The sequence below is a fragment of the Delphinus delphis genome, chromosome 18 (assembly GCF_949987515.2).
Source record: "Delphinus delphis chromosome 18, mDelDel1.2, whole genome shotgun sequence".
Classification (NCBI taxonomy): Eukaryota; Metazoa; Chordata; class Mammalia; order Artiodactyla; family Delphinidae; genus Delphinus; species Delphinus delphis.
Window position 1 is genome coordinate 63295327 of NC_082700.1, and position 72089 is coordinate 63367415.

The 72089-nt window shown below is 41.2% G+C and overlaps 1 protein-coding gene and 1 non-coding gene across 2 annotated transcripts; one reads left to right on the plus strand and one right to left on the minus strand.

Annotated features, from left to right (window-relative positions):
- Positions 1-2682: 2682 nt before the first annotated feature.
- DCT (dopachrome tautomerase) lies at positions 2683-37055 on the minus strand. Its single transcript, XM_059996235.1, has 8 exons — positions 36507-37055; positions 28096-28395; positions 25379-25479; positions 25079-25245; positions 22765-22944; positions 21036-21171; positions 9054-9255; positions 2683-5728 (listed from the first exon to the last, which is right to left on the minus strand). Exons 1-8 carry the CDS (start codon positions 36799-36801, stop codon positions 5556-5558), a joined length of 1554 nt encoding a protein of 517 aa, XP_059852218.1. The 5' UTR covers positions 36802-37055; the 3' UTR covers positions 2683-5555.
- Positions 37056-65250: 28195 nt separating this feature from the next.
- TRNAF-GAA (transfer RNA phenylalanine (anticodon GAA)) lies at positions 65251-65323 on the plus strand. The gene has a single exon. It is a non-coding gene; the product is annotated as a tRNA-Phe (tRNA).
- The last annotated feature ends 6766 nt before the right edge of the window (positions 65324-72089 follow it).

Consider the following 72089-nt stretch of genomic DNA (forward strand, 5'->3'; position numbering starts at 1 on the left):
TGGGTGTACGTACTAGAAGAAAGAGCTTCACAAAACCTAGATAGAGACCATGTTTTCTTTATTATTTGAGATTCTTTATCTTTGCAATCACCTAATATGAGATAAGCCACTGTGGGCACCCAAGTAAACATTTGCTTTTGGTACCACCATGCCAATAGTCCAGTCTTGAAAAGTGAATTTTCCACAGTAAAGGACATTTTCTGACACTGCTCACACCTACACCCCAATTCAGATATTTATATCTGGTTTCAATTCACTGATCCAGTATTTTTCTAAAAACTTTACTGAAATTTACCACCTTCTCAGTAACAGGTTTTTTTAATTTAATTTAATTAATTAATTTATTTATTATTTTTGGCTGCGTTGGGTCTTCACTGTTGCACACAGGCTTTCTCTAGTTGTGGCTAGTGGGGGCTATTGCTGTGGCTTCTCTTGTTGCGGAGCACGGGCTCTAGGCACGCGGACTTTAGTAGTTGCTGCACGTGGGATCAGTAGTTGTGGCTCGTGGGCTCTAGAGCGCAGGCTCAGTAGTTGTGGCACGTGGGCTTAGTTGTCTGCGGCACGTGGGATCTTCCCGGACCAGGGCTCGAACCTGTGTCCCCTGCATTGGCAGGTGGATTCTTAACCACTGTGCCACCAGGGAAACCCTCAATAACTGTTTTTAGTTAAAAAAGAAGTAGTCCCTATCTCCAGCTGCAGTATGATCATATAAATAATATTTGACTAAATTATACCCTCTGTGTATCTGACAAGCATAAAAGAGTTTTGCCCAGTGGCCTGAAATGTTCACCCAGAGTTTTATGGCTTGCAGGGGAACATTTAACATTTCAAAGTACATTGGAAAGGAAAGTCTAAGAGCTTTAATTATATGATTACCTTGCCTGCACAGGAAATCATTTCCTTCTAAATATTGTGCTTTATCTGTTCTGATTTTTGAATTGATGGCAAACCTTCTGGCATTTGTTTTTTTCTCTGACCCCAGGCAATTAACCACGGTAGAGGAAAACAGCTCTAAGAACTTTACCAAAATTGTGCAATTTTCTAATACAACACAAGAGGGCAGGTTTTGCTTTACTGTGAGCCTAATTCCTCTCAATCAAAATGGTCATTTGTGCTCATTACAAATTCAGAAACACCCAATAACATACAAAGTGAATGAGTAATCAGAGTGTCTACTCTGGCAGTGAAATCTCTAGTATTTTAATAAAAAGGGACAAGTTTAAGCTTCTCTCAGTTATGTTTGGGAGACACTGTGATAGTTTTAGCTTTGTTATAAACCAGCAAAGGAGCAGAGAATGGCTAGAAGAAAGGACCAAATTCCGTCATGTTACATCCAAGAATTCTGGCTTGAATCAACGTGGCAAATAACATAAGTGGGTTAATGGTTTCTTCCAAATAGAAATACTGTTGGTGATAATATACAGAGCATTCAGGCCTTGAATAGGAAGCTTGTGTGTTTGTTTGTTTTGTTTAGCTTTCAAAAATTTTATCCTATTGCTCACAATTTTCTTGTGTGTTGCTTTCAAGATTTCATTAAACTACCTACCCAAGTATAATTAAATTCACAGGAATTATTTTCATCTTGAACTGCCATTATAAGTAAAGCATCATGTTATCTTTGAGAATTTCTTTAGTTTCACCAATGGGTCCATCCATGTAAGAAAGGCACTGATTTTGCCTGGCTATATCATTTGCCCACTAACTCCTTCCACGGAAACAAGGCTTTTAAGACATCAGGTGGTGGAAGGCCCTATAATGATACTGTGAGGTCTTAACTTTCTACTCTTGTCCGTATGAATGGTAGAATTAGGGCCTACCAGTGGTGGGGAAAAGATACACCCAAGAAGAAAATATGGCTGAGAAGTAGCCCCTCGTATTAGGTTGTATGGAGTAAAATTCTATCTAGCATAGGCACAACTCAGACTCTGAAAGATAGGCTGCTATTCATTTCATGGCAGCGATACAAGACCCCATTATCTTATGTTTTATCCAGTACATGTCAAAACACATGCCAGAAGCCCTGAATGAAAAGTTCTACTTTGAAAAAACAAAATTAAAAAAAAAAAAGTTCTACTTTGAGATTCGTTTATGCATTCAAAAAATATTTACAGAGTAATCAGGATGAACAAGGCCCTGGAGAAATAGGAAGAGTTGGGTTTTGCCACTGCATTGAAGAGAGTAGCTATCTCCCACTGAGGGGGCAGGGGGTAGGGGAGGGGAGGTGAATTCGCTCTTTTATGTGCCTGTATCAATTAACCACCACCGTTTTCTAGCTATTTATTTAAAGTGCTTTGATACAATGGCATTGGAGCTGTACAGAGAGCTGTACAACCTGACCTCTAGAAGCTTCAAATCTAGAAGTGGAAGCGAACGCCATGTAACCATTACCTCTATTGGCTCTAATTTCCTTCTTCGGGGCGTCTCCAACGAGCTGACTGAGCTGAAAGGCTCCTCTAGGAGGAGGCTGCCTCCCTAGACAGTGACTTCAAGTGGCTTCCCTACTCACCCCCCACTCCAATTTCAGTCTTTAGACTTTAGACTGTAGGGACATCAGAGGTGACTCTTTACTTGGGAAAAGGGGTAGTATCTCCTTTTCCTGCCTATATCATAGAGAGCTAGGAAGTAGCAGTTGCTTAGAAACTCAATAGAAATTAGAAACACCAGTATATTTAAGAACTTCTTTTTTATTTAATTGAAGTATAATTGATATAAAATATTACACGATTTACAGGTGTACAATATAGTGACTCAGAATTTTTCAAGGTTATACTCTATTTAGAGTTATTATAAAATATTGGCTGTATTATTTCATACCTGACAATTTGTACCTCTTAATCCCCTACTTCTGTCTTGCCCTTCCTCCCTTCCCTCTCCCCATTGGTAACCACTAGTTTGTTCTCTATATCTGTGAGTCTGCTTCTTTTTTGTTTCATTCACTACTTTATTGTATGTTTTATATTCAAAGTATAAGTGATATCATACAGTATCTGTCTTTCTCTGTCTGACTTATTTCACTTAGCATAATGCCGTCCAAGTTTAAGGACTTATTTTCAAAAGTGAAGTAGTTATTATGTATTTTATGTGTATACATAAAATTTCATGTATATATCGAGTGCCAAAAAGATGGGAATTGATGTTCACAAATTAAAAAACAATAGCCCCCAACAGACGAACAATAATCTGCAAAACAATTTTTATTTTCCTCTTGAGTAAGTTTTCTACTTCTTGTTCATGTGAGATTAGAATTATTCATTAGGATTATTATAATTAACAATGTTAAATCCTAAGCAAGACACAAATTTATGTCAAAGAATTTTAGAATTAGAAGAGAATTTAATTCACAAAGGAAAGATGTTACTGGATTTCATTTCACTTTTGAATGTTAGCTTTTAAGAAGCGTTTCTTTTAAAATCATACTTCATATACACACAATTTTTCTAATACTACAGATAGATGCATATAAAGCAATCTGTTCATTTTCTTCAAGGTTGAATATTTCCCCCCATCATTGAGACGTATGGCTGTACAAAGCTCGGTGATATTTTCTGAGTTTATCTGCATAGTATTCACTGTAAGTAAATACCAACTTTTTACTCTACGGGTTTTTTCTACGTTTAGATTTGCTGAAAGGCAGTCGTCATTGATTTATTGTAATGTTAGAAAATGCTAGAAAATTTTATTACTCTAATATGAACTACAAAATTAGGAAACTATTTCTCTTAGGAAGGCATCATAAAACATAATTCTTATGAAAAGTTGCACACACTATAGTTAAAAGGAGCTAAGTGTAAATGGTTAGTCTTTATTTCTGCCGCAGATAGATCTTGCTTTTAAACAAATCTTATGAGAATATGATGTATGAAAATTCTGATATACTCGAAGGATAAGCTAGAGGTGGTTATGTGCTTTATAGAATTATTCGTAATAGTTCGTCCATAAAAAGTAATTTCCCCTGGTGCTTTTAATGCATAATTGATCTATACACAACTTTTCAGGAACATACCTACCACACGCACTTATATCTTCATCTTAAGATATTTCTCTTTTGGTTTAAAAACAGGACGTAAAAATGTGTTCCCCAACAACCTTGAGTTCAGAAAATAAACCTGCCAGAGTGGACCATGTTCATAACACATTGCTGAATTTTCCATGAATTCTATCAAAGGCAGGCATTGAGATCTATGCATGTGGCGCTGGTTAGAGGTCCAAGCAGGGCTTCACCCCATGAAGGACTCTGGGCTGTCTTGATTCTCCTCTGCTGAGCCTACTCTCAGATATACTTTATGAGACTCACTCAAATTCAGTTCAGATTGAGCTCTGTCCATTTCTCTGGCTTCTGCAGTCTTATTCCGGGGAATAACACTGGGTATTGGTAAATCTTGCACCCTCTAGCCCCCCCATATGGAGAAGGCTCCAGGGTGCTCTTAAGCCCCATTCTTCACACACATCCATTCCAGTAGAGAGGAGCTGAAGTGAGTGGACAGAAGGGCCACCTCGGTGGCTTCACTCCTACTGCATGGATACCAGACGTGAACAGATGAAACTGTCTTAAGAGCTCAAAAAACGTTAACTCGTCAGAAGTAGGGATCATCTTGATAAGCCTAAACATTTTCGTAAAGACTGCCTCATTCTCATCTCTCATAATCGGATGATTACTTAGTGGATCCTAGCCATTTCATTCTGAATTGTCATATTTTGTATGGATGGTTTGCTTTTAAATGATAAGACGCAATTAGCATTTGTAAGTAACGTCAGTACAGGGCAGCATTCATGAATGTAAAGTCAACTCTTAAAAATAAGCCAAATGCATGAATAAGTTTTCATCTGAGCCTCCCTAGCAAAGGAATATGGACTCTGGTGATAGCTCTGCTGTTAAGAACTGCAGACTCTTTATAAACTCTGTAAAGTCTAATTTATAAAAGAGAACCAAATTGATCATTCATTCATTCGTTCTCCATCCTGTATGGAAAATAAGGCCTATTTTCATCTTCAAGACCATTTTACAGGCTGGAGAGAACAAGAGAAAAGAAGAAAAAGAAGCTGCAGAAAGATGACCAGGAAGCCACCTAAAATCACAGATGTTTACACCTAAAAGAGACCTTGGGGACTCATGTAGCACCTGCACCTTCCTGCCCCCATCCCTTTACAAATGAAGACGTGTGGGCTGAGAAAGATTTAACCATGATCTTGTTCAGCTCTCAAATTACACTGGCCTGCAAATTTCAATGAATCCACTCTATCGATTTTTTGGGGTGCTCTCAGAACACGAAGAGGCTTAATCAAAATGAGGAATTATTAACAAATACCACCAATCATCAGCAGCTCTACCTTTGTTTGATGGTAGAGACACCCTCAAGCACTTTAGCTTGTTTGTTAGATAAACAAAGCAAACCAGAAACTACAGCTAAGCATCTTCCGTATTTGGGATCACCACAACAGGAGGAGCTATGCCAAAGATCTTCAATGAAAGGAAAACCAGTGAGGATTCGTTTGCTCACTGTCAGTGTCAGAACTAAGCCTTGGCCAGCCTCTTCTCCAGGGTAAGGCGTGAGCATCTAGGCTTCTTCTGTGTATCTCTTCTTGCTTAACTGTGTCTCCATTAAGGGTGTATATCCTTTTCGGACTCTTCTATATTGAAGGAGAAGCAGCAGTGCAAAAAGACCAACCAAAACCACCAGCATCCCCATAAGCACTGAGAGGGTTGTGGTCCAATCTGAAGTTTCTTCAACTGAAATTAAAGCAGAAGAGAAGGGTCTATGATTGGGATTTTCATCGGCTGAATACTCTTAGACAAGGGAAGAATAAACCTATTAGCCTTTCACATGCACTTTTGTTGATAAAGCAAAACTACACTGGCTGGAATAAAATTTATCTTCTCCTTCCTTACCGACTATTTATCATATCCACAATTGTTTTTCTGGAGGAAGTGGGAAATGGCATTCCATTATTTGAATGTAGATTATTGCATTTTAAAAATTTCTTACGATAAATACTTACACAGAATAAACCCTCCAAGGAAGTATATAACTACTTTTGTGAGTTAGAAACTCATTTGTAAAAAAATGCATGCTAAAATGGTATCTGGGGAACTGCAAAATACACAACCTTCAGGTCTAGAAATTCTTCTATTGTCTCTACCTTTTTTATGGGGTGATAAGTGAGTAAGACAAATGAGATTGGTTATTATAACAGGAGAGAATCAATAGCAAGAGCAGAAGGAATTTGGACCCATTTAAATAGTTGTGGATAAAATCTGAATCATCACATGATAAATCCAATCCTCTATTCAAATATATTTTATAAGCACTTTTCCACAAAATTAATGGATTTCCTTTTTTGTTGTTTCCTTAAAAATTATCATATCCTTGGCCAGCTGTTCTTAAATTCAGTTTCTCTGAACTGGGTTCTTGTTCTATACTCTACACTTCTCTAAATGTAAGATTGTCCTTCTAGTTATTTCCCTCCAATCCCACAGAGGACCCTGACTCATCACAATGGTGTTTCTCCAAGAGGATTTTAACTTGTCTCCTCCTGCAGCAATCTGGCAGGATCTATTGCCATCTTCATCTTCTTAAAACACAGATTTTTATTCTGTCATTTCTTGGTTCAGGAGCCAAAAACGATTGCCTTTGTTATTGTCCAAACTCCTCTGCTTAGCTTTTCTTTAGTTACTTATTATTTTTTAATTGTGGGAAAACACACATTACATATGTTTTACCACCTTCACCATTTTTAAATTAAGTTCCGTGACATTAAATACATTCATTTTTGTGCAGTCATCACCACCATCAATCCACAGAAATTTTTTCTCTCGCAAAACTGAAATAGTAATTCCCCAGTTCTCCATTCCCTCCCAGCCCCTGGTAACAACCATCCTACTTTCTGTCTCTATGAATTTGACTACTCTAGGTGCCTCATAGAAGTGGAATCCTAGTTTTTGTCCTTTTGTGACTGGTTTATTTAACTTAGCATAAGGTCTTCAAGGTTCACCCATGTTACAGCATGTGATGGGATTTCCATACTTTTTAAGACTGAATAATATCCCATTGTATGTATCGCCCACATTTTTTTATCCATTCATCTGTCATTGGACACTTGGGTGGCTTCCACCTTTGTCTGTTGTGAATAACACTGCTATGACCAGAGGTGTACAAATATCTCATTACTTGCCTTCAATTCTTTGAGGGTATATATATGCCTAGAAGCAGAATTGCTGGATCGTATGCTAATTCTACATTTAATTTTTTGAGGAGCTGCCATATTGTTTTCCACAGAGACTCCCCTAACATTCCCACCAGCAGTGCACGAGGATTCCATTTTCTCCACACTCATCAACACTTGTTACTTTCTGCTTTCTGGATGTAGAGTGGCATCTCGTGGTTTTTGCCCAGCTTTTAAAGCGCTCAGTAACCAGGCCCTTCTCTCAAATCCAACTTTAATTCACAGTTATCTACCCAAGCCCTCCACTACAACCAGACCTTCGTCTCATGGTCCTCTATATAGACTACATATGTCTTTCACAGCCCTGTTCCCTGCCCTTCTTCAATCTAACATGCTCCCTTCTTTCCCCCTCACCTACCTAAGACCTACCATCTCTTTAATCTAGTTCAAGACCCAGCTCCTTTCCCAAATCCCTCTCTCCCTTCTCCAACCTTTTGTTATAGTTATGTCTCCCCAGGCAGGATTGTAAATTTCTTTGTTAAACCAATAAATGAATGTAATTTGTATCTTCTATTGAGTTAGTGCATTCTGGGCATGTTTAGACTCTTGGTCTGTACCTGTTAATTGGCTGATGTCAGAAGACATGGAAGCATGGTCAAAATGCACATTCCAAACTTTCTGATTATTATTATGTTCAATCCCAGAGAAAAGAGAAAGATTTCAAAGAGATATCCTTAGCTGACCAAAGAACGGAAACTTCAAATCAGTAAGCTGCAGTAGATGTAGAACTGGAAGGAAAAAGAAAGGACAGGGTCCAGGGTCTGAAAGGCTTTGAAAGTTAGAGAGACAGAGAGAGAGAGAGAGAGAGAGAGAGAGACACGTGACCTCAGAAATCATCTTGATTACTTTGCACCAATGGGGAAATGCCACCAGCAGATAGGCCGTATGTTTTGCAGCTTCTTGAAAAATTTAGAGATTTTTAAAATTGTTTTACCTTCCTTTCTCAACCTGTCCTAAGATTCTTTAAATGACACATGGCGCTATACTGGGGCCTGGGCAAATAAAAAAATATAATGCCCCTACCTACACTTATCAAAACATCCTCCCATATTTTGAACCAGGTGGAAAAGCTAACAAAAAACCTACAACTTAAAAACATGACTTCAAAAATTTCATTAAAAAAAAAAAATGTACACATGAAGCCCCGTGCAGCCCAATCTATTGGCAGGCCATTGTCATCTTCACAAACCCATTCAGCAGGTTGGTACTGGCTAACTGGGGGAAAAAAAAAATTGGTCTACTTACAAACTGATGCAGGGGTATAAAACAAACAAACAACGACAGCTGTCTTTAAATTTTTGGTAGTGTATTCATCATAGATTTTTTGGCATGAATTTGGGTATTTGAGAATATTACTCCTTAGCTCAATTACTGAGTTTTTGGCCTGCCCTTGAACTTTGTGCCTGAGGCACCTGCTGCGTCTGCCTCACCGTAAGCCCAGCCTTACCTTCAGGTCCTGCTAGTACCCATCCGTAGGTGGCTAGTGTATTTTGATTTTATTGCTTAGGCATTTCAAACCACGGCCAGTTTTCAATTAATGCAAGTAGAATTGTCAAATCGGGTGTAGATACTTTCCCTGTGAAATAAGTTCTCTTAACAACTTTCAGTTTTCTAAAACAAGAGTCATCCAACCAGTCCCTTTTCTGATGTTTAATCGGTAGTTTAAAGGCTCATTTTGGTAAATATAGATACTCTATAAAATTGCCAATAAACTTAACTAGACCTGAGTACTTCCATTTAAGGTCGTGGTTTACACTAGAAAGAAAGGAAAAAGGAACGATAGCTTCTTTAGAAGATGAACGAATCATGCATTTAGAAGTTGCATTAGTTACCTGGCAGATCAATAGCATAGCTATAGCCAAGCTGGTCTGCAGTTAAAAAGAGTTCCTCATTAGTCACCGGAGGGAAGAAAGGAACCATGTTATACATCCGATTGTGACCAATGGGTGCCAGTTCCTGAGGCCAGGCGTCCACAGGGGGATTGAATCTTTTCATCCACTCGTCAAAAACGGCATCAGTAAAGGAATGAAGGACCTGCAAGACAGTTGAACACGGTGTTAATTAACATTGATAGGTCTGTTCCAATCAGACCAATCTGATTGGAACTTTCTCTAAAATGAAATAGGGTTGGTTCTTCTTTTTTTTTTGCGGTACGCGGGCCTCTCACTGTTGTGGCCTCTCCCGTTGCGGAGCACAGGCTCCGGACGCGCAGGCTCAGCGGCCATGGCTCACGGGCCCAGCCGCTCCGCGGCATGTGGGATCTTCCCGGACCCGGGCGCGAACCCGTGTCCCCTGCATCAGCAGGCGGACTCTCAACCACTGCACCACCAGGGAAGCCCGGGGTTGGTTCTTCTTGACATCAGGAACTTCTTGGTGACATACCCACTGGCATATTTAGTGACGTTTCCAAGGCTGTATGGCATATCTCTCCAAACAGGATTATAAACCCCTTTGTTAAGACAAATGAAAGTTCATGTTGCAGATTTAACATTGGTTTAGGAATATTTGAGGCCTTCAACAAATGCATGTTAATTATTAGGTTCAGGAAAAAAAGGCAAGTGTGATGAGATATATAGTGTAGTCAATATTCAGATGATTTGGTTTTAACAAGAGAGAAAGGAAACGTGTTTACCAGTATTATAATACAAACGGATAGTTAAAAAAAAAAAAGACAGAAAGAAAAGAAAAGAAAGAAAGAAAACATCCAAAATGGGTGTTCAAATTTTTCTCACCAGGAATACCCTTCTATGTGCTCATTTTATAACCCTATCATCTGAATTCTCAGTGTTACACCAGCAAAAGTCTAAAAACATTGTAATGCACATAGTGCTGTTTTATTTTCTCAAGGAAGCTAAGTCCTTTTCAAATACAGCAATTATTACATGTTTTAAAATATTAACAGCAAAATTTCACATTTATAGTCCTGATTTTGCAGCAGGACGTAAATGTGAGAAATCAGCCCCGTGGTTAGAGGCTCTCTTTCACTCCTAGACTGTCGTTCAGGGAGCCCAGGGGCCCTGTCTGCTTTTCCTTCCCTGCTGTGTCCCTAGGGCCTGTCAACCCAGGGTTTGCTGCAAGGGGGAAGGGGGACATTTAATTCAATAAATACTTGTTAAATGAACTCGTTTACCAATTTACCAATTATAGAGCTCGTCAAATTATACTATAACTTGTTATTTGTTTATCAATTTCCCCTAACAAGACCCCTAACTCCTAAAAGCCAGAGATAAGGTCTTTTCATCTTTGAAGTTTTAGACTTAGCATACAACTTGGACAGAGTAGATGCTTAATAAGTTTCTGTTAGCTGATGACAGTGCCATGCAAATTAGTTTTATATTTTGTACAATTCAGCCAAACAGGCCTCTTTCTAGCAAGTGCTATTTCCCTCTGTCTGCAATCCTGCTCCTTCTGTTTTCTGGCATCAGAGTCTTTCAAGACAAGCTCAGTGGTCCCTGTACTGAGACATCTTCCCTGACTGCCCTCTTTTTTTTTTTTTTTTTTTTTGCGGTACGCGGGCCTCTCACTGCTGTGGCCTCTCCCGTTGCGGAGCACAGGCTCCGGATGCGCAGGCTCAGCGGCCATGGCTCACGGGCCCAGCCGCTCAGCGGCATGTGGGATTCTCCCGGACCGGGGCACGAACCCGCATCCCCTGCATCGGCAGGCGGACTCTCAATCACTGAGCCACCAGGGAAGCCCAGTCTGACTTCTCAGTCCTTTGCACTTCTTAACCCTTTTAATTGCCTTGCCCTTCTGGCTTGTATTACTGTTGTTTATTTAGTAGATAATAGTTTCAAATCTTACCCAAAGTTTCTTGTAGTTAGTCCACCCATTCAGGCAACAGTGAGAGCTTTCTACATTCAGGATAGTAAAAAGAATCAAGTGATTTACTGAGGGGATTTTTTTCCTGAATGGACTTTTAAAGTTCATGGCAGAGACAATCATGTTAAAAACCAAAACATCAAATTGTAAGACCTGGGCTTTCACAGAGAGAAAGGATTTTCTGAGTTCTGAAATCTTGGCTTTGAGTAACAAAATTTAAACCCCGGAGGAATAAAGGCATAGAGTTTATCGCATGAGCAACAACTTGAGAAGAACACATGATAATGCTAGTGACCAATGTTTCCCACAAGAAGAGTTCAGAAACAGTTCATCTTTGAGAAGGGGCCTCAGCCCTGGAAAAGGAGCTAAGTGTTAGTTGTTGGTGTGGGTCCCAGAAAATAATATCACATGCCCTAAATCCTGGAAACTCCACATAAGGTTAAGAGGTTCCCAGAGAGGGCAATTGTGCTTCCTTCTCCAGGCGTAGCCTCGGGAGCCTGCCAGCCTCAAACAGAAGTTTTGCCTCAAGCGTGGAGACCAAGCAATAGATGTACAGTGTCTAAGTGTAGCAAGCACTGTGGGTTGCTTACCCAATAGCCTTTCTCTGCTTCTTCCACAGTAACTTCCTTTGTGTTTGGGGTGAAACAATGTGTCAAGTTATCCATGAGACTTAACTGCAAGTCATTGCATAGGACTTCTAGGGCATCTCGTTAAAGGTGGTTGTCTCGCTTAAAAGTGTCCCCTTTTCATTTTCCATCTCTGCTTGCTGCTTCCTGGTACATGGATGTGATGGCTGAAGCCGCAGCAGCCATCTTAGCAGCTAGCAAGCAAAGTTAAGAAAAGAAGCCACTCACCAAGGATGGTAAAACAGAAAGACAGAAGGTGTTCATGATGACTGGAGCTACTATACCAGCCCCGGACCGCCTGCCACTAGAGGTCTTTTACACAAAGAGAAAAATAAACCTCTTTTTTGTTTAGGCTTCTGTAATTTTGGTTTTCTGTTTTAAGCAGCTGAACCAAATGCTAAGGGATACACAGAAAAAGGGGTGTACCAGAATGTATTTTCCAAGCAAGGCCATACAGCATCTCTTGAACTTTTAGATACTGTCTGAGTTCAAGTGAGAGATCAAATTGTGATTTACGAAAAGAAATAAGAGACTCTCAGGGCATAGAAAGATGCAGATTTAATGCTGTAAGAGGTAAATAACTGGGTGAAAGCACTAGAATTAACCCAGCACAAAGTGTAAATAATTAAGGAGGGAACAACACTCTAAAACAATTCATAATTTGGAGAAATAACAGGGGAAGAGTAAGAAGGAGAGATTATAGGTCTCAGAAGGGTTGTTAAACATTATACAATAAAAGCTCTAGTAGGAACTACACACAGAGTACCCAATTTATAGAATGTAGTAAAAAAAAAAGGCCAGTGTGTGCCAAGAAGATGCAAAAAAGGCAACAGACAAAATGCTGTGAGCAACAATATATCCAGAGGCTAGAAAGAGAAGTAGTGCAACCTGGAGACTAGGTATTTTTGATGAAGTTGTGAACATTGTTCCTCAACGAAATACCCTGAATTGCTCTTGAGAAACTAATGATATGTTTGTTGGACACAGGTTGAAAATAAGCTAAGTTAATATCTCTATAAAGGCCAAATGTAATTTGATGATAATAAATAAAAACAGAACAAAGTAAAAGTAAACTGTTGTTGACTTATATCTGCTATAGAGATTCATAGTTACATTTTGGCATTAATAATTGAGTGCTTCAGGAATGAGGTTACAAATTTCGGTATAAAACTTATTCTATCTTGTTCCAACAAAGTGTGGATAGGTACAGGAAGAAAAAAAAACCCCACTAAATTTCAACTTGCGAGGCAGTATTGAAGAAAATGTGATTACATGGGCTTTCGAGGTAAAAATTTTTAAATGTAACCCTTGCAGAAGAAAGCAACTGATCGACAAATGTTGTGCTTACAGGCATAAAGAAACTTAATAAAGTACAGGGAAAGCATGCATGCCTTTCTCAAGATCATTGGAGGATAAAGTTACTACCAAACTTAACCTTCATTTAAATGGCTGCAAATTCAGATTGCGGCCACATGGAATCTCGTGATGACAAGAGAAGAGTATCTGTGCCTGGAGGAACGTTACTATCGAAACCTGAGGCTGACTGAAAACACATCTGTACTTTATCAAAGACCAGCTCACTGTGGTTTTCACCACTTGAGTTCACGAATTACTATCCAGAAGATGTCATTCATAATCAGAGTGGATCTTATTGTGGTAACATGATGATGCTCTGGTCCTCTAAGAATTCATATCTGAGCATTTAAAAGTCACATGATAGACACACAGTTCCATATGAGAAGCTCTAATTTAAAACTTAAGTTAGAAGTCACAAGTAAAAAGTTGGGTCCGAATTTCTAAATGAGAGAATTCCTAATGGTAACTCGTAAAAAGCATAGCTAACCATGCTTGTTATTTTATGGTATCAATAATATTTGTTTATTCTTGCCTTGTTCTGTCAAGGATTTGAAGCAGTGTATAGTCAGGATGTTGATTTTACATACCTAAATAAACCATATGCAATAGGCATGAAATAGTTACACAACACCCAACTTCTACTTAGCTGACTAAGCTCTCCCACAGGGACATGAGTACTCCATAGACGGCACATTCAGTGAGAGAGAAGAAACAACCAGAGAAAATGGGCATTTGAATAATAATAGTCTCCCGGGCAGTGCTCAGCCCGGATGGTGCGTGTTTCCCGTTTTGCTATAATTTTCTCTCCCTATCCTTTTCTACCCACTCTCTCACTGCATCCTGAGCAGACAGAATAGAAGGTATTTTTCAGGCATTTTGGAGGAGTTACATAGGGAAAGCACCCTTTCTGCACAAAAGATTTGTATAATAGCATTGGATACAAAATATACATATGTATACATAAAATTATACAGTATACACTGTATATAAGATATGATAGCATGCATATAAGAAGAAATATCAAGAGCATTAGGAACTCAGTTGCTATACCTTGAGGAAGAAAGCTTGTAGTTTAAGCATTAAATTTTGAACAGATGCAAACAGAGAACACAGGAGAGTTCTGCTATTAGTATATCAATTTAAAAGATGTGATGTATGCTGAACTGCATACATCATAGGCAGACAATACAGGTTGAAAAGAGAGGACCAGGGTGATGTTAGCAGAGATTCTAGAGAAGAACTGAGATACTCCCAGGCCATTCAAGACTAAGGGACCACCAAAGCTCTAGGAGAGAGGAACTCAAATGAATGCTAGAACCATCCTAGATTTGTATATAAATTATGGTTTGCTGTTATACTACTTAATTCATCAATAATGAAGTGTATATAGTTCATCTCTTAGTTACAGGTTTAGTTCTTCTCAGTACAGTATGTGTTTATCCTTATAAAGTCTAGAGTTGAAAAGAACCCCTTCAGCTCCATTTAGCCATTTTGCATGTACAAGTTAAAAATCAAACCATCTCTACAAATTATTGTGTATAAAATCAGCCACAAGGATATATTGTACAGCACAGGGAATATAGCCAATGTTTCAAAATAACTATAAGCGAAGTATAACCTTTAAAAATTACGAATCACTATATTGTACACCTGTAACTTATGTAATATTGTACATCAACTATACCTCAATAAAAAAAGAGTAAATAAGAGTATATCATGATACAATGTGGTGCACACTTCAGTCAAGAGTATTTCTTGTACCTAATTAAATATTATTAGAGCTTTTCAATTATTAAAAATAAAATGAAATAAAATAAAACCACCCAGACTGAGCCTATAGAAACCCTGCCACCCTGGGAGCTCCTGCCCAAGCAAGTGGCCAGCCACCCTTTCTGGCACCTCAGCTCTTGTAAAATTCACCAAGATGTTATGCTACTTAGGAATCAGTGGCTGTCTATCTCAGTTATTTAAAAATACATATATTAAATAAGTAAATGTGGCATTTTAAAGTCATGAATCCTTACTCATGACAAAACCAATGCCCTATCTTTTCAAAAGTCAAGGGAAATTATTCAGACCTGCCTCACCAATTAGTGTTAATTCCTATCAACATGATCTAACAGGACAATGTGTCCTCAGCTATAATGAAAGCAACTGTGAAGTGATCAAATTAGAATTGTCTAAACTGACAAAAGGCAAAATTGTAGCTGGAAGACTCCACGTGGGGAAATTTTTGAGGAGAAAACTTTTCTTATAATCTCTGCTCAGCCACTTACTAGTTCATCTGATGTACTCAACTCTTAGCCTCTCTGAACTTTATTTTCCCCATATTTAAAATGAGGAGAGTTGTTTACCAGACACAGTTTGTGAACTTAAAGGACTATGTTTGCATGGCATCTAGTGTAGGGACACATTAATAGATGCTCAATAATTTATTGCACATCAACTAAGTACTAACCACTAAAGAACCTAACCACTGTTCCGGAGATTGGATATTGTATCAATGATCACATTAGCTTCCCTTAAGCTAGTGAAATTTAGAAAATACATCTTTATATGAACAGAGTATTAGGTTTCCAAGAAAAATAAAATATCAAAAGAGGATGTTGTATTTGTTACTAGCTTACATAGAGAATAAATCATTTAACTAATTCTCTTAAGAACCTTTAGTTTTTTTTGCTCTCCCAGAAGTCATTATCCTACATGAACATGCAGATCACAGAGAAGGAAATGCAAATGGTTCTTCAAATAAGTGAAAAGATGCTGAACTTCACTTAGAAGAAAGGAAATGAAAATTAAATTCATTGAAATATTTTCACTTATCACATTGGCAAAGATGAAAAAGTGTAATAACATACCATATTAATGAGAAAGAGTCGGGGAATTGTCCCTCTGCTACATAGCTGGTCGGAGAAAAAAATCATTCAAACTCCCAGAGGGCAATTTGGCAACATCTATCAAAATTTCAAATGCGTTTATTTAACTTCTGAGCCCGTGATTCTATCCTCTTGACTTATCTTACATGTTCATTTATTGCTGTATTGTTTGTAAAACAAAAGATTAGAAACCACCTAAACATCCATCAGTAGGAGACCAATTTCAGGAAAAATTCATGCTACAGGATACCATGAGGCCTTTAAAAAAAAAAGTGTTTAGAATAGGTAAAAAAACAAAAACTAAAGAGTAAAACAAAGTCTCAAAAGTCTCTATAGTATGCTGCCATTTGTATAAAAAAGAGAAATATTATACATAAATATATGTGCTTGTATATCTATAAAATATATCTGGAAGAATAGGGAAAAATGGGAATGGATAGCTGGGAGGTGGTATTGATACAGGGACTTCATTTTGTGCCTTTTACATTTGAACCTCTTATAATGTTATAATTTTTTTTAATTAAAAAATTTAGGAAACTATGTAACAACCTAAAAATGTGTGCATTATATTGGCAACTGTATAAACATATAAGAATATGAAACAAAATAAGCAGAAATATTGAAATGAAATTATGGACATCTAAAAACTTTTTTGCCAATATTTCTGCAATTATAAATCATTAAACCATTAATACATTTAAAATTGACATAAAACAATGTTATTTTAATTACTCAAGCTATTACTCTATGACTTTTTAAGAAAGATAAATATAATAGACCCATTTTTAAGTGTTTTGCTCTTGATGGGAGAAAAGCAATGTAAGTGCTTTGCTCTTGATGGGAGAAAAGCAATGTCCTATATACTTCTTTTGTAAAATTTCAACTAAACTCATACTAACTCAGAAGTATTTTATATTTGCTACTATGACCTATTAATTTTAGTCATTTTATTGCAGCCTAGAAAGGTAGAGTCTGATAAGGTCTTACAGGCTTAACTTAGTGTGATCCATTAGATCTTTGTTTTTAGAAACTCATTTTCTCTTTTCTTGGTTTATGTTCTTAAATTCCTTTCTTATCCAAATGATTGTCATTGTTAAGAAATACAAATAAACAACAAGGTTTTACTGTATACCACAGGGAACTATATTCAACATGTTGTAATAATCTAATAACCTATAATAACTAAAACGGAAAAGAATCTGAGAAAGAATACATACAATATTGTGTTAGTTTCAGGTGTGAAGTAAAGTGATTCAGTTACATATATAATATATACAATATTATATGTAAATAAATTGACTATAGCTCAATAAAAGAAGAAAGAAATACAAATGGTAATAAGGATGCTTGTGTGTCCTAATTCCATTTAGAATTTCAGCATATAAGGTGAGGAACAGACACATGAGCTATTCAGTGAGTACTAACCATGCAAGCTATGAGTCTCCTAGCTACTGTGGAATTGAAAGAATTACAACTTGCCAAATGTAACTTTCTAGGAGGACAATATCCAAATACACTTTAAGAATATTATCTTTAGGAATTGGGAAGAAAGTTACTAGTCTCTAGCATAGTTTCTTTTGTGGCAGTTAACTATTTAACTTTTTAGTCTATTGGTTTCCCTCTTTTTCTTCTTTTCTAGGTTATACCTACATTTAATATTGAAAACAGAACTACTTAGCATTCCTGTGACCTAATATTATTTTCCATGATAAATGCATTTTATGATAAATGATAAGTGCATTTCCTTCAATTACCTTAAAATTAGAATTTCAGAGATCAGTTCAGAGTTTTTCCTGCATTTTAGCATTATACCTTCTTATACTCAATATTGCGATCATATACAACTTTGTATTTCTCTTGCTTGAAGAGATTTCAGAAAAATAAATTTAATAAATGTTATATGCAATGTTTTTGCATAAATTGACTCATGAATTTGAAATTCCGGAAGCTATAGCTCTGTTAACTTAAGTGCTTTAACCTGGCTTTCAACACTGTTGAAGCTGAATTGGCTTCAACATGAAACTCTTTGTAAACAGCCTAAATTAACTGTGAGTTCTGGAGCTGGTGCCCAAACATTACTCCTTCTGTGCCTTCAGAGAAGGGCTGTGGCTTTTTGTCTATTTATATATACATAACTTATACCAAAGAAAACAAAATTTTAAATATTAAAGGTATTAAAAGTAATGAAGACAAGGACGATTAAACATCTAGTGTCTTTGAACTACGTGTAAGTCACGGAATTCCTCGTCCATAAAGTCATAATGTGGGCTTCTAACTAGAGCAGGAAGAGAAAGATGACTAAAGAGACATCTGTACGGCAGAGAAGACACTGATCCCTTCAAGCTGGGGTTGGCAAACTAAAGCCTGCTGGGTAAATAGGGCTCGCAGCCTGTTCTTGTCAATAAAGTTTTATTAGAACACCACACTTGTAGGCAGATAGGGGAGGGGGAATCCCTGGTGGGAAAGAACCAGGTACAGCTTTTCGACATAAGAGAGGCCATTTTAAGCCTAAGCCGTTTTGTGATCTAAGCCTGTCCTCAATGCTTGCCCTTGAACAGGCCTCAGTAATAACAATTTTAAGGAAACAAAGGAACAAACTGACTGTTATCAGGCAAGAGAAGTAACTATAGCAAAGACAACAAGTTAGCTGTCTTTGAAACGGAACTCTCAGTTCCGTTTCAATGGTAAAGATTGGCCTGAAGCACTTTCTTGAGCTGTTCTGAAGAATCTAAACCCCCCTCTAGCGATCAACCACCTGATCAGTGGAACCTAGGAGATGATGATGTTAACCTTTTCTGACTTGTGACTTCAATCAACTAAAGATTGGACTCCGTCGACCTTTGCCCCAGTTCTATGCTGAATCTCCTCTGCGCGAGCCCCTTCATGAATATTCATATACCCTTAGCTTAAAACTTCCCCAATTTTGCTGTTCCCAGAGACACTGCTTTGGGAAATATCCCCAGTGTTCTCCTTACTTGCTGCAAGCAATAAATCCTTCCTTCTTCGGATCAATCTTTGGCTTGGTTGTGTCTTTTGGCTCAATGTCGGCCAAGAGACTGAACCCAGTCTTCGGGTAATACACTCACTTGTTCATGTATTGTCTATGGCTGCTTTCATGTTACAGTGGCAGGGTTGCGTAGCTACAACAGAGATCATCTGGCCTGCAAAGCCTAAAACACGTGCTATCTGGCCATCAACAGAAAAATGTTGTCAAGCCCTGCACACTTAGGGGGTTTCCTCAAAATAAAGACATAAGATTTGGCAATCCTTGAGACTTAGGATTGAAAATCAAATTACTAGCAACTACAGAAATGCAAATCAAAACTACAACGAGGTATCACCTCACACCAGTCAGAATGGCCATCATCAAAAAAATCTACAAACAATAAATGCTGGAGAGGGTGTGGAGAAAAGGGAACCCTCTTGCACTGTTGGTGGGGATGTAAATTGATACAGCCACTATGGAGGACAGTATGGAGGTTCCTTAAAAAACTACAAATAGAACTACCCTACGACCCAGCAATCCCACAACTGGGCATATACCCAGAGAAAGCCATAATTCAAAAAGAGTCATGGACCACAGTGTTCATTGCAGCACTATTTACAATAGCCAGGACATGGAAGCAACCTAAGTGTCCATCGACAGATGAATGGATAAAGAAGATGTGGCACATATATACAATGCAATACTACTCAGCCATAAAAAGAAACGAAATTGAGTTATTTGTAGTGAGGTGGATGGACCTAGAGTCTGTCATACAGAGTGAAGTAAGTCAGAAAGAGAAGAACAAATACTGTATGCTAACACATATATATGGAATCTAAAAAAAAAAAAAAAAGTGGTTCTGAAGAACCCAGGGGCAGGACAGGAATAAAGATGCAGACGTAGAGAATGGACTTGAGGACATGGGGAGGGGGAAGGGTAAGCTGTGACGAAGTGAGAGAGTGGCATGGACATATGTACACTACCAAACGTAAAATAGATAGCTAGTGGGAAGCAGCCGCATAGCACATGGAGATCAGCTCGGTGCTTTGTGACCACTTAGAGGGGTGGGATAGGGAGGGTGGGAGGGAGACGCAAGAGGGAGGAGATACAGGGATATATGTATATGCACAGCTGATTCACTTTGTTATAAAGCAGAAACTAACACACCATTGTAAAGCAATTCTACCCCAATAAAGACGTTTAAAACAAAAAAACTTACTAGCATCACCATTACCACCTTTGGTAGGAGTGAAAGGTCTTGGTTTAATCCTCAATTTGTCAGAGGATTCCGCTATTCTACTCAACATTTTGGAGTACTGGGTAGGAGTGACATGTTTTCTTATGAATATGAGTTGTATGTACAAATTTTATAATTTAAAATGTGCGTTTTAATAAAAACTTATTTAGAGACATATGGTGTCAATAGATGTGTAGATAGATAGCAGAGAAGGTAGACATCAAAATGCTTGGCATAATCTGATGGCTGAAATGATAGCCTGAAAAGCGATGTGAGATATCAAGTTAGAGCCAGGGAACAAGGACCATCCTACAGAAGAACAAAGATGGCAATGGAGGACTCACAGACAAGCCCCCACCTTGTAAGACGTTGGGACCAGTAGTCCACATATCTGATATTCTGATGGCAAAAGCAGCTCATTTTTAGCCAGAATCCTTTGTGAGGTGAGGGAAGCCAGGACCAAACACCAAACAGAGCTTTGGACCTCAGGTACCTGGGCATCATGCAAGGGTCACAGTACCTGCACAGTACTTCCAGCCCATCACTTACCTTTAACACCACTCATCCCACCAATGAAAAATCACTCATCATTATGCTAATGTACGATATGTTATGCTAAATTATGGTATAATTTATAATATTATTATGCTAATTTTTGAATCCACCTCTGGACTGTAAACTCCCATCTAGGGTCATTCCAAAGCTAACCATCTCTAAAGTATAGGTTTCTGATTAGGGAACTTCAAATGCTATCTAACCACCCCTATGCTGTAGATTTAAATTAACTTACATATGCATACATCCCATTCACACAGAGAATAAAACACACACCAAACCTTAATCTTGTTGTAAAGCACATAAATCCAACACATTATCTAGAAAAGTTTTCATCTCTTCTGAGTCTTTGAACATACCACAAAAACAGGATCATTGGCAGCAGAATGTGGCAAAGCGTTTGTCCCGTTCAGGAAGGAATGAACCAAATTATGAAGGTTCATCACTTGAGAGTCCAGGGTCCCGTCTGCTTTATCAAATCCTTCCAGGGCATTCCTGAGAGAAATCAGTATGTCAGTGACAAGAGTCATGAATTGATAAAGGTCCCTTTGTATTGTCTCCAGCCTAGATAATAGTCTTCTATTTTGAGATTGTGTCAGGAAATGGGAAGCTCTGTTGTAGCTAAATAGCTAAGAATTAGCGACAGCCTTTAATGAGATCTTCTAAAGAGAAGGGAACTCCTAATCCATGCTACTTCCACACCTGCTTGGCTGGAGTCTATATCTTTTGTGTACTGTATGACAATTATTTACTGTCATATCTGTCTCCCGTGCTAGATATGATCTTCTAGAGGACAGAGACTGTGGTTTCTTCAAATTTGTATTTCCAGGTCTCAGTACCATGCCCAGCACATGGTCTGAGATCAATAAATATTCTTTTGAATTCACATATAATCTTATATTCCTATTTCTCCACTAAATAGATCTGCTGTTTGACTGTAATACATTCAGCATTCTAAACGTATCCCCAAATTCCCCTTACCTTTCTCTTTCTTCCCCTCCTCATTTTCAGGAAATTTTAATTGTCCATACCCTAACTCAGTGATCTTCAAATTTAAGCATACATCAGAATCACTGGAAAATAAAAATACATATTTCATGCCCCACTTTCAGAGTTTCTGATTCAGTAGGTACAGGCTGGGTCCTAACAATCTGTGGTTCTTTCTACCTAACTCCCAGGTGATGTCAATTATGATGGTCTGGGCGCCACACTTTGAAAACCACTCGCTTAACTAAAATCTATATGGAAGGCAATCTGTGTCGACTGCACTTGTATCACAATGAAAAACTAATGCATGCTCCTTTTCAAGGTAAAGGTCATCCTTCACCTCACCTTTGACACTATTCTGAGGGATGTGTCCAACCCCAGCACAGACTCTGGGCTCTGCTACACTCGGCACGACCTCTGCAGTAAGTTCAGCCTACCGTGCCCCTGGCCCCAAATAACACACCAATTGTATAATTTACACACGGTTGAGAGAGAGAATTCAGTTTGGGAGAAGACCATGAGTCTATCTGCCATTCTTTTTTGGAGCTTCAAAGATGTTTGTTTAAAATCTTATCTATAGCCATACATATTTCTCATCATGCTTACTGTCTTTTTAGAGAGAGAAAACTATTAGTTGGCCTTCAAATGTCAAGTATCGTAATGTCATTGCTGTGCTGTAATCTGAGTTGCATTTAATCTGTAATACTCCTCTGAGATCTCAGACCCCAATATTAAGGTCTATGGTTGACATTTTTTTAAGGGAGAAAAGAAAAATCATGAGCAAATATTTCAAAAATACTCTGTTTAGTGAGGTGCCTTGGTTCTGAAGACTGTACTTATATGTGTACAGAAATTACAAATACAAAAGGTGGTTTTGAATGGCTGAGTTAGAAGATATTCAAACTACGCTATTAAAGATAGTAGGTGGATGATGACTTCCTTGACACTGATGCCTTGTTACCCTCTTTTACCAAGTGCTTCCCTATTACTGAGCTTTGATGTCTCCCAACACCTGGATTTCCTTCCAGTTCATTACAACCACAGGTGTGAAAATCTAGAAGTATTGTAAAACGCCAGGGTCGCATAGCTCAGAGCACCAACCTGAAGCTAAAGGTAGAGTTCTGGAAGAAAGGAGGATTGTCAAACTTCTTGAGAGACAGGCAATCTTGTATGTCTTTTAAAGTTGGCAATTTCTCACTGTTTCTTCCCACTTGATTTCTTCTCAGCAAACCTTCATAGGTTCCATTACACAGGGTGACCCGGCGGTTGTAGTCATCCAAGCTAAGATGTGTAAGGAGATTAGAAATAATACGGATAGTATCATAACTTTGAGCCCAGCAAACCAATCAAGGTTATAGTCGTGGTAAAATTTTACTACAGTTACCTTACAAGGGTCAAAAATATGTGGTAAAAGTACTGCTTCCAAAAGCAATTATGGACTAAGGATTTTCAAAAACATAGATGCGTGAAATATGAACCAACACATAAATAATGAAGAAAAATTACCATTCCGTTGGAAAGACAGTAAGAGGGTTTACTAGGCAAGACGGTGACTCCTGTTACGTGCATCTGAATCTTGAGTAACTGAGGAGAGACCAGGCTAGACTGTATTAATATTAAGCTAAGCCAGTTTGGGCAGAAGTAAAGCTAGGAAAGCATTTCAGGCAAACTGAAGGCAAATGAAGGTGGTCAGAGTGAAAACACGTGAAACTATATGGAGGAGAAGTATTAGGAGAAACGCTGTATTAGAAAATGTTCTAAGGCAGAAGGGATGGTTAATTGGTAAACGTGGATGCTGGCAAGGTCCCGTGCCCATAAGATTATATCCTACATGCCTGTTGGGGCCTGGAATTCCACCATCAGAACAGTATTCCATTTGGTAGAGATCAAATTTTCAGGATGTTTCTGTGTGCATTTTAATGGGTGAGGGGATCATACTGGGTGTGTGAGAACAGAATCAGCGCACGTGAGGATGAAAGACGCCAGTACCTAAAAACTAGACAAAAAACAGCCTCCAAGGCAGCCTTTCCCAAGTGTGTTCCAGTGAGATGGTCTGTGAAATAAGGGTGTCAGGGTCAGATAAGTTTAAGCCCCTCTTGAAAAATAAGAACACGGTTACTTATGAAAGGCTCTGAGACGTTCTAAAATTTTTAAAACCCTTTTAACTCAGCATTCTCTAAATTTATTTGATCAGAGGACTCTCTTTTCACATACCACCTATTAATAGCCCAAGGCACTATGAGAAATGGTGCCCTTATGGAACGACATTAAGTCATGTACAAAGCACTTACTACATCCCTAGGAGCACTGCCTGGAGGGCTGTAGGAAAAGCTTAGGATGTAGAAGATGGGATCACAGTGAGCTAGACCTAGACCCCCGAAAACACGCACATGCCCAGCCTGGGGCGTGGACAACAAAGCTCTGTGCCATGGAGCGGTCGAAAGACAAAGGACAAGGGCACTAGTATAGTGGAGTTCAAAACAGGAGGATCGTGGAGGAAACAAATGAATACAGGAAGACGGAAGAGCTTCTTGGGGAATCTTTTCCTGAGATGTGTGTCAGGAAAGAGAAACAAATTCAAGGAATCCCTGAGGACAGAGTTCTTTGTGGGGTATGGGCTGCTTGTGTGTTCTTTGGTACTTTCTTTTTTTTTGCAAATAACAAACATTTGCTGGTGTCACTTACGGTAGAAAAAAGTTTCTACACCAGATGCACATGACCCGATTTTAGTACTTTAGAGATTCGTCTCACCACCCCATTTCCTGTTCCCCTCACCTCCGCAGCACCCTATGGCCCAGCCATATCAGACTGCTTCTAGGGACTTTCCTAACTACATACATGATGTTCCCTCCATCTAGGACACACTACCCTCCCCTGCCTCTGGTTGAGAGATCTGTGCCTCCTTGAAGTCTCAGAATACTCGTGTCTCCACCTCTTAAAAGACTTTCACTGATTCTCTTCTTGGCTTTGGACATACACCTATTAAAATACTTCTCACGTTATATTGTAATTTGTTTACCAGCCTTCTACCTTTGTAAGTATAAAATGATATTCTAAAGGGAAGCAATATTTTATTCATCCTTGTATTCCCAGCACTATTAAACTGCTTAGAATATGATCAGTGCTTAAGACATGTTGGTTGAATACAGGAAATACTTCTCATTTTAAGACAGTTGATCTCAAAGTGATGGCCAAGCATATTCAATTCACAAGTGTGATTTCCATGCCTCTATTTTCTTTTTATTAAAGGGCTCAGGGTTTTTTAAAATCCCACCTCCCTCAGGAAAATACTGTTCAGAAACATGTAAACAGAATGCAACATGCATTAGAAAGAGAATTGTAAAGTTATTCTCCATCTCTCAGACATAAGAAAATAAAATCTCTGGATTTCTGCTGCAGGTACGCATGCGATTACCTATCACAGACAATTTCCCAGCTGGAGAATCTGGAGTTTTGACTAATCAGAGTCGGATCATCTTGTCTTGCAGCCCCAAGCAGCTGGTCTGTACACACGTCACACTCGTTCCTCCCGGTGGCAAAGTTCCAGTAGGGCAAAGCAAAGGACTCATTGCCAGTGAGGCGCTGAAAGCAAAGGGCATGACCAGTCATTTAATTCATGTCATCAGATACAACAAGAAACTGTATAAAGCAAAGACTCATATGGGTCTTGACCAAATACAAAACAAAATTAAAAGAAACTAATGTTTGGACCAACCTGGAGATCTCTTTCCAGCCACAACAAATGGTAGCGGTGCCAGGTAACGAAGGCGGGGCCTTGGTGTGAGAAATCTATGGCCTTGTATGGGCGCCCTGGTCCTAAAACATTTGGGAAACATGTTAGAGGTCACAGAATAGATTTTTTTTTAATGTTAAATGTTACCTGGGAGGTGCTGCAGAGCCAATAAGTCCGTGATGTTTCAGTAGGAAAACTACTTTTTTAAATTAATTAATTATTTTTTTATTGAAGTATAGTTGATTTATAATGTTTCAGGTGTACAGCAAAGGGATTCAGTTTATATATATATGTATACATATATATAAATATATGTATACATATATATATTCTTTTTCAGATTCTTTTCCATTATGGTTTATTCCAGGATACTGAATAAAGTTGCCTGTGTTATACAGTAGGCCCTTGTTCTTTATTTTTTTTAATTAATTAATTTATTTATTTTTGGCTGCATTGGGTCTTCGTTGCTGCGCGCAGGCTTTCTCTAGTTGCAGCGAGCAGGGGCTACTCTTCATTGCAGTACGTGAGCTTTGCAGTGGCTTCATTGCAGTGGCTTCTCTTGTTGCAGGGCACTGGCTCTAGGCGTGTGGGCCTCAGTAGTTGTGGTGCATGGGCTTAGTGGCTCCGTGGCATGCGGGATCTTCCCGGACCAGGGCTCAATCCTGTGTCCCCTGCATCGGCAGGCGGATTCTTAACCACTGCACCACCAGGGAAGCCCTTTATCTATTTTATATATAGTAGTGTGTATATGTTAATCCCAAATTCCTAATTTATCCCCCCCTTTCCCCTTTGGTAACCATAAGGGAAAACAACTGTTTTTGTCATTTATCTCTCTGAAAGCAACAACAACAAAACAATCTCAGCAGCAACTAGCAGTTTTAGGATAAGTTCTCCTTCATCTCTTGAAAGTTTGATTGACAGCAGAGAAATTCAGGTCATCTTAAGAGCTCCTCTTATAAATTTAATTTTTAAGCAATGTTTCATGAAGATAGAATGAGTATCCCCCAAAAGAGATCAAGACCTAAATGAAATATATTTCTAAAAGACATTTTCTAACCTATTCCTCACAAAAGCATGTATTTATAGGGAGGGATTAATGAATAATAAAGCAACTTCAACTGCACTTAGTCCAAATTCAGCATTTATGTAACCGAAAGGCACTTCCACGGATTCTACCTCAGCCATCAATCAGTTACAACTATTAGCTGACAGGCATGGTTGCCGAGCCCAGAAGAGAGAAAAATACATTCTAACCAATTTGGCTGGCCTCTGGAACTGCCAATTTTAGTGAAAAGCTTTGGGAGATTTAATGACCTCCTTACTGCCTGTTCTATCCTTCTTCTCCCTCTCATAACAGCTTTTGATGGTTATGTAGAAACTTTAGCTAACTTTAGTTCTTTTTCAAAGTACCCATGATAACTTCAGAGAGATGAACAGAAATGAATATAAATTTAATTCCTAGATGCAACCAGAAACTATAGTTTTCTTTTCCTCTTGAGAGACTACCCTCTCATAAAGCAAAAATTCCTCAGAGTGATGACAGGAAAACAATAAAGGTTTATAGCCAGAAGAGCCTCCGTACCTACCGATAAAGAAAGACAGACGCTTACCTATGAGGCAAGTTTTTAAAAGACACTGAGGGGAAAAAACTGCTGTCACTGATGTTGGCTACGCAGCCCTTCGTAAATGTTTTAATGCAAAACGGAGTTTAAAGTTCTCAAAACAAAATGATGAGGGGGCATCAAGCGAGGGGGAGTGAGCGATAAACACAAGGACAGATGATTTCAAATGAGAATCTTACTATTCAAAGTGACCTCTGTATCTTCATTCACCCTGACCCCAAAGAGAAGCCCCAGAAGAGGGGATAATTGCAAATAGAGCCAAAGTTCAGGACAGCACGGAGCAGGATCTGGACTGGACTCCAGCCCTCCTGGAGCTAACTGGTGGCCATGGCTTTCCCCTGACTGAAAATAACAGAGGATAAAATTTGATGTACCAGATGAATGACTTTCCTAACAGACAGCTCCCATACCAGGCCCCAGGTTTTAGTATCTGGGAGAGCAGGGTGTCATTTTCTCAAGCATCCAGCCTAACTGTGGTTCAAAGGGCTGAGCCAAGCTACATTGCTGTGGGTCAGCTCATCCTTTTCCTTGACAATTCAAGTCCAAAAGCCCTGGGCATTACAGCAGTGCATGGGCACCACGAGCGATGACCTGAAAGTCTCACAACTAATACGTGTGAGTTTAGTGTGATACACACTTCCAATACCAATACTCTGATTCTGCACAAAGAAGCTTCACTTGCTTTTAGAATAGGTCAGAGAAGGCTTCCATGGTCAGATTTAGACATGTTTTCTTCTGGAATCAAAAGGAATTTGCCTCCACTTCACCAACTCTTGCCTTTGAGGATGAATAGCTTCGGAGAGAAGAGTTTAGACCCTGAACCAAAAACACGAACTATAGGCGAGAAGAACATTTTCAAATGTCCGCAGCCAACGTCCAGGGAGAAACCACTGCATTCTAACACTGGGCAGCATCTGATAATTCAATGACTTTCATAAACCTAATTCCTCTTTGATTCCTTGAGAGGTTTTTCTCTTGTCAATTAACTTGCCTGAAAGTACTTCCCACCCACCAACCCACCCCCAATCCCAAACCTATAATAAAATACCTTAAACTCAGGGGAAAAAAAAGACTCACCTAATAATGTATCTCTAACGGAATAATAATGGAGCCACACAAAGAAATCATAGATGCTGCAGTTGGCGATCTGTGGCTGGGTCCCGTTGGTCCCGAGCAGGCCTAGCCAGTGTTGCGTGGTGATCACGTAGTCGGGATGCGGCGTGTTCTTTGCGAGGTCTAAGGAGCCCAAGAATTGCTCACGCTCCTGAGGGGTCAAGGAGTGGATATTCTGCCGGACAACCAGGGGTTTCTTCTGCTCACAGTTGGGGCCAGTCCAGCCAAACTTGCAGTCTCCACAGTTATAGCCGGCGAAGTTTCCTAGTGCATTTTAAAAATTAAGGGATACAAGTTATTACAAAATATTGAGTATAGTTTCCTGTGCCATAGAGGAGATCCTTGTTGTATCTATTCTATGCCTTCTTTGAATGACCATAGCACTTGTCTGTATCATTTTTATGTCTGTTTTTGCTTTGTGACTGAAAAATTTCTATTCGTTCACGTCCTGGCCCTTCCTTAAAATTGTGTTCATTTATGTATTTCATATGTATTGACTACATCTTAGACACCGTGTTAGCTGCTGGTTCTAGATGTTAGTAAAATATAGACCTTCCTGCTCAAAAGGTCCCAGTATTTGTGGGAAAACAAAAAAATGAACAACCTATGTCTCAAAGAGATTCGTATTTCCCAAAGAGAACACACCTAGTAGGTGTAATAAATACCTGTATCATATGAAAAATAAATAAATAAATAATAAAAATTAAGGGAAAGATGGAAGAGGAAGCTTATGTAGTTTGGAGGACATTTCTGGGGTAGAACAGAAGAGAAGATCAATTGCTTTTCCTTACTCTCCTCTTGAAATGTTTGTCTCTCCAAGTGGACTGAACACTGGAGAGTTCCTAGAAATATTCCCAGCAAAGAAATAGGACAGGAAATGAATTCCATGCTGTTATGAGCTGAACTGAGTCCCCACAAAATTCATATGCTGAAGTCCTAACCCCCAGTACCTCAGTATATGACTATCTTTGGAGATAGGGTCTTTAAAAAAGTAAGTTAAAATGAAGTCATTGGGGGGAATGATCATTGGCTAATCCAACATGACTGGTGTCCTCATAAGAAAAGGAAATTTGGACACAGTTACCGAGGGAAGATGATGTGAAGACAGGGAGAAGACACCATCAACAAGCCAGCAAGAGAGGCCTCAGAAGAATCCCAGCTGCCGACACCTTGTTCTGGGACTTCAGGCCTCCAGAACTGTGAGGAAATAAGTTTCTGTGTGTCACCCAGTCCATGGTCCTTTGTTATGGAAGCGCTAGCAAACTAAAACACTGCTGCCTTCCACGTTCCCTTCCTCTCACGGGTCATGCCGTGGGGGGGGGGGGGTCCCTTCCTGGGGTTGAGCTGCAGCCTTGGATGTCATCACTGCTGGGCCGCCCTCCCCTGCAGCACATACGGAAGGGCTGCTGCAAAATAGGTCATTGATTTAGAGAAGGAAGAGAATATACACCAAGCTAAAGGTGGAACCAAAATAACTAAGCTGACTTCCAGGAATTAAGGTGGAATCCAACATTTAAAAAGCTGGTTTATTTCACAAAGGAGACAGAGTTAAGACAAAATCAGCGGAGGCTGGCAGGTGAATTAGCTGCCGTGGCGTCAGGAAGCGCAAACAAACGGCTCTGCTTTGTTTGTTATCACCCCAGGGACTGAGGACTAGTCACACCAAGCTCTAGGCATCTTTCTGATTAGCATCTAAAGTTTAAATTATCTTAGCTTGACTTTTCCCTTTTTAGCCTTGATTATTGCTTTTGGTATGACCAGCACCTCATTCCTTAGGTGGTAATAAGTTAGAATAAACATTTAAATATTATTGGCATGAAATGTTGAAACAAAAAGGGATAATAACTCTTATCTCCTAGGGGATGAGAGGGGTTATGTAAAGCATTTAACGTGAGTGACAATCTCCCTTCCTTCTCTTCCTACCCCTCCTCCCAAATCTTTTTTTTTTTTTTTTTTTTTTTGATACATGGTTCATGGGCCCAGCCGCTCCGCGGCATGTGGGATCTTCCCGGACTGGGGCACGAACCCGCGTCCCCTGCATCAGCAGGCGGACTGCCAACCACTGCGCCACCAGGGAAGCCCCTCCCAGATCTTTTTACTTGCTCTTCCTTCTGTCTAGAACACTTTTCCCTCACGGTCTCCCTACATTCCTCTTTGCATGGGTTACCTATTCCACCTTTAAGCGTCACGATGGGCTCTCTGCAAGGTCATCCCTGATCCCACACATCAGGGTGATGATCTCATGCTGTGCTCCTATGACACCTCATATTTCCTTTTTCATTGAATTAATCGTGTCAACTGTAGACATCTACTGGTCTCAGCTACAGACAACTGGAAGGCAGTTATCCTGCTGCCTAGGCCTATGCTTGGCCTTGTACAAATGAATATTTCTTTAATGAATGAAAGAAGCATAAAGCCAAATCACCACGATGGACACTTTGAATATCTTACTATTTTATTTGTCAGTTGTATGTCAATAAAGCTGAAATTTAAGGTTTTTAATTAAAAAAAGGAATATAAAGCACGTAGTAGATGATTCAATAAGCCTCAGTTTTCTTCTTCCTTTCTCTCCCTTGTGAATTAGAAAGAAAAGCAGGCTCTGCAAATAGTTTTGATAAACTACAAGTACCAAAATAGATGCAAGTAAAACATATTATGACCATAGTAAAGAGAGGGTTATTTGGATCTCTAAAGGAAAAGGAAATTTTCCAATAACAGGAAAACAAAACGATTAACATGTGTCCTACGTGAAGAAAATGCACAGGCCTCCTCTATTAACCCAATGGATTTTTTGATGGTTAAAGAAAATGTCCTTAAAAATATCATAAGTAAGAAGAATTTTTTTAAAAAATTTGGGTTCTATGCTCTTTGTAACATACAAAATATTCTACCTACTCTTACACAGCTTACTTGTATTTTCCTGTTTCAACACCAAATGAGAACGTAAGTTTAAAAAAAATACTTAAAAGGGAAAATTCTACTAGTCCCAAGACTGAAAATCAAGTTCTTGAATAGTCTGCATTAAACATTAAAATTTATGTTGATCACTGGAGTGAAGCTATTAAATATAAATTATTTAACAAATATTTATTCAACAGCTACTACAGTATCAAATGCTATGCAAGGCACTTCAGGCTTCACGGAGCTTGGTGTTTATTTATTTTCCCTTGGGGTACCTACTAAAATTGTATAATATCTATTTTTAAAACATCTTTGATTAAAATGTATCCCCTAATTTGGCAGCCTCTATAGGAATAGAGTATTTTTTGAGAAGCGATTGAACAAAATGCATGGGAAGAATACTAAATACCTAAACTTCCAGCTGTTTACCTACAGCCAGGTGATTGGAGGTGAATGTGTAGTCATAGCTCTACAATAGGAGAGCAATTCCTTCCTCCAAAATGCTAAGAAATAGCACACACAAATTTCAAAATAGTAAATTCGATACATTTCTAGATTTAAAGGCATAAAACTTGACTTTGAATTTTGGGGTCTCATTATTAAAATTGAATAATTCATAACTTAGGCCATGAGTTTTAAGATCTTTGCATTTTCTCTACCATGATTCTTTTTGGTTGCTAGAAACAAAATTACCAATAACTAATTATCTCCCTCATTCATTTATTCAACAAATAATTTATTAATGCCTAATACCTAAAAGGAGGTCAAAACTAATCATGCCCTCTCCGTGCACCCACAGCTTTATGTACATTCATGCAATTGCCACACGTGGTAACTTTGGACTTGACCTCTCAAAGCCTGTCCTATTGGAATAAGAGTCCTACTTCATCAGGTTCTTATGGAAAGCAATCATGTTAATATAGAGTAGTATTGGTACATAGTAAGTTCTGTATGAAGTGTTACCATTACTAGTTTTACCAGATGCCACTTATCAAGTCGTATGGTCTAAGTATTTGTTTTCGTACCTGTCTTACTCATCCACTACGCTGTGGACACATCAAAAATTATATTGGGGTTTCTTCCCCTTTGTACCTGAAGGGCCTAACATAATTGGTGCTAAATAAACATTGGTTGGGTGGCTGATGAAGGAGTCATGAATAACTAAATAAAAGGCATTAAGCCCTAGAGGATACAAATATAAGGCACGGTGCGTTCATCTAGCGGGACAAGGAACATGGGCGGAACGAAATATCAACGCAAGTCTAACTGTGGGAAAAGTGAAAACAAAAATTAGCCAAACACCATGAATGACAAAAGACAAAATGATTGATTCTGACTCAGAAGACCAGAGATGCTTCACAATTATGTTGAACAAAGACATCTCGTGAAGCCAGAGTTGCCCCTGAAAAGCAATGTAGAAATGCTAATAAGAAAGCATTTGTGTGGATCTGAGCTCACCTATGACCCATAAATGTATTTGATAAAAAATCCCTTTTCCAGCATGTCTCAGAGAAAATATACCCCACAGCTCTGCAGTCAGATCCCTTTCATATTTGAGCTTCTAACCCTGATTTAAAGAATTTGTTAAAGTGCTGAAGACAACTGAAAAGTGCAATAACATAAAAGCCTAGCACACAAAGTGTTTATTTCTTTAATTTAGATTTCCTAGTATTTCCTAACATCAACTTAATGAGTTAAATTTTTCCATTAATCCACCAATAGCAGCAGCCAAGATATAGATATAGATATAGATATATAGATATAGATATAGATATAGATATATAGATATATAAATGAACGGGGCCCTTTTAGAAAGGATTGCGTTATCTCCCTGGGAAATGGAGAGAGAAAAAAGAAAGGATCCCTAGATACCAGTCTATCACTGAGTATGTCCTTGAGTAAAAATTAAATTTAAAAAGACAAAGTCTTATACCTACTTAGGACTGGGGAGAAAATGGAAAGAGAATGAGAACAACCAAACAATGCACATTCCTACATGAACTGCATCAGCTCAACCTCCAAGGGCTATTAGATTAATTAAGCTTAAAGACCACCAATCAGTGAATTTACAAGGAGCTCTAAATAGCCTATTCCTTTTAATTAGAGATTCTATTATATTAATGACAATACTTTATACTCACATGAGGCCTTTCATTTACAGAGTTCAAAAGGATTTTACAAATGTGGTTTCATCATTATCCCCATTTCAGAGATTGGAAAGTGGAGGCACTTAGTCACTTGTACAAACAAGAAGTTCTCAGATAAGTGTTCATAAACCATTTGGTGCACATATTTTTCAAAAATCCAAAGACCCAGCTGCAGCTGGTCTATGCTTAGGAATGCCAACTGGCAGGTGAGACTTGGAAGGTGAATGGCTAATGCCAAAGTCTCCTGAAATTTACCACTTCTTGACAATTAAGTTCAGTAATTTGGGGGGTTCAATTTATCCCCACAGAGAATAGAGATGTTCTCTCTAGAGAATTTGAGCACATAATTTAGGGTTTTTTCCCCCCCTCAGAGTTTGCATTTATTTCTTTTTATTGAGCTAAAATCTTTTACCAACTTCAAGATCGAGGAGACTATGAGTTTTTGTGTGTGTTTTTTTTTAATTGAGATAAGAATAGCCAACATGAGATCTACCCTCTTAACACATATTTAAGGGTACAATACATTATTGTTGACTCTAGGTAGAATTTTGTACAGTTCTGTTGTACAGAACTCTAGGACCTACTCATGTTGCTTAACTGAAACTTTATGCCTATTGATTAGTAACCCTCTACTTCCTCTTCCTCCCAGCTCCTGGTAACCACCATTCCATTCTTTGATTCTATGAATTTGACTATTTTAGATGCCCATATAAGTGGGATTATTCAGTATTTATCTTTCTGTGACTGACTTATTTCCTGAGTATAATGGCCTCCGGTTTCATTCATTTGTTGCATACTACAAGATTTCCTTCTTTTGTAGGGCTGAACAGTATTAAGTTGCAAATACATACCACTTGGCGAGGATGCAGAGAAATTGGAACCCTCGCACACTATTAGTGCGGCTGCTGTGGAAAACAGTATGGAGGTTCTTCAAAAAATTAAAAATAAAACTATCATATAATCCAGCAATCCCATATCTGAGTGTTTAACCAAAAGAATTTCAATCAGGATCTCAGAAAGATATTGGCATCCGCATGTTCATTGCTGCATTATTCCGAATGGCCAAGATGTGGAAACAACCTAAATGTCCATCAAGAGATGAATGGTGTTTTTATCTTTCCACTGTATTAACAAAGCTCAAGGTCATCAACAGTCTGGTTGCTAATATACATTTCTTCATTAATAAATTTTGGGTGACACCAGAAGAATCCCAGTGATTCTATTTGCAAAAGAATTTTGAGGCTACCAGAGATCAGGTTTAACTTCTGAAGACTGCCTTCTAAATCATGAAGAAATTACTCTCAGAAAGCAAGCAACTCACTCTTTAGGGAGAATAAACTGAAAGACATGTGTCTTGCTTTGAGGCATATGACACATCACGGTGATTATTATGTATACCAAATAGCTGTCTAGCTCAGTCACTAAGGACCTAGCCTGGTACGCTGAGGCTCAAAGACAAAGACCGTCTAGCCAACATGAGTAGAGCCATCCAAAGTTGGGATGGAAAGAGCTATGGTCCTGAATGAGTCTAGACAGATCAAATCCTGGAGGAGAGAGACAACTTAGGTCACTGTGATCCTAATTTACTGCCACTTCTAGAGGAATATTTATAACCATTCCCTCAGGACAGGGAGACTGCAATTATCTCTTCTATTCTGCCATCCTTGATTCCTTCCATTTCCACTTTTCAAAAAACTTGCTAGTCAGGTCAGAAATATAGAGTAGATGGTGATAAGGAGAGTTAACAGTTATATCTGAGTTCCTAATGTCTTCTGTCCCCAGGATTCTATAAAATGGAGATTCCCAACCTTTGTAACTTGTGGTACTCTATCATTAATTGACCTGGAAACAAATTTTCTAGAAGAATTTTTGAGTCATAGACAAAGAAGTCACTCTGTAGTGTGGTTTCCAATCCCACAAGTAATATGAAACCTGCTGCCTCTCATTAGACTGAAAAACCATGAGAATCTACAAGATAATGTCTACAGAAGCAAATGCTCAACTAGCTTAGAGAAAATGAACAGCATATATTCAACATGCTATTAAAAACTTTTTGTCACAATAATACCCCAAGACAAAACAGTTCCTTTGAATCACAGAATTAACAATATGACTACAAAATGGTTATAAAGCCAGAATTTTTTTTCTTCTCCATTATGGTTTACTACAGAATGTTGAATATAGTCCCCTGTGCTATACAATAGGATCCTGTTTATCCACTGTATAAAAAATAGCTTCAGAATTTGTTTAAGTTAAAAACATCTGATATCATTCCTACATCCACATCACAGCCCTTTGTACATTCCCTTAGTTTACCTTTTTATGTCCTTAGGTAGCTCAATTATCTGTATTTTCCTATGTGCCAGCATCATATAAGAACATCAATAAAAACATAATTTCAAAAGGAAAAAGCTCTTGTGTGGCTAGACACTGTAGAACAGTTTCCAAGGGCTTTGCTAAAGTTATGGCTTATGTGTTTTGTATTCCACATGCCCTGCCAGCCTTTGAGTGTTTATCACTGCTGTGCATGTTTGCTGAACACTGGAGGGGAGGCCCGTGAAAGAGGATTTGAGATGGCTCAGAAGAGACGGAGGATTAAGAAGTGCACAGAGATTTCAAAGAAACAGGTAATAAGAGAGACCAAGGTCTAAAAGAGAGACACTGAGCAAATTTTGAAACGCTCACATCAAACCCAGGTAAGAGGGAAAAAAGCCATTTTTATCTCCTAACCGGCCTCTGTTCTTCAGCTCGCGGAGAAAGCTCTGGCATGCCACGTCTCTCCGATGCTGGCAAAATTACAACCCAATCATAACCTTCACGAGCAAGACGTATCCTGCTTGAGACCTGTTCAAATCATTAGGAACGCTGAGACTCGGACTACAGAACACCTACCCTCGACGTCTGTCTTCCAGAGGCCAGGCCTCACCCACCACCCTCTTCAACAAGTGCAAACCCATTTCAGAAGGAGAGGACACTGAATCCATCTTGAAAGGACTTTTGCTCTGAGTTTCAAAGCTGACTCTTGGGCCCTTTATCTACCCGCTCCAACAGACAAGCCCGTGGTGTGTCGGCACGCGTTCATGTAATGAAGCTTGGCCCACGGAATATTTATTTAGTGTTCATAGCTAGATATACAAAGGGTGTGAAGAGTATACCAAGACATCAGCCTTACTCAATTCCCTGCCAGCGATGGACCAACTTGGTTTGCTTTTCAAAGCCTAGTCTAAGCATCTCAAGAGTCCCATCTCTTCCTTGGAAGGGGCTCTTTTCCCAGCGGGCCTGCCCCACCCAGCTGGGCGCATGCGCACGTCTGCCCGCCTTCCTCACCTGTGCACCTGCAGGTCCGGTCGAAGAACTTCCGTGGCCACCGCTCTCGGTCGTCCTGGTTGCTCAGGACGTAAGGACCGCTCCAGGGCCTGGTGTCGATCTGCACCTCCGCGCACTGGCCCCGGCCCTCCCGAGAGCCGCAGACGTCGGCCGTGTCGGCGCCCAGCGGCGGGCAGCACTCCTTGGCCTGCAGGCTGCCCACCGTCATGCAGACCCGGGGGAACTGCGCCCGCACCCGCGGCGGGAGCGCACAGCCCAGGCAGCCGAGCAGAAGCCCCCATCGAAGGGGGCTCATGGCTTTATAACCGGGAGGACTCTCTCGCGCCTTCCACTCCTCGCCTCTGTCCTGCTTTCCTCTTGTCTTCCACTCTTGAGCACTGGAGCATCCACCCCGTTTTTGATTTTTGTTCTTTGGGGATTTGCGGTTTGGGGGGTGTATTTTTGTTTCGCGTTCTATTCCTCTCCTCTTGAAAGAAAGACCCACAAAAATTACAGAACCTGCCTGTGTGCACGTGTGTACGTGCACATGCACAGACTACTTTATATAACTCAGACACTAAAACAAAGTTAATTCCATTAGAAGCACCTCTAATGGCCAGATTTAATGAGGGTAGCGCTTCTCACCGCCTTCCCCCGTGAAATCAGGCTTTGTCTCATTGAGTTAATTGACGGAGCGCTCCAGTCATACTACTTATTATACTGGTATTTCTAAACCCCCTCCTTTCCTCCTTAGTCCATGGCTTTAATTGCCTTGAACTCAGTTCAAAAGCCAAACGCCGTTTCGCCTTTATTCTGCCTGGCTTGCCAAATCACGGGGCCTTGTGGGGTTTGTGTAAGGGCTGGGAGAAGCCTTCATTAGGGGGATTAGTATTAGACAAATCCTCGTCGTTAGCACATGACCCAAAGGGCACAATGAAGTAGATAAAGTTTCTGGCTTTGTTTCAAGAAGGCCAAACCTTCTTCATTATCTGGGCTCATGTGCTCCAGGCAAGCTTGTGACCTCAGACTTCCTGGGGAGTCAATAGATGCAGTGAGCTCGGCGTCAAAGGCCCTTCATTGACCAGCCCCACTGCTAACTGCAGCTCACTCCTGACTGCTCCCTGATGTGAGCGAAAGACCACTACAGGCCATCACACAACTTCACAAATAAAGAAACATTTATTGAGGGCTGACGAACAAGGAATTGCTTTGTTCCACAATTCACAATGAAGGACCCTCTTCCCTCCAAATAATAAGGTACTATTCTCCTATTCAGCACGTCTCTGCAGCAGATTTTTTTTTTAATTACACAAAGTACCATGCCACCAGAAATTCAAAATTGTCATTGTCTAATTGTCAAGAGGCAGTGGGACAATTTGGAGCAAGGGCTTACAAATGATGTCTTTTGATTTATGTTAAAGTGAAGCATTGTCCAGCTTCAGTCTAGAAGGCAGCGCCTCCGCAGTGCTTCCAGAGGCAGTGAGGGGAGCGTCCAGATGGGCAGCGGTGGCCACCTGTGAGAACATCCATACTCCCTCCTCATGGTAGAAACAGGACTCTCTTAGTGCCCTAAGGGTCTGTGCAGACAGCTGATGCAAAACTGCTTCAGACAGTGTCTAAGACTGCTTTCTATTTGGGCATGAAGATACAGAATGTTATGTCCCAAAGCAAATGCCTAAGTTAAAAAAATTTTTATATAGCTGTTCCCACCCCATGTACTTCTGTGTCACCCCTATGATATTAAGTTGCTGTGACTAATTAAATGTTGGACTTACACAGAAATGTACGTTCTCAACTCTGACTGTAGACCGTTGCCAGTTTGTAGCCCAAGCCCATTGAAGTGGAATCTCTGAGCGTGTGGCCCAGACGTCAGCATTTTTTCTAAGTTCTCTAAGCCATTCTAATGTGCAGTCTGAGGTGAGAGTCACTGGGTCAGAATAAAGCAAGGCTCCAAAGGAAATGTTGGAATCAAGTCAACTGAAATATTCCATGTGTGTTCATTTCCTCGGGCTGCCTTAATAAATTTCTACTAACGGAGTGGCTTGAAGTAGCAGAAACGTGTTCTCGCACAGTTTTGAAGACCAGAAGTCCAAACTCAGCGTGTCGGTAGGACTGCGCACCCTCTGAAGGCTCTAGGGGAGAACCTTTTTGCCTCTTCCAGTTTCCAGTGGCTGCTGCCCTTCCTCAGCTTCCTTGGTTTGAGGCCACATCATTCTAATCTCTGCCGTAGGACGTGACCTCCTCCTCTCTGTGCTTTAACATTGCTACCCTAGATGGAAGCCCTAAGCAGGTCAGAATAGAGTTAAGAAATCCTCATCTTGATACAGGAGCCTAGCTAAAGTAATAATTTGGGGTCCCTCCTCCCATTACATTAACTGAGTTAACTTTTAGTATGAAGCCATAAGCCTACATTAAGGCATGTCATCGCAAAATACCGTGTGAAACTTGTAAGGCATTTTTCTATCATCTCATATACGTCACAATGTCATTTTTACGAGGAACCATGGGAGAGATTTCTCTCAGGGTTCAATTTCCAGAAAACGGTGCTTCCCCGTAGCAACTAGCTTGTCCTGAACTTTTAGGTCCTATGAATTTTAGGATAGTGTCTCTTCCTTTGCCTCGACCATTTATGACGCTTAGAACCAAATTCATAGCCCCATGTCTAGCAACTGATTCACACAGTGTTTTGTTTGATATTTGCTTTCCCATATGTTCCTAAATATGGAAATTCTTATTTTATCCTTTTGTAAATTTATGTATTTCTCCAGTCTATCTCAAGTTCCTTGAAAAAGGAGGCGGAGAGATGTATAGATGCACACATACATTTCTGTGTAAGTCCAACAGTAATAAGCTCCCAGCCAAGTTGTTTGTAAACAAGCCGAGGCTTAGAGAAGAATTCAAAAAGAATTCCTGAGACGCTGGTGTAAGTAATCAGACATCTAAGGACATGAGCCTAGAAGATCTCAGATCATGAGTATGGCTGTAATTAAACATTGCCTTATTTACAAAAAGGAAAGTCTTTGCTAGAAAGCGAAGAGCAGAATCCAGGAGGAAATACCTCCTGGGTGCATTGAGACCGTTTGTTGTCACCGGAAGTCATAAAATCAAGGACTAGTCTATGGAATGTTCTGAAAGCCAATAAAGAGAGGCAGCTGTATATCACAGAGGGAAATAATCTGAGTAGACAAGTGCCTTATCAGAAAGCAATATATTTTACCCTTTTCCTTTACAGTTGAGGCAAGAATCTGAATGAAAATTGATGTTCTGCTCACTTTGATTTTGCATCTCAGCATCTAGTACCATCTTGCACATAAAAAGGACTCAATGCGCGATTCTTTAGAGAATTTGTGGACAATGCAGGGTGGACATGCAAAACCTTGGAGGTAGGATGCAAACCATGCCTTCGCTACATTCAAAGGAGGAAGAGACGGCTCAGAGCCTGGTAAGCGATCCAATGGGGTGGTAAACATTTTAGAGCCATAGCTAAGATTAATACAGAGAAATCAATCATCTGCCTCTTTCTTCTGCTTGTCAGCAAGTTGCCTGCTCCTTTTCCATGCCCCTGAATGTGAAAATCCTCCTTGTTTTTAGCCCTGCTGGACTCCTCTGTCTGATGCTTTTTGATCTATTTTCTGCAGCCACATTGTGGGGAAAAGAGATTATTTTTTTCCCCTGTGTCCAAATTGTTTCGTAAATGCTTGGCATCTGTCCTGATAAGGGTTTTGCTTTCTACATCTAAAAGCTTTTCTTTTCTTCGTGGTGTGAATTGTTCTTCAGAGGAATCAAGGGTTAGGAACGGGCTGTGTGGTTTCTGGTTATTTCAGTTGGATGCATTTTTTCCTTCTTGCATGTATTTTTTGATAGTCTATTCTTAAGGCTGTGTTTATACATCAAACAGGTTTTTTTAATTTCAGATTTTGCATCGCTCATCTTTATATCCGTCTCAGTTCCTTGTTATGCACACTTGTGCCTTCTAATCTTTATTTTATCATTTTGGCTTTTATCCTTCATCCTGGTAATGGGTATTCAATATGGATTCTTTTATGTGTACCTCTATAATTTAATGACTGACTTGGGTAAGTAATATAGCTACTCCCCCTTCAAAATACAGATCCGTGAAAGGGAGAGATTCACTCCCCTTTCTGCCCACTTCTGATCAAACCCAGCAAATACCACCTATACATTTGTAACAGGTTGTATGGCCTGAAAATGTAAATTTTTTAGACAATTTTAGTACTAACAGATCCACCATAGTCTATAAATGTACAATTAAGACAGTTTGGGATCTGCAAGGATCACCAAAATATAATGTCAAGAGAAAATCATAAGATACATAACTGTGAATTCTCTATGCTAACACAGTGAGGGAGTGTATGTGTATGTGTGTGTGTGTAAATATGACGAATATACACAAGAAACTGGTGGAGTGGCTTTCTCTGGGAAGGGGGCCTAAAGAGCTGGGGAACCAGAGAGAAAAAGAGATTTGTTTTCATTCTATATTTTTGTACATTTTGAATATTGAACCACTCACATGTAGTACTTACTTTTTAATCATAAATTTTAAAATTTAAGTTAAAAAATCTAGAATGATGGGTACTTGTGAGGATGACACTATATAAAGGAACCTCCTGTAAGTAGTAGAAACAATATGGCTTTGGCATATCACGATTTGTTTTCTCGGTCTTGGTACCGCTACTTATGAATTCAATGGCCTTGCACAAAGTAGTTATCCTCTCTCAGCCTCAGTTTCCTCATCTATAAATCACATTCACACACATACACACATCTAATCCAAGAATCTACTTAGAAGTCCTTTTCATAATATGTTTCCTCTGGAAACTAAATCAATACTTCTAACTTCAGCACATGGAAAATATTCTTATCTTTTATGCAATATTACTACCCAGAAATGAAGGGAACTGTTCTTTCCTAGATGCTGCTGAATTAATTAAATGATGATGTGCTATGTTTACAGGTATGCTATTCTCTTAGCCTTAGAACTTAGGAATCTCCATCATTAATTATAACAAATTTATGTGTGGACAAAGCTTAAATAAGCCACAGAGACCGGGTAAACCAGATTTGAGGCAACTCATTAATTTCAAGAGCTGACAAAGATGAATTCTATCATTAAAAATAAAATAACATAAAATAAAATAAATCTTCAAAAAATACTTGACCTGAATCTGATACTTTATACCAAGCTCATTATTTTATCACTGCTGTCCAAAAGCATCTAACCATGGTGCCTGACGCCGTCTTTGGAAAAGATTTCTTCTTATTTAATCTCATCTAAATTAATTTAGTTAATTTTAATAGGCCAAGTGCACACACACACACACACACACACACGAACACACAAATATACATAGCCCAAAAGAATAACTCTAAACTTCCAGTTCATTTTATAAGCTACAAAAAAGAAATACGTTCTTACAAATCACGGCACACAGCAACCTACTAAATTTAAATTTTGTTGTTATGAATTCTTCTTTTTTAAAGTGTTCTAATGTAAGAAGAACAGACTGAAAAGTGTGCAAAACAAGATAATTTATTGGAGATTTTGGTTTACTTCAATTATAAGAGGTGCTTATGATGACATAATATTTTATAGTCATAAAAATCAATTGAAATTTATGAACACCAACTGTCCATTTATGCCACAGAAATGGATTTCATCTTAGCAGGATTATTCGAAGCCCAAGTCAGAACTCAGAAATGATGGAGGGGTGAGCAGTCTTCTTGGTGGAAACATGTTTTTCCTCCCTGAAGACTCAAGGAAACACAAAGCTGTAAGTGAAGAAGCAAAGTCATGGTGCACATGGGGACTGGGAACTACAGAGGGTGAAGCATTAAGGAACAAAATACACTTAAAAATGCCTTCCTGAAGCAGCAGCTGAATGCAGTTGGCAGTTTTCCCACACTCACAGGATCAGCCTCTTCAGGGGCCCTCCAGACACTTGCACCAGCTGAGTGGCACCTCCTCCGCAGAACTTTGAGTTTCATTTCCGTAGAGCCCACCTCTAGGCTCCTCATTTTAATAATCTTAACTTATTCCTTTTGCTACCGATACTGCTTCCATGATACCTTAGGGTTGTGCTTTTACCCTTTCAAGTACCTATTTCACAAGTTTCTATCGTGTTAACAGTTCTCTATATTAAATTCTCTCTGTTAAAAAAAAAAAACTTACCTACATTAAAAAAAAATAAACCTCCCTCTATGTCTTCAATTTCCATGGAAGAAATCAGACCTCACAGAATTTGTCTGAGTTGCCCAAGATCACACAGATAGTATATTAGCTTGCTATCATTGTCATAAGGAACTGTGAAAAGATAAGCTAAAACATATTCAATTTTTTAAGGGTTTATTTGAGCAAACAGTGATTTGAATTGGGTAGCCCCAAACCGGAAGTTGTTAGGAGTGCTTCACCAGCAGGAGCTAGGGCAAAGGTTTTTACAGAGAAGGTGCAGCAGCAAAGCAAGGACATTATTTGATTGGCTATAGCTTAAGTGGTTGCATTTTGGGGGAAAGCCTAGTTGGCTGTTTGTGACTGAGTTGTTCTTAACCTTGAGGCTTTCACAGGAATTCACTCTGGCTTAGGTTCTGATTTGCTTGCGTTGACGACCAAAACATTAGAGCCACCTCAGACCAATGGCCTCCTTGTTTGGTTACTTTAAACACAAAGTACCACAAACGGAATGGTAGAAATGTATTAACTCACAGTTCTGGAGACTTGAAGTCCGAGATCAGGGTGTCAGCAGGGCCATGCTCCCTCTGAAAGCAAGAGGCAAGGATGTTTTTCAGACTGTATCCCAGCTTCTGGTAGTTCCTTGGCTTGTGGCAGCCTAACTCCAGTTTTCACATGGTGTTCTCCCCATGTGTGTGCCTCTGTGTCCAAATTTCCCATTTTATAAGGACACAAGTCCACCCTAAGTCCACACAAGTCCAGAGGTCCCCCCTAATCCAGCATGACCTCATCTTACATCTGATTAGATCTGCAACAATCTTATTTCCAAATAGGGTCACATTCTGAGGTACTGGGGTTAGGACTTCAACACATAAATTTGGTGGGGAAACATAGAGGGAGCACAGTTCAACTCATAGCAGATGGTAAATGGTGAAACTGGACATCAAAACTCATAAACTCAATATCTTTTCACAACCAGGTCACCCTCAACCATTCACATTTTGGCTTTTGAAGGAGGGTTGATGTGGGTCACGTGGGTGGGAGAGAGACACTGAAGAGATGTTGGGGAGACACCATTTTAAGCCTTAGCTGCTTTCTAGTGACGAGAAGAATTCTGCTTAATCTCATCGGAAATTCCGAACTGGGTGTTGGCAGCTTACTTCTTTAAAGGTTAGCATTTGTCAGGCAGTACCACTCTTATTATTCTACAGTTAGTCCTATACATGATCTCTTTGAGCCATCCTACCTCATAAATTATTCAGCTGATGAGAAGTTTAAAAATTGTTTGGGCCAATCATCTGAGAAAACCAATGCCCACACAGAGTCAAAAATAACTTACCCAAGATCACAGAGCTAGTTAGTGACAGAGCCTCAGTCTCCTGACTCATAGTACAGTGCTCTTTCCTGACGCTAGGCAACCAGGATGAGTAAAATATAAGATATCGCTTTGCTGATATGGACACTTTTTTCCCTCTCATCTTTGTCTCAAGTATCTTTTATTTAACAGTCACTCTTGGGACTTTCCTGGTGATCCAGTGGGTAAGACTCTGCACTCCCAATGCAGGAGGCCCGAGTTTGATCCCTGGTCGGGGAACTAGATCCCACATGCGTGCTGCAACTAAGAGTCCACATGCCACAAGTAAAAAGATCCCGCATGCCACAACTAAAAGATCCTTCGTGCCTCAATGAAGATTCCGTGTGCCACAACTAAGACCCAGAGCAGCCAAAATAAATAAATTTTTTTTAATGCAATATCCTCAAAAAAAAACCCCAAAAAAGTCACTCAATTCTCATCTTTCTGCCAACTCAACAGTTAGGGACGGACAGATAAAAAGTGCTCAGTAATATTTATTAAATTCGTGAATGAGAACAGGGAAGCACTGTGCCTTGAAGGATAAACTCATCAGCTGAACATCCAGATGGTCTCCTGACTTACTGGCCCCTCCATCTCTATGGAAAGGTCCAGGGAGCTCCTTTTTTTCCTTCTGAGTTGGGTGGTGGGTTGGGCTCCTCCTGGGAAAACTTTCCATCTCTTCCCCTCTCAGATTTTTCCCTTGAACTTAAGTCTTTCGAATCTCTGAACACGGCTGTTCCTCTTCTTGTAGAAGCAATAGAAGCTTCCTTGTATATGGCACTGTGGCTGGAGATTACATTCACTTCCAGGTGCCCCTGTGAAGGCCCCTTTGAGGCTGTGCACTGCTCAATAGTCTCCTTTGGGAACAATCTTTTCATCAGTCTTCCGCCCATGGCTACAAACATCCTTACTGTTCATAGGTTAAGTTTTCTGTTCACAGGGTCCCCATAACCTGATGACTAAATGCTGTTCCTTCACATTTATATACTAACTTCATTCAAGAAAATAATCTAATTTAAGGAGATACTTGAATGTAACCCTTTAAGGAAATACTTGAATATTTTAAGATATAAAGAAAAAAAATCTATCTTCAGGGAGGCCTTTATTAAAGTGTAAGAGAAAAAGCCAGTGTTGCAGAATCCTGCCAAGAATGGCAGAGGTACCAGCTATATAGGAAGTTTGGTAAGGAACCAGACTGGTCTCTTCTTCATTTTCCTAGGTATTAAAATCCTGAGAATGTGTGATATTATAATATAGTTTTGCAAGATGTTACCTTTGAGGGAAATTGGGTAAAGGGCACATGGAATCTCTTTGTACTATTTCTTACGACTGCACGTGAGTCTACAATTATTGCAAAGTAAGAAGTTAACTTTAAAAAAATCTCTAGAATAATGGAGTCAGAAAACACATTGGTAGAACCGCAGTTGCTACTACACTCAAGTATTTAATGACCCTTCCAGTTCACTGATGGAGGCGCTAATACAATCATGCTGAATGACATTTGTCATTGGAATGGATTCCACAGTCTTGAGTACCAAAAGCAATACACTTCTTCTCCTCTTTCAAAACCAACTTCCTAGTTGAATTCTTAACCACCACCCCCCTCCCAACCCCCAATTTGACCGACATCTTCAAATCAGTACACTGACCTGAATAACTAATCAGCTGAAGAGGGATCTTTCCAATGGAAGGGGATTACTATTGTGTTCATCTTTGTATCCAATATCTAACACAGAGCCTAACACATAATAACTGAGTAATAAATGTTTGCTGGAGGAGTAAGTGAATGAATGATAAACAGTGACTATTGCTACCTTAGTGTTGCAGGAAGGGGGACCCCTTCCAGGGCCCAAGAGTGCGCTCTTGTCTAACACTTGGAAATGAATTGTCCCAGGAGACACATGTGCTGACAAAGCAGGAGAATTTATTGGGAAGGGGCAGCCGGGTGGAGAGTAGGAGGGTGAGGGAACCCAGGAGAACTTCTCTGCCACGTGGCTCGAAGTCTCAGGTTTTATGATGATGGGGTTAGTGTCTGGATTGTCTCTGGCCAATCATTCTGACTCAGGGTCCTTCCTGGTGTCACACGCATCACTCAACCAAGATGGATTCCAGCGAGAAGGATTCTGAGAGGTTGGTAGGACATACAGACTGGGGTCTCCTTTTGACCTTGCCCGAATTTTTCCGGTTGGTGGTGGCTTGTTAGTTCTGTGTTCCTTACCAGGATCTCCTGTCATAAAATAACTCATACAAATGGTTACTGTGGTGCCTGGCCAAGGTGGGCAGTTTCAGTCAGTAGTTCCCCTAACATTAGGGTTCAAGTTAGTTGGGCGTGGGAACTTACTCCAAATAACTTGGTAATTTCTTGCAAATCAAAAACCCAAATTTGGGGTTTAATATAAATTTTTTTCACACTATTTCTGATAACAATACACACATTCATTTCAGAAAATTTGAAAAACATGGAAAAGTACGGAGAAGAAAATTTAAATCACTCATAATCTCACCATCCAGAAGTAATTCTGATTACTCTTTTGCTGTTTATCATTCCAGAGGGATGTAATGAGTCATTCCTTCAATAGTCTTTTTTTAATCGAACTGGAATTATAGAATACACATTTTTATAATCTACTTTTATCCTCCATGTAATTATATGTCAAAAACGCTTCTCCATAATTTGCGGTTGTTAAAACAGAGAGTGAAGGAAGGTTGAAAGCTTCACTCCATCAAAACCAGGTCGGTCCTATCAAAAGACATCAGTCACAGGGAGTGGCAGTATGGGGGGAGGGCAGGGTGTTGTGCTTGGACGGCTCACTGCATGAGACTGTGAAAATGCTGCGTGTGTGGACTCACGAGAGTGGAGACTCTTTTGCAACATGACTCTGAAGGAAAGAACAGTTTGGGCTATTTTCATAACTAATATAGTGTATAAGGAGATATTGCATGGAGGGGACATTTGACACTAGGGCAAATCTCTGGCTGCATCTTCTTAGTTACCATCCTCAGGAGACATGCCAGCTTCTTGAAATTTAGACTTCTACAGAATCCAGGGGAAATACCTGCCCTCACTTGTGCTGAGTGAAAGAAGCAAGACAAAAAGACACGGCATGATTTCATTTATATAAAGTTTAGAAGATGCAAACTAATCGCAAGTGACAGAAAGATGAGTGTTTGCCTGGAGACAGGGTGGCAGGTAGGGGTATGAGGAAGGGATTACAAAGGGGGCATAAGGAAACCTTTGGGGGTGATAGACACATTCATTATCTTGATTTTGGTAGTGGTTTCACTGATATATAGGTGTGTGGAAACTCATCAAATTTTCGACTTGAAATATGTGCAGGTTATTATATGTCAATTATACCTCCATAAAGCTGTCTTAAAAAAAAAAAAGGTACCAGAAGCAACCAAGATGCCCTTCAATAGGTATATGGATAAGCAAACTGTAGTACATACATAAAATGGAATAGTATTCATCAATAAAAACAAATAATCTATCAAGCCATGAAAAGACATGTAGGGACCTCAATGCATACAGCTAAGTGAACAAAACCAATTGAAAAGGCGACATCCTATATGATTACAACTACATGACATTCTGGAAAAGGCAAAACTGTGGAGACAGTAAAAAGATCAGGGTTCAGGGAGAGAGAGGGAGGAATGAACAGGTGGAGCATAAAGTATTTTTAGGGCAGTGAAACTATTCTGTACAATACTGTGATGGTAGATACACATTATTACACATTTGTCAACACCCATAGAATGTATAACACCAAAAGTGAACCATAATGTAAACTGTGGGCTTTAGTTAATAATAATGTATCAATACTGGCTCATCAATTGTAATAAAGGTACTGCACTAGGGCAAGATGTTAATAATGGGGGAAACTGGGGGGCAGGGGTAAGAGGGTATATGGGAACTCTGCTTTCTGCTCAACTTTTCTATAAACCTACAACGGCCCTAAAAATATAAAGCCTATTAATTTTTTTAAATTTTAATGGCCAGGATTTATAAAATTAGGAGATCCCACTTAGAAGTTCAAGCTTACTCTGAAAGGCTAGAAGCTCCAGCAACTCTCCATTAAACCCACCCCCAATACCCCAAACTCTCCCGGCCAGTTGCCCCACCTGCCCCCCCTAGGTCTCACGGTTGGTGACACCTGCCTTCTGGGGGTGGATGGCCTCTCAGAATCCTGGCTCCTGGCAGGTCCCAGGAAATATTTCCTTAGAGATCTCTTCTTATTCCCTGGTCACTTCTTCCTCAGTCTCCATCCTTTTGTTTGGGTTCTGTAAGTCTCTTTTAGGTGCAGTTCGGCTCATTCATTTCACTGGGGGTTCCCTGAGACTAGTTCTTCCTCTTTGTCTTTGGAGAGTTCCTAGGCTGGGTCCTATGCCAGAATGGCTAATTGATACTGTTCATGGATCTTTGGTTCCTTCCGCCATCACTCATGTACTCTACCCTGTGCCTCAAAAGTAGAGTGACTATGTGTGAAATCTCGTTTAACCCTTTGCTGTCTGGCTTCTTGGGGGTCTTCCCTAGCATTATCCTAGCATTTATCCTCTTATGAAGGAATGATCCATTTCATTATAGAAAGTTTCTAAACTGTTAAAGAGACCAAAGAAGAAAGTCACTCATGGATAAGTCCTTTACTCAGAGATAGCCATGGCTTACTATTTGACATTTATATGTTCAATCTGTTTTTGGTACATACACATAAATTTAAACAAAATTGTGATATCACGTTCTATATTATAATTTTTCCATTTAGCAATATTATTCAAATTTTTCTCATGATTTTTAAAGGTACATAATAACTCACTGCACCATAAGTAATTATGATGTTATCATAATTGGTGTAATCGATTTCCCTATTTTTGGACATTTAGAGTTGTTTACAGTTTTTCACCTGTATTAAGAATTCTGCAACAATCATCTTTGTTTAATCTTTGTACTCATCTCTGACCATTTCCATGGATTAAATTCCTAGAAGTAGGACTGTTGCGTCAAAGTACACGTTTATTTTAATGCTCTTTTTACACGAAGGCTCCCAAACTGCCTTCCAGAAAGACTGCAGCATCTCCACTCCCAAAAGCATAGCATGCAAGTGCCCAAGAAATAAATTCATCTTTAAGGCCAAAACTTGCAGAAAAAAATGTATTACACACGTCATTACAGTTTACATGTTAATGGATCGGGGACTGTGTGTCAAAATGCAAGACGCAAAAATTCGAAGAGAAAATAAGAATATAACGTGAGACCTTCATCGAATATGTTGCAACACTCATATTATAATACTTCTCTTAAATGTTCACGGTTATCCATTCTCTAACTATATTAATCACTCCACAATTGTAGAGGAGAGAGGATAGGACAGTAGCTCAAAAGAGAGAGAAATGTGGTTTAGCTGTATAAGCCTTTTTGGAGTAATAAGAGGTTTAACATGATCCCATATTTCAATTATGAGGAATTTCTTTTAAATCTGGTTATACATAATTTACTATAGCACCTACTCAGAATTCATGCAAAGATTACTCTGTAAGGCGTAGTGACACTGCATGGTAAGTCTGTTGTATAAAAGAAGCCAGATGGCAGTCACTTCTCAGAAAGGAACAATATACTGCCTGCCTCGGAGCATTGCCAACTGACTCTCCTCTGCCTTTCTCATCCCCGCATTCACTCTGTCGTCAATATTCACTTATCTTCGATGACACGTTGCTGTTACCCAACCCTATCTTCTGATCTTCTGAACCCTACAAAGTGCAACCCAGATGAATCACCTTGGAACTTAAGAGGTGTATTCTATACGAGCTGTCTTTGGAACGGATTCTGGCGTGTCATCAACATTTCCACCCATCTCAGAGATCTTACAATGGCAGGAACAGACCTTGTTGATCTTCTTCAAGTATGGACTGGTGGTAAAATACAGAATTTGGATGTGCTAAGGCATAGATGTGAAGGAGAAAAAATATTTTGTGTGTTATATTTTGATACGCAGAGCATCCCTTTTACCTGCTAAAGCACTAAGATTACAACGTTGTGTGAAATCAGGTTGGCTTTCAATGATCGAAATAGAACCTACTGGGCTTCCCTGGTGGTGCAGTGGTTGAGAGTCCGCCTGCCGGTGTAGGGGACACGGGTTCGTGCCCCGGTCCGGCAAGATCCCACATACTGTGGAGTAGCTGGGCCCGTGAGCCATGGCCGCTGAGCCTGCGCGTCCGGAGCCTGTGCTCCGCAACGGGAGAGGCCACAACCGTGAGAGGCCCGCGTACCGCAAAAAAAAAAAACAAAACAGACAAACAAAAAAATAGAACCTACTGCTCCCTACAATTTCTCAGAGGTTTCCAAAGGTCACCAATTCAGTAGAATGACTGGTTGTATACCAGCCAAACTATCTCAGGATGGTTTCCCAACAACCCCAGATCACCATGATACCGAGGGCCCTGGGCCAGCCAGCCAGGCTGCAAAACCACCGTGCCAAATGTTGGCATGCTGTTTGCCAAAACATAGGTGGACCCTTCAGATTATAGCTAGAGCTAGATCCCCAAATTTTACAAAGAAAAATTCCCAAGCTTCCTTGGAAGTAGTCCAACTTGCAGAGGTGTTGGAAGATCTGATGAAGAGAGAAGAAAAGACCAGAGCCAGGCCAGCCCCCAAGAAAATCATCCAGAATGAGAAGGATCTCAGGAACGGAGCCAACTGGACTTGCACATTGCCTGCATTTTTCTTTCGTTCAAGTGTTTCCTTCTCAATACCTTTCTAATAAAATGTTTCTTGAGTAATTTTCTCCTTACTATACCCATCTTCTCCCTTAGTGATGTTTAAAGAGAATCAACAGACCATAATATACTGGCTATTCACTCATTTATTCAGTCAACTAACACATACAGAGAGTCTGGTATGTGCCAGGCACCGTGATGGTTCTGATAAGAGAGAAAAACACATAACAGTACAAAAGTGAGATGGCAAGACCCTCAAGTAGAAGCACATGAGAAGGGCTATGGGAACCCAGAGGAGGGGGAACAACTGCCCATGTTTTGCTATTTATCCCCTCGTGTCTCTGCCTGAGATTCATGGCATTAAGGTTTGTTTGAAATAGCCAATCAGAAGTGAATATTGAATCAGGTTAATTCAGGGAAAAATACTTATTTTACCCCCATTGCAAGCAGACATCTTAGGCTAAATTTAGAATTAAAGTATCATTTACAAATTTCTTCCCAGGCACACTTTGTTTTAGTGCACTTCACAGATATTGTGTTTTATAAATTTAAGGTTTGTGACAACCTTGCTTGTCAGATAATGGTTAGCACTTTTTAGCAAGAAAGTATTTTTTATTATAAACTATGGCTATATTCATTGGCTATACAATATACCCTTGTAGCTTATTTACTATACACTGGTACATAGTAGTTTGTACCTCTTAATCCCCTATCCCTATCTTGCCCCTGCCCCCTTCCCTCTCTCCGCTGGTAACCACTAGTTTGTTCTCTATATCTGTGAGTCTGCTTCTGTTTTGTTATATTCATTCGTCTGTTTTATTTTTTAGATTCCATATATAAGTGAAAACACATAGTATTTCACTAAGCATAATACCCTGTAGGCCCATACATGTTGCTGCAAATTTCATACTTTTTTATAAGTAACATTCCATTTTATATATATATATATATACACATATATATATATACACACACATATACGCGCGCGCGCGCACACACACACACACACACACACCATATTGTCTTTTATCCATTCATCTGTTGATGGACAATTAGGTTGCTCTCATATCTCGGCTAATAACGCTGCTATGAACATTGGGTGCATGTGTCTTTTCAAATTAGTGGGGTTTTTTTCCCCCTTCGGATATATATATATCCAGGAATTGCTGGATGATATGGTGGCTCTATTTTCAGTTTTTTGTTTTTTTTTTTTTTTTGCGGTACGTGGGCCTCTCACTGTTGTGGCCTCTCCCATTGCGGAGCACAGGCTCTGGACGCGCAGGCTCAGCGGCCATGTCCCACGGGCCCAGGCGCTCTGCGGCATGCAGGAACCTCCCGGACCGGGGCACGAACCTGCGTCCCCCGCATCAGCAGGCGGACTCTAAACCACTGTGCCACCAGGGAAGCCCCTATTTTCAGTTTTTTGAGGAAGCTCCATACTGTTCTCCACAGTGGCTGCATCAATTTACATTCCCACCAACAGTGTACGAAGGTTCCCTTTTCTCCAAATCCTCAACATTTCTTATTTGTGGTCTTTTTGACAATAGCCATTCTGACAGGTGTGAGGTGATATCTCATTGTGGCTTTGATTTGCATTCCTCTGATGATTATCGATGTTGAACTTTTTTCAGGTGCCTCTTGGCCATCTGTATATCCTCTTTGGAAAAATGTCTATTCAGGTCTTCTGCCATTTAAAAAGATTTTTTTTCTTGATATTGAGTTGTTTATAGATTTTGGATATTAACCCCTTACAGGTCATATCATTTGCAAATATTTTCTCCCATTCTTTTCATTTTGTCAGTGGTTTCCTTTGCTGTGCAACAGCAAAAAGTATTTTTAATTAAGGAGCTACATTGTTTTTTGGGCATAATGCTATTGCACACTTAACAGACTACAGTATAGTGGAAACGACTTTCACATGCACTGGGAAACCAAAAAAATTGTGTGAGTGGCTTTATTGCAGTATTCACTCTATAGCTGTGGTCTGGAACCAAACCTGCAGTATCTCTGAGCTATGCCCGTATTTTGCCTTTCCTCACCCAAGTGACAGAATCCCTTGAGCTATACCCATACGAAGTACAATGTGTTCTTCTGCAAAAGACTAAGGACTTGGCTTTCGATGAACATCGTGTGGGAAATTTCTAAGACTATCATATAACGTACCAGTAGTTTTGCAGACAGTATCCCAGTCTTGTGAAGCATCTAGTTCTCAAAGTCTTTGACAAACAATGCATTTCTCTTTGCCATGATACACTTATCTCCCCATACATTAGGCATTCTGTTACTATGTACACATTGTTTTCTCAGAGCAGGCCGAGGTGGCATTTTTAGTCTTTTATTTTATGATATTGAGATTATCCATCATTGTTTCCACAGTGAAATCGGCAATCTTTGGGTTATCTCAGGAAAATATTGAACCCCTAGGACTGAGGATCACCTTCTATGTCTACAGTTCCTTCAATTTGGTGAGATTATGAGTGGGCTTCCCTGCAGGAGCTTGAGGCAAATGCATCTTCCTTCAGGCAATATCCTGCCCTTTCTATGGAAGCTCCTGCCCTGTGAAGCCTTGCATTTCACGAACACACAGGTGAGCCTCAGAAGCAGATCAGCCCATCATGTGGGTAGAAAAGGCCAGCCTGCATGCTCACTGTGGGAAAACCAAAAAAAATCGCAGGCTTCAGTGCACTTCTGGATGTCAGGGCTTCAGAGCAAGATGGATCAAAGGGCTTCTGCAAGTTCTGTGAAGGTCAGCCCTGTGGGCTGAAGAGGACAGCCAAGTCCTGGGCCTCCTTCGAGACACACGGGAACACACGAAGTGTGGGACCAGTTAATAAATGCTCTTCAGTCTGGTCCCTGGAAAACTTGCTGTGATGGTTAATTTTTTGTGTCAACTCGGCTGGGTGCCCAGATATTCAATCAAAAGTTATTCCATGTATTTCTGTGAAGGTGTTTTTTGGATGAGACTAACATTTAAATGGGTGAGCTTGGAGCAAAGTAGATTATCCTCCATAGTGTGAATGGACCTCATTCAATCAGTTGGAGACCGTAACAGAACAAAGACTGGTCTCCCATGAGCAAGAAGGAATTCTGCCAGCAGATGGCCTTCGGACTTGAACTTCAACATCACCTCTTCCCTGGGTCTCCAGCCTGCTGGCTCACCCTGCAAACTTTACACTTGTCAGCCTCCATGATCACGTAAACCAATTTCTTTAAATTTCGGTCTCTCAGTCTCTCTCTCTCTCTCTCTCTCTCTCTCTCCCCCCTCCCCATCTCTCTCTTTCCATCTCCCTCTCTCTCCACTGGGGAAGATTCAAAAATTGTCAGAACCACAGATGAAAGAAATTAAAGATGATGCAAACAGACGGAGAGATATATCATGTTCTTGGATTGGAAGAATCAACATGGTGAAAAGGTTGATTACCCAATGTTACTACCCAATGCAATCTACAGATTCAATGCAATCCCTATCAAGCTACCAATGGCATTTTTCACAGAACTAGAACAAAAAATTTCACAATTTGTATGGAAACACAAAAGACCCCAAATAGCCAATGCAATGTTGAGAAAGAAAAATGGAGCTGGAGGAATCAGACTCCCTGACTTCAGACTATATTACAAAGCTACAGTAATCAAGACAGTATGGTACTGGCACAAAAACAGAAATGTAGACCAATGGAACAGGATAGAAAGCCCAGAGATAAACCCACACACATATGGTCACCTTATCTTTGATAAAGGAGGCAAGAATATACAATGGAGAAGAGACAGCCTCTTCAATAAGTGGTGCTGGGAAAACTGGACAGCTACATGTAAAAGAATGAAATTAGAACAGTTCCTAACACCATACACAAAAATAAACTCAAAATGGATTAAAGAACTTTGGGAGAGCCTGGGCCTCAGCTTGCAGCTCCGGTGCAGGTCATGCCCAGGAAGTGGCCCGCAGCTGCACAGCCAGAGCATGTGGTAGTATGTATTCATCTGGGAGCTTGGCTGGGGAAGGAAAAGTTGAGTTGGTGTGTGCTGTGTGGTCTCCTGGTGGGATGTTTGGTCTATGCATCCAGACCACAAGAACGAGCTCTGAACTAGAGGACAGATTTGAGAGTTGTGGGGCTGAAAAGTGACCTTTCCGAGAGAGGCTGTAGAGAGGAAAATGAGAAACAGGACAACATCCACGGTGGCTGGAATACAAGGCAGTGATACGCAGCGACCCAAGCTCTCATATGCCGTCCACCCACCCTAACCACAAGAGCACCTTCATCTCACAGAGCAGGACTCAGGAACCAGATTCCATTGGTCCCAGTAGCTCCCAAGCCTCCTATTAACCAGGCCTGTGTATGGGAAGGGATGTGCCGATTTAGCGTTCCTGCCAGATACTGTGAGCCTGGCTTAGCTCAAAGGAGGAAGAGATGATGGTCAAGTGTGGGTGGGTGAAGAAGAAAACTGGCAGAGTTAGGGCTTGAGGTACAAGCTGGGTCAACTAAACCCTCCTAAAACTGCCGCCCAGAAGAGAAACATGTCTGATGAAAACCACATGATTCAAGCTAAGGGAACTAAGCAATGCTTCTTTGTGCTCAAGATTTCATGGTTTGTGTCATTTGCAGTGGAGGGAACAAAAAACTTTTCAAAAGAATAAATCTTTAGAAGCGATCCATGTTAATACCAAGCAATTTATGAGCTCATTCAAAGAAAGACAAAATAAACCAATATCAAAACTGTGTCCAAGGGCTTCCCTGGTGACGCAGTGGTTGAGAATCTGCCTGCCAATGCAGGGGACATGGGTTCGAGCCCTGGTCTGGGAAGATCCCACATGCCGCGGAGCGACTGGGCTCGTGAGCCACAACTACTGAGCCTGCGCGTCTGGAGCCTGTGCTCCGCAACAAGAGAGGCCGCGACAGTGAGAGGCCCCCGCACCGCGATGAAGAGTGGCCCCCGCTCACCGCAACTAGAGAAAGCCCTCGCACAGAAACGAAGACCCAACACAGCCAAAAATAAATAAATAAATAAATAATTAAAAAAAAAAAAAAAAAAAAAAGCTGTGTCCAAAAAAGCAAAGTTTTTACAAAGATTCGCTGTTGCAAATAAATGTCAAGGCATGCTAATTACATAGTTTCTAAAGTTTCCCCCCAAAATGTGATCATTTGCTAAATCACAAGAGGGTAAGTGGTGAAATAGGGGATCGAGGGGAATGATATAGGTTGGAAATAGCTTCCAGACAATTTCTCTTCTGCTCTTTTAGCTTTATTCCACCTGTCAACATCTCCTCCTTTTCTGTCCCCTTCTGACTTATAATAGCATTTCCTCATTCTCTGAGGACCTTGACAGTTGGCCACTGCCATTTCTGCCATCGTCCAATGTGACTTCAAGGTCTGTGTGAATGCCCATCTGGTATCCGGGCTCTCATCTCCTTGACCTCATCTCCAATATTCCTCCTTTCCTCTAGCTTAGACACCACCCTCATGGTCCTGTTCTTGCCTTTAGTACCACTTGAAGCTGTGTCGCTTCCAAAAATGACAACTCTGTGTAATTTTGGAGGTAAAGTTCTGAAAACATGTAAATACCCAATTCTGTGATCACAACCTCCCATCCTTCCTGCTTCCTTGCTCAAGTACTCTGTAGTATGCTGAGTAATGCCCCCCAAAGATAACAGGTTCTAAGCCCTGGAACCCATAGACGTCATCTTATTTATGTTTGTTAACCTTTATTTGTCACCTGATGATACATTAGTCTATGGGACTGCCAGACCCTTGGCTCACTGGCCTTCTCCCTCCCTCTTCACTTTCCTTTTTGTCTTCTCTTCCCTCTTCATCCATCCTAAATTCCATTTTCCATCATTATAACAATGCAGATGCTCATAATTCCCTTTCCATAACCAGCTGACTTACTCTCCACCCTAGACCAACCTAACCATTGGCCATCTCTGTGCCAGCACCTGAGCAACTGTTAAACGATGATTCAACTAGGCAGACCGATGCCACCAAAAATTGTTGGTGTGAGCCTCAACCGGGCCTTCCACACTACCTACCCTCAGTCACGTGCCAGAGCGTATGTATTTAGCTGCCAGCTCAACCTGGAGGACACACAGGGACTTTAAATCCAATGCATCCAAAACCCACCTCAGGATCTCACTCTCCAAACCTACTTCTCAGGGTCCCACAGTTCAAGATGTGGCACTAATACTGTCCAGTCACCCATGCCGAAACCAGGGGGTCACCCTCGGCGCTTTTCTCCTCTAGTGCTCTTGATCAATCCATCACCAAATCGTGTTGATTTTAATTTCTCAAGGTTTCTTAAAACTGTTCCCTTTCCCCTACTTTCCACCAGTGCCACGTTCAACTCACCAGGGTCTGTTGCCTGACCTGGGGTCATGACCTCTGCACAGATCTCCCTGCTCCCTTCCAGGTGGTTCCTTTTTCATGACCAGAGTTATTGTTTAAAAGACAAGTTTGACCAGCTTATGTCTGTGCTTAAAACTGAGTATCTGGATAGATTCCAGTTCCTCATAGGATACAAGTCCCAAATCTTTAGCATGGACCCAGAGCGCCCCCATGATTTGTCCTCTTCCCCGCCCTGCAGTTTCTTCTTGCCTCGTGCTTCTCCCTGATCTCCAAGCTTCAATTTTGCTGGTCTTATTTCAATTCCTAAAATGCACCAAATCCCTTCCAGCTTCAGTCTTTGCCCCCACTCTTCTGATTGAATGGAAAGTCCTTTCTCCTTTGCCCCATCGTCACTCCCTCCCCCAATCTGGTTATTTCTTGGCCCTAGTAGCTGCTTATTCAATTTGGATAGAAGGAAAAAACTAGAAGGTCGCGGATATGAAAAATGAGCACAGCCTGGTTTTGCATCTAAGGAGTTCGCATCTGGACACACCTGTTCAATCTCATCTAACCTAATCTCATTTCAAAGAGAAGAAATTCTTTTACATCAAGAAGCATATTGAGACACATGGCTAAGAAATTTAAGACGGAAAGAGTCCTTTGACTCATGGCCACTGTCATCTGTTGTGTGCGTTCTGCCCAGCTCAAGGGAACATAGTCAGGAGGTGGGTAGGAGCTAAAATCCAGCCACACTTGACTTTCCAAGCTACGTGTCTGCGGGGACTGCATCGGCTGAAGCTGTGTCCTTCCTAATTTGCACGAAGTAGGGCAGGGGCTGGGGGCTTCCTTGATTCACACGCCAGAGGTGTAGGTTTTCGGTGATGTTGGTGGTATCCAAACAAATGGAATAGCCTGGAAGCCAACCAGGGAGGAAAGGAACCAAGAAAACTCCAATGCTTGTGGCAGATCCATTAATCAACCATGGGACAACTCAAACAGTTAACTGTGAGGCACAACAGAAGAGCTCTAAATTCCTATTGAGTTCTGGGACGGCAATTAAGGGCATCTAATAGAATCTGTAAGTGGTTCCTATCTGACTTTAAGATGTCTCTCAGAAGTCAAGAAGGATCACACGGAGCCTCCAAACACAAATCCTGCTGTTTCACGTTCCCAATAATCTCAGCGTTCACCCCTCAACAGCTTTCAGATACCACACCACTGGCTGCAAATTAAAATTAGAATCAATACAATGAATACTCAGTTGGTAAAACAATTCAAGGCTCTATTCCAGCCTGAAGTTTCATTTAAGCTGTCCGAATAAAAAGAAAAGACAACCCTTTGTTCTCTCCATTTCACAGTCCTGCAAAAGGCCTCAGCTGAAATAGCTCCTCTAATCTTTAAGTTTTAATTAGCTACCCACAATTCATAAACTATCAGGAATTGAAATGCTGATACCTCATTCTCCTGAGAAATGGCACACAATTAACCTCTTTTTTTCTGGTCAAAGGCAGAAATTGAGAAAGGGTAATGACAAAATTAATCTATTCTAGTGGCAAGGGCTGCCACAGTGCTGGGACACAGCCACCGACCCTGCGTCAAAGGGGAAAGTCATCTGGAGCGTGTGGGGAATGGCAGACGCCTCGCCGATAGCCTTCCGTGTTCACGACAGGGTAGATCACAAAACCATATTGGGCCCCCAAATCTTACCAAAATGTTAAATGATTCCCCAGTTAATTGACCTAACCCCCCACCCCGCGCTTTTTTTTTCTCTGAAAACAGATACATACACAGGCTTTTAATAATATCTGAAGCTCTGGCTTTCTAGGAAGGTGGAAGAAAAGGCTGAGAAACAAACACACACCTTCCTGGCATGATCTCAAGATCAAATATATGCCCGGCAGTAAAGTCAGATGGAGTCACTGGTACTGAGTTTATGCCTTTCTAGAATAACTATTCCCCGAAAGAGTTAGGCTCTGCTTTTTTCCCTCCCAGATGGCAAATTACATGGTAAATATTTAAATAGGACTAGCCCAAACCATCTAAGTTTAGTGGAAAGTTCATGGAGACAAAATTTTAGTGGAAAGTTCATGGAGTCCCAAACCTTTCAACATATGCTCTCAATGAAGATATGAGGAGGTGAGGGGCAGGATGGAGGCAGTGGAGCCCATCTGCCTGCTTTCAAACCCCAGCATGGCGACTCACTAGCTGTGTGATCTAGGGCAAGCTGCTTCACCTCTCTGAGCTTTTGTTACATATTTCTAAACTGGGGACCAAAACTTGTGTTGTGAGGATGAAACAGAGAGCCTGGCACCTCACAGTGCTTATCAAGGTGAGCTGCTACTATTGTTGATAGAGGAACCCAGATACCTTTAATGAGTACATAAAGAGAAAGATACTGTTTCATGTTCAGAACCCTTGGGTGATTCCAACTGCTGCTGTGTGTTTTTCAGGTAACAGCTTTATTGAGACGTAATTCACATGCCATTCAATGAACCCACTGAAAGTGTCCATTTCTATGGTTTTTAAGCACATTCACAGAGCTGTGCCACCATCACCACAATCAACTTTAGGACATTTTCTTTACTATACAAACCCCCATAGCCATTGGCTATCACTCCCCAATTCATCCTTTCCTCCTAGCCTTAAGAAACCACTAATCTACTTTCTGTCTCTATACACTTGCCTATTTTGAATATGTCATATGAATTGAATCATATACGGTAAGTCCCCTACGTACGAACGAGTTCCATTCCGAGATCGAGTTCGTAATTCCAATCTGTTCGTAAGTCCAACAAAGTTAGCCTGGGTACCCAACTAACACAATCGGCTATATAGTACTGTACTGCAATAGGTTTATAATACTTTTCACACAAATACTACATAAAAAATAAGCAAACACAAAAAATAAAGAAAACATTTTTAATCTTACAGTACAGTACCTTGAAAAGTACAGTAGTCCAGTACAACAGCTGGCATCCAGGGGCTGGCATCGAGGGAACAGGCAAGAAGAGTTACTGACTGGAGGAGGGAGAGGAGGGGGGAGACGGTAGAGCTGAAGGATCGTCAGCAACAGGAGACGGAGGGCGAGCTGCGATGTCGCTCATGCCTGACGCTGATGGCACAGGTGCTGGTTCCCTGCTGGATTCAATTCTATCTACCCTCTTGAAAAAAGGATCCAGTGATGTCTGGGTAGTAGCTCTTTTTTTTCTCATCATAGATGATACGGTAGCACTGGATCGCATTCTGAATGGCTGCTGCAACCTTCGTGTACCGTCCTACGTTCCGGTCCTGTGCCTCAAAATCTAACAGTGCCGCCTCAAATAAAGAAAATCCCCTTACCATTTCCTGCATCGTGAGTCTCCTCGGTTCTTCAGTTAATTGTTCTTCTTCTTCTTGTTTCTCTTCGTCCTTTCTCTAGGCCTCCAGTTCCATCAGGTCTTCATTAGTAAGCTCCACGTTTGCATCTTTGAAAGTTCACAACTCGAAGGTCCGTATATAGGGGACTTACTGTAATATCTAGTCTTTCTGTGAATGACTGCTTTCACTTAGCATGTTATCAAGGTTCATTCATGCTCTAGCGTATATGAGGATTTCATTTCTTTTTATGGCTGAATAATATTCTCTTGCATGGATATACTACATTTTGCTTACCCGTTGCTATTATTCCTTGATAGAATACTTGTAAATTCAGTGTTAAATAATAAAAGCATCATAACACATAGTACCAACAGTCACCCATACAGAGGCGCTTTCTCTCTGGCAGGGTGTGTTGACACACATGATTTCATTTGAACAGGAGTGATTTTATCCACAGCTCACAACAATCCTGGGTGGCAGGCATTGTTTTCCATTTTATAGATGAGCCCAAAGAAATCAGGCATCCTAGCAAAGATTATGTCCTCACGCAGTTACCAGCAGAGCTGGGACTCAGATTCAGACCTTCTGAACAGAGTCCCTGTTTTTCCTCATACAGCTGAGCTGCAGTGAGCGTCAACCTGTCCCACGGCGAGGGGTGTGTGAATGGTCCACAGCCTAGGACACACTTTTTGTGCCGTGGAGGGAGTGGAGAGGAGATAAAAGATCTTCTCCATGAACTCTATTTGCCCCCCAAGTGCAGTCACCAGCGACCACATGGCCAGGGGTGGAGGACCTTAGCTTTCCAACTTTTAGCTTTCCAACTTCAAACTGAATGTATCACAGCTTCTACAGGGGTTGACCCATTCCTTGAGGAAGCAAAACAATGGCCCCTCTGTTAAGTGTTCCATCGTCATATCCCCCTGGCCAGGCCCCTATCTGAGGTTTTACAACTAGGCCATTTCTAAGCAGCCCCATTGTGAGCAGACACGTATTTGCCCTGGCCTCACGGGGGAGGGTTCTGTTCCTTCTTCTGTATTTACACCCCCAGTTGAACCCCCTAAGCTTTGCTGCAAACACATATGATAGCCTACTCCTTCCTCTTTTGTACATTTTCCCACCCCTTTGACTAGGCAGAAATGACCTCAAATTATTTTAGTTTTCAGAAAGTGTTCTAAAAACTTCATTTTTTAAAATCATTTTTCATTTCCCCAAAGCCCAAATCAAAGTCACTTGTTAACACTAACCATTCTAATGCGTATGGATGTGTATACAAACGCTGGAAACCACTTTGGGAGAAGCGGAGAGGGAGGGAAAAAAGGGGGTTGGAATCCATCTGTGGATTTAAATTCAGCAAAATGAGCTGACCCCTCCCTCTTTATACCAGGACAAGATGATTTCCTTCCAGACTGTTAGGAGGCCCAGACATTAGGAGGCCCATGATGTCTCAGTGTCCTTCATTGGTGAGGTTCATCTTGGTGACCAGATCAAGGATTTGTCCAGTTTCCCCACTGTATAGTTTCAATTTCCCCCTTGAAACTATTGAGCAATCTGTGGAGAGATACTTTGAGACCATGCAATGATCCTCCTCATTATACAACCTTCCCCTCATACTTAGCACCCATTGATCAGTCTTGACCGGACCAGCCTTTACTATGATGCTTGGAAAATGGCTATTTCCAATGCAACCACTCCTTCCACATTTATCAGTTGATGACAGTTACCACCTGTAAGCCAGAACCCTCAATCTCATTCTCCCCCCATTATTGTACTCATGGAGTTTTATTTTATTCAAGGGGTAAATAATCTATTACTTCTCTTATTCATTTTGATACTGGGATTATCCTAGATTTGGCCAGTAAGAGCCCCTTTAAACTGGCTCCTATGTCCTTTTGATATATTCCCATCTTTTTAACACTTCTGAGAAATACTGATTGAAATCAGAGGCAAATAAAAATAAGTGCTACTTTTTTGGACTGTGGGGTCCCAGGAGCAAAGTTCAGGATAGATAATCAATTGATAGCTGTTCAAAAATCTATTCGTTACTACAACTACATGCAACATATTCTCTTCAGTTTTGTTATTCTTAGATCTTCTAGTTAGTTCTCATAATTAGTCTTTGTGGTTATCATAGGTAATTAGACTGGAGTTGGCCAGAATCCTTGGACTAATTTGGAAGACAGGACTACAGCCAAAGCTTCTTTTCAACACGGAGTCCTTCTTCAACATCCTTTCCCTGATTTGAATGCCAATTTCTTTATCATCTGTTCCTTCCGACTGTGAGTGTGTTCATCGATTTTTCACTTCACTTTAGCCCTTGGCGTTTGGTCTCTGTGGAAGTTCTGATGGCTCTTCTTGCCTCTGTAATCTTGCTGAACAAAGAAGATTTTCTCCCAAACTCAGTAATAATTTTCATTCCTGCTGTCAACACTAAAGTGCTAAGCTAGAGGTTTCCAAACCTTCTCTGTTCATAATGCTCTCAGTGTCTCAGTAAGTTTTTCCAATGCTCCCAGGCCAAAAGAAATACCGAACAGTTCCTTTTATGAAGTACTCAGGCCCAAACAATTTATTAAGTATTCATGTCCAATGACTTTGTTTGGAAAAACTTAGACACATAAAAGAAAAGAAAGGTATATTTTTATTTCATTCTTAAGCAACCAACATTACTTACCAATGGGCTGTGTGTACCTGTTGGGGAGTGCACAGTTTCTCCAACCTTGGAAGCAGATTGGACACCACTACTCTCATTTCCTGTTACACATTTATTTTCACGTGCACTTGCTTTTTATCACAACTGCTGAAAACCTAGCTTTGCAAAGAGATGACATCACTGAAAGAACTGTAGAGTGATCTATTGCTGAAACTATGAACTACCTAGCAGTTTGTGCAGTGTCCCACAGATGTCCAGTATCGCTGCGTTTCCCTCAAAAATCTAACATATTCTGCAGCCCCCTGTGAAGGCACTGCAGCGTCCCAGGTTGCTTTCCTGCACAGAACAGAAACTATGACACTAAGTCCTGAAAACTTTCAGTCCCCTCTGTAAAACACCAATGACAAATATTGAGTTGATTGTTAAAAATCTTTTCTCTTGTAGTGAAACTGGTAGAGTTCATTATGTAGCCCCAAGCTGTGACTCTTTTTCATAGTTTACAAGTTGGGTGATCACATCATTGATTTTCCCTTCATTCTAGGATACTTTTAGGAGTGAAAAGGGTGCTACCATGACAGGATTCTAGGAGGTAAACAGGGACTGTCCTGGGCAAACCGGGCTGTGTGACCACCCACTTAATTCATGACATACGTCATAACACTTATATTCTGAAATCCACTTTTAGTCAATGAATGGTCACTATTACAATGTAGTTTCTCTTATCTTGTAATTTGCTGAAGGATCTTACATTAAATTCTGATAAAAGAAGTTTATTGGTTGTGCTCTTCCTTCTCTTATCTCTCCAGTCCTCTTCCTTCCATTTCCCTTCAGACCCTGGACCTTTTCCTCACCCCTACCCGTACCCCAAATCCCATCAAAACTTAACTTTCCTAGTCACCCAGGTTCAAGCCTTGCCTGCGGTATTTTGAGAATGTGAAAGGTAGTTACATTCACGACACACAAGAAAGGCTGTAAAAGCCCCCTCTTTCCCCATCTCTTTAAGTTTGACCCGCACAAGGCAGCTGCTCCAAGTTTCTTCTTCTTCCACTCCAACCCCCCTGCCCCCAAGCCTACACAGAACTCTGTTCATCCCCAAGCTCTCTTTGGTCCCTTTTCCTTCCTTAACCAATGACTTCTTTTAAATCTCAAGCTCTTCTGTTTGGATATGACGCAACAAAGGAATTCAGAAAGTGACTCTACACCTTAGAGATTGCAAACACTTCCCATGTTCAAAACTTTTTTCTTTTTCTTTCATATTCGTACGCATGCATGCATCCATCCCTCAAAACTGGCTGTGAAATTTCCACTTACTTGGGTGAAAGGTAGGTGAGATTAACACCCCTGCCTTCAGAGAATTACAACTTAATTGGAGAGGGAAAAACAACAACAACAACAGACAATAGGATGTTCGGACATTGCAGAATGTCTGTGCTCGGCAGGTAGTTGGTGCTTCAGAAACATTCGTCAACTGATGTAGGAAGTAATACTGACATTGGATGATCGTCCTCAGTGAGCTCGCCAAGGTTTTACGGTGCGCCTGGCTCTGTGCGAAGTGGTGGTGGGAAAGGGAGCATTTCGAGGACCCAGGAACACAGGGAGATTGCAGTCCTGCCTCCATGCCCTGGTCCACTTCTTGTCCACCTTAATCGTGAAAAGTGAGAGGTCAGAGCGGGAAGGGCCGACTCCTTGGGCAGAGGGCAAGCCAAAGAGACCACCCTGCACGGGGCTCGCGGGGACCAGCTGGGGGAAGACGAATCCACGCCCCGAGGAGCCGCGGAGCCCTGGGGCCGGGGAGTGGTGAGCTAGGGGCGCGCAGGCGTCGCCCCGCCGCACTGCCGCCGTCGCTGCTTTTGACTCCGCTCCGCCGGGCTGCGGGCCAGCCCAACCCCTGCCCCCCCAATCCCGCAGCGGGGACACCGGGTCGTTCACGACGCCTGCTGTCGATGATTAAACCAAAGGTTTGGATTATACTGAAAAAAGTAAGTAACGTACAGTGCACTTAGTCATGGCTTGTAAAAAGCAGGCAGAAGAAATGTTGATACGGATAACCATTTAAATTTTTTTTTCTTTTCTTTTTAACATATAACCATTTAATAGGACAAGGAAGAAACGCTGTAAGTGATTAGTAGGAAAAGACGGAAGGGGCGGACGCGAAGAGTTCAGTGATAGTTCACTCCAAACACACCAAAGCAGGCGCCGAAATAGCTCAGTTGGGAGAGCGTTAGACTGAAGATCTAAAGGTCCCTGGTTCGATCCCGGGTTTCGGCAGGGTCTTTCTTTTTCGATTGCAATTTCTCGTAGGATCACCCGTTTAGAGTAACCTGGCTCATTAATTCCACCCCAGGTAAAAACTGGGACTTGAAGGGCGAGCGAGAAGTAGAAACAGCCGTTCTCAGTCACCCCTGGGAATGTGGCCGCTACTCACGGCTACTTCCGAGGCGCCTCCATGGGAGGCGCTGCTGCGCTTGCGCAGTGGGAAGCGTGGGGGGGTGGGGGCGGGGCCAGAGACGCCCTGCTGGAGATCCGGAAGTGCGGGGTACCGGGCTCACGCCCGGTGGTGAGAGGGGAAGCGCGCTGGTGCCAAAGGAATAGTTCTGTGTCGGAGGGCGAGAAACGAAACTTCGTTCCAAATCTCATTCCCAAAGCCTCCCAATTTGAAAAGCAAAACCCTGCTGTTTAATCAAATGGTCCCCCTCTGGCCTTGCCCGAAGCGCGGCCCCCGGGGGTGGCATAACCAGGGTTACTTAGACAGTGGGTAAAGGCATGGCAGCTTTACAGCTCTGTAAAATTAGTCTTGCATCGCAACAACTTTCATTAGAGTCTAGATCAGTGGTTCGCTAAGTGTGGTCCCAGGACCACCAGCAGTCACGGCTTCACCTGGGAGCTACTTGGAAATGCAAATTCCCGCCCGTGCTTCACACCTACTGAATGGGAAACTCTGGGGTGGGCCCAGCCTTAGGTGTTCTAACAAGTCTTCAGGGGTTTCTGAAGCAGTCAAAGTTTGAGAGCCACTTATCTATAGACATTCCTTTCAATGTTTAAAAGAGCCCTTTCCTAAGACCTTTTTTGTGAACAAGCTTTTACCTTGTGCAGTCTTTTGTCCTGCAAGTCTGAAATAAAACTTTGGCACGTGCTCGGAATTAATTTTTCTGAAAATTTTTGCTTTCATGGTGAGTGTGTGTGTTGGTGGTGGGATGTGCTGGGGCATCGACTCTGGTAGCTATCTGTAGGACCCACCCCAAGGCTAACCTAGGCGCTGTGGAGTAAAGAAAATGGAGCCCAGGGGCCTGATTACGTATTGTGTTGGCTCCTGGGAGCTGAGCCAGGACCCAGAGGTAGAAATTGAAGGATTAAATTAAATTTAAATTGAATTGAATTGAATTAAAGAAGGAAGAAATTTCAGTCTATTTTGGAGTCACTAGAAAAGGGAAGATTTAGTTTAGTGAGGTGATGAGTTGCTGGTCAGCAGATGAGAGACAGTCACTTGTGGGATTTATGCATTAAATCTTGCATATATTTCTGCTTCTGTTGGTTTGAAAGGGAAGGCCGCTCACATTTATGAAGTCTCGTGTGCCCTCAGGGTATTAATTCACTCATCAATTAGACCTCAGTTATGTGCCTCCCGCTATGTGCCAGGCATTATGTGATCTTTGTAACTACCCTATGAAGTTACCTATTATTAGCATCTTCATTTTACACATAATAGTCCTTGTAGGAACGCAAGTATTTAAACATATGTCAGGCATCTAACTTCTGCCACGTCCTAAATGTTATGAAAAGTTAATAGTTATTGGGATGTTTGTGTGCATAAAAATGAGAATAGTTTTAGGAGGAAATAAAAGCTTTTGCTGGTGAATCAGAAAAGGCTCTATGGGCAGAATATGCTATGTTCCTTTTACAAAATGAAGGCCTGATTTGTTGAGTAGTTTCAGCTGTTGAGTAAGCACGAACGAAGTACGGGTACGCACAGCATAGAAACATCTCCCTTGTAAGCATTTTCTTAGGTCAAGTTGGTAAACTGCTCGGAGAAAAATATAATCAGGTGCCTGTTTATTCCACATCTTATTCTGTTAGTGTCTCCTCAGTTCATGGCCATCTTTCGATTTCTCTCTCAAGCTTTGCCTCCTCTTGAAACCTTTCCCCGCAGATTGAGTTACTGTTGATCTCCCCATTTTGACCGCCCAGTGCACTCTGCACTCTGCACTCACTGGGCATGGGATTCTGTCCCATCTTTCATTACCTGTTTTGAACGTGTGCTCATTTCCTTATGGCACAATGCCAACTCCTCAGAAAAGGTGGTTTGGACGTCAGGAAGACATACTTCAGGGTCTCCATGTTCCAAGGGGAACATGTGAGTATTATCGAGGAGTGGGCTCTGAAACAGGTCGTGTGACCGGGAATGGCTGGCGGGATGTGAATTGATTCCCGGACAGGTTGTAGGAGTGCTGGGCTCGCAGAACAACAGGAAAAGGGCAAAGACGACAGGGAAAACCAGGCAGGCTGGAGTAGGGGATGTCAAATCCTCCCCCCAGTGGCAGTGGGAGTGACGGTGGAGGGCGGACGGGCAGCTGGGACAGTTGATCTCGCCCCTGAAGGCGGGGAATCCTAAGAAGACGGCTTTTATCCCAGACCTCGAGAGAAATTTCAGGAGGGCCTGAATGCAGCTTTATCCTTGTAAATCTGACTTCTCCATCGTGTTCGTGGTAGCAGTGGAGCGCCCGTCACCCTCAACCAACCCGGCTGAAGGATCTGAATTGAGAGTCCCTGCAACAGTTTCTGGTTTATAGCCTTGAACTCTCACATTGTAAAAACAGACGGATGGTGCACCAAAGCCATGTGCTTTTTCCTCTGCAGTGGGTGAAGAGGAGGAACGCGGTCCAGCAGGAGGCGGAGAAGAAGGCTGAAACGGCGGCGCGGGCCGCTGCTCTGTGTACGCACGTGGCGTGGCGGGTGGCCAAGAGCACAGCCCCTGCAGGCAGGCTGCCTGGGCCTGAGCTCCGACTCCATCTGTTGGCTGTGTAATGTTCATAGGTTCTAGAACCCTGAGGTTTCAGCTTCCCCGTCTGTAAAATAGAGGGGGGTAAAAAATTACTTCTATTATAGGGCTCTTGTGAGAATTGAATGAGGTGATCCACGTACGGCGCTCAGCCTGTGGCACAAGGCATAGACTTCGTGCTCAGTTAGCGCCCCCTGCGGGCCGCTCTCTTCCTTCAGGAATGGGTTCAAGCATCAGCTTTTCCTGTCTCCCCGGGAAATCTTCCATGTTCTTTCCACTTGGTACTTCCCCGCACCTTATCTGTTTATCCATCTATATTTCCCGACTGGCTGCTGTCACCTCCTTAAGGTCTCCATCCATTCTGTGTATACATAGAGCTGATTCACTCCACTGTACAGCAGAAACTAACACAACATTGTAAAGCAACTATACCCCAATTAAAAAAAGAAAACTACCCATGTGCAAAGCAGAGAGCCCACAGTAGGTGCTCAATGCATGTTAATCCAATGAATGATAATACACCTCCCTTTTCATCCTCTCAGTGGTGACTCATCACCACTGCCATAGCCTCTGACTATACTTGTTTTTATTATGTTCGCTAACAAGAGAATGAACTATTTTGAGGGTCTGGACTGAGATTCCTGTTCCTTTTCTATGCCTTATATCACCCAGCCCTGTGCCAGAAACGTTTTGGGTTCTCAAGAAATGCTTCTTGACATCTATTGATTTGTCAATAAGCAACTCTTTCAGAAGGACTAAAAAGAGTTTGTAGTTAATTTAAAATTCTGGATGATTTTTAGTGTTTTCTTTTCTGTTCATGTATTAAAATTTTTTTTCCGCTGGCATTATTAAAAAAAGGACGAAAAAAAGGGCTCTAAACCCCCTTCAACATAGGAGAGCAGGAAGCTGGACCTCTGAGTGAGTGCTCCAGAAAGAAAACGGGGTTGTCTTAGCCTAACGGAGACAAGTTGAAGCATTTTGGGACCAGGATCCGCCAGGGCACTAACCCGCATTAATGCAGGTCATAAACCCATGAGCTGGGATCACAGTCATACATTACATGGTTGACATTCAATAAATGTCTTAACAACAACAATAACATTCTCTTCATCTTTCAAGTCCCTTAAGATGTTCTGACTGCTATTCTTAAGTGGAAGATTTACATAACTTTCTAGATAAACAGGTTTTAGAAAACCTTCCAGATGTAACAGAGATTAAGAGCTAAATAAAGGTTTTGTGTTCTGAGAGATACAAAGAAAACAAACAGTCCAACACAAATAGAAACATGTCTTAATAATGGAAACGTTTTACTTAATCCACCAATTATGAGCTCATTCATTCTTGTGAGTTATGAGGCTGTGCAGGTGTTGGCCTTTAGTAGGTGTGCTTGGGAGCTCCCCTTTTTCTTATTTTTTTTTTTTGCGGTACGCGGGCCTCTCACGGTTGTGGCCTCTTCCGTTGCGGAGCACAGGTTCCGGACGCGCAGGCTCAGCGGCCATGGCTCACGGGCCCAGCTGCTCCGCGGCATGTGGGATCTTCCCGGACTGGGGCACGATCCCGTGTCCCCTGCATCGGCAGGCGGACTCTCAACCACTGCGCCACCAGGGAAGACCTATACATGCTTTTTTATGGGCATGTTTATGCCTTTTGAAGTTCTCTGCGTATAGAAATAATTTCTTTCTTGATGGATAGAAAGTGATTTCTCCAAAACATATATATTAAAGTTATAACTTAGGGGAGAAGTGTTAAAAAGGTAATAGATTGTAAATATCATCCGTATACTGAATTGATCCAAAAGAAGTTAATTTATTTAAAGCCATTAAACCACAAGTCGATAAAGACCTTATTGGTTTTTGTTTTTGCTGAATCACAGACATCAATATTACGCCTCCGGGTATACTTACAAGGCCAGAAACAATTAAGTAAATTATACTCAAGAACAACCTACAGAGTTTTTCCTATGTGCTAATCCAATCCTCCCACATCCATCAAGCAAACGCCTAACTAACCATGTGGATTTTCAACAATGCCTTAAAGGCCAGGAAACTTGGACTCCAGAGCTTGAGTTTCAGAGGTTTGGGCGTTCTTTAAATACCTGTCGGCTTAATTGCGTCTTTTGTTTTGTTTTGTTTTGTTTGTTTGTTTGTTTTGCGGTACGCGGGCCTCTCACTGTTGTGGCCTCTCCGGTTGCGGAGCACAGGCTCTGGACGCCGGCCATGGCTCACGGGCCCAGCCGCTCCGCGGCATGTGGGGTCTTCCCGGACCGGGACACGAACCCGTGTCCCCTGCATCGGCAGGCGGACTCTCAACCACTGCGCCACCAGGGAAGCCCTGTCTCTCGTTTTGGATGAACTGGGCCAGCCTCCCAACTGCATCCCTGCTCCATCTTCCCCCCCGCAACCCCTATCCAGTGATTAAGGGGTAAGGCCTGGTTATTCACCCAAAGAAATAAGGCAGAATAAACTTAAGTCAGGACTTTCCTAAATCCCTTGTTAATTTAAAAAAAAAAAGCCAGAACCAAGAAATAAATCAGTCTCTCCCTCTGCACCACTGAAGATGCACAAGATGGTGTTAAGTGACCAGAAAAGGAGGCCACAGAAAAGGAAGCCACAGAGGCACCTGTGTTATTTGGTCCTGTGGCCCTCCAACCTCCCAGGTGCCTCGCACTCTTGACTCTACCCTGCTTCCATCCACTTCTCTAGTCCTGTTTGTTGTATCCTTACACCCCCTAGCCCCGTGTGCCAGCATTGGCCACTTCCTGACGCACCTTACTCAGGACGCTTGGCGACAAGTCAGCTCTTCTCTACCCTTCTCCCCTGTCTTCCTTGCACACACAGGCCGGAGTTTCTCTGGAGCACGTTTGCGGGCAGGAGGGATGCAGTGAGAGGGAGAGCTGAGTTTTGCTGCTTCCTGTGCTCAGGATCCCCCAGTGGGAGGCCTCCTGGGACATGTCTCCTCTGTCCTGCAGGTGGAGCTGTCAGGGCACGTCTCCAGGGCTCTCCTACGTTACAGGGACAGTAAGCAGGGCCCTGACCCCAGATTCTCCCACTCAACTATCCAGCCCCTTTCCATCATTAGCAATTGGAAAATTGACTACACCCAGTTTTCCCCAACGACACAAGGTTGCATAGGATTCAGAAGGCGCTGAAGCTCCACGTGTTCTCACACAGATGGTCCAGTGTCCAGAGCTTCCCTGAGGGACGGGAAGGAGCCCACCGCACCACACACAGAAGCGTCCTGTTCAGACTATTAACCTATTGCCCTTTAATGATTGGGTGATTGGAAAAAGAAGAATGCTTTGACTTGGGAGTGACTGAGTCTCCCCTGCTTGCCCCGCAAGGAATGTGAGAAGTAAAGTCAAAGTGTTTTTTTCTTGTCTCCACAAGAAATAAACACTGCCATGCAATCACATCGGTGCTTATGTAATAGTTACAAAATGACCTCATTTTGATCACCTGGGACAGCAGCCTCTATCCTATGTGTGAGTCAATAAAAGCCCAGAGTGGCTAATGATTCCCAGTGTTACACAGTCATTTGGTGACAGAGGTGGGACCAGAACCCTGTTCTGAGCCCCCAGGCCAGGGCTGTCACAATGCACCATGCTTGTCCCTATATTCGACCAGCTTTATTGAAATACGGCAGTTCTTTTAAATCTATGGTCCACATGCACTTTGGGGATGTTGGGTTTTGAGGCAAATGGTCTTCTTGACCTTAATGCGGAATCTTGCTACTTACACTAACCTGGCCCATTCCCCCAGCACAGGAAGAAATCTTATGCCAATGTTACTCTGAGAATCTTGAGGCCTAATTGCTTTCAATTCACTGTCTCCTGATAAAACTCTGGGTTCAGAAAAGGGCCTGCTAGCAATCATTTATACGTCAGTATAAATAGAAGTCCTTCAGCCAGTTTTTATGGGCCTCCTAGTCCTATAATACAACGTGCACAGAATCACCTACGAAGGCTTCTTGCCAAAAACTGTTTGCCCTGAAACTACTCAGGCTTCTAGGTAGACCTAACTTCCAGTTTATAAGAAATTC

Excerpts from the sequence above, each read along its gene's own strand:
- DCT (XM_059996235.1), bottom strand. The coding sequence starts at position 36,801 with ATGAGCCCCCTTCGATGGGGGCTTCTGCTCGGCTGCCTGGGCTGTGCG. Across the intron at positions 22,945-25,078 it reads TGGGAAATTGTCTGTGATAG|CTTGGATGACTACAACCGCC; the intron begins GTAATCGCATGC and ends TACACATCTTAG. Across the intron at positions 5,729-9,053 it reads CTATGCTATTGATCTGCCAG|TTGAAGAAACTTCAGATTGG; the intron begins GTAACTAATGCA and ends CTTTAATTTCAG.